Source organism: Lolium rigidum, chromosome 2 (genome assembly GCF_022539505.1).
Source record: "Lolium rigidum isolate FL_2022 chromosome 2, APGP_CSIRO_Lrig_0.1, whole genome shotgun sequence".
Taxonomy (NCBI): Eukaryota; Viridiplantae; Streptophyta; class Magnoliopsida; order Poales; family Poaceae; genus Lolium; species Lolium rigidum.
The window spans coordinates 95,661,959-95,734,047 of record NC_061509.1 but is presented as its reverse complement, the minus strand read 5'-3'; the positions used below and the strand labels follow the sequence as shown (position 1 = coordinate 95,734,047).

General features: G+C 43.2%; 3 protein-coding genes across 3 annotated transcripts; all 3 read left to right on the top strand.

Moving 5' to 3' along the window:
- Positions 1 to 3,081: 3,081 nt before the first annotated feature.
- LOC124692108 (shaggy-related protein kinase GSK4-like) lies at positions 3,082 to 7,403 on the top strand (the record flags this gene model as incomplete). Its single annotated transcript, XM_047225409.1, is given in 12 exon segments — positions 3,082 to 3,197; positions 3,972 to 4,061; positions 4,154 to 4,213; positions 4,295 to 4,567; positions 4,651 to 4,725; positions 4,814 to 4,870; positions 5,331 to 5,471; positions 5,572 to 5,622; positions 5,715 to 5,810; positions 5,892 to 5,975; positions 6,559 to 6,660; positions 6,820 to 7,403. Coding segments are annotated over 12 exon segments (1,239 nt in total). The 3' UTR covers positions 6,916 to 7,403.
- Positions 7,404 to 39,206: 31,803 nt separating this feature from the next.
- On the top strand, positions 39,207 to 45,400 carry LOC124692107 (probable LRR receptor-like serine/threonine-protein kinase At5g45780). Its single transcript, XM_047225408.1, has 11 exons — positions 39,207 to 39,268; positions 39,357 to 39,489; positions 39,608 to 39,679; positions 42,048 to 42,191; positions 42,764 to 42,835; positions 42,930 to 42,989; positions 43,164 to 43,237; positions 43,312 to 43,461; positions 43,534 to 43,869; positions 44,047 to 44,438; positions 44,768 to 45,400. The coding sequence occupies exons 2-11, from the start codon at positions 39,368 to 39,370 to the stop codon at positions 45,083 to 45,085; spliced, it is 1,740 nt and encodes a 579-aa protein (XP_047081364.1). The 5' UTR covers positions 39,207 to 39,268; positions 39,357 to 39,367; the 3' UTR covers positions 45,086 to 45,400.
- Positions 45,401 to 56,861: 11,461 nt separating this feature from the next.
- On the top strand, positions 56,862 to 65,286 carry LOC124692106 (DUF21 domain-containing protein At4g14240-like). The gene is made up of 13 exons (XM_047225407.1): positions 56,862 to 57,108; positions 58,212 to 58,288; positions 59,384 to 59,467; positions 59,554 to 59,667; positions 60,836 to 60,922; positions 61,005 to 61,076; positions 61,646 to 61,713; positions 62,556 to 62,643; positions 62,727 to 62,800; positions 62,955 to 63,276; positions 64,232 to 64,278; positions 64,370 to 64,451; positions 64,937 to 65,286. The coding sequence occupies exons 1-13, from the start codon at positions 56,877 to 56,879 to the stop codon at positions 65,039 to 65,041; spliced, it is 1,452 nt and encodes a 483-aa protein (XP_047081363.1). The 5' UTR covers positions 56,862 to 56,876; the 3' UTR covers positions 65,042 to 65,286.
- Positions 65,287 to 72,089: the final 6,803 nt, after the last annotated feature.

Here is a 72,089-nt window from a genome sequence, read left to right as displayed (position 1 = left end):
GACGCAGCGCGCGACGGCGCTCACTTCCATCCGCGTTGATCTGATCTTCCCCTCCTCTACTGAACGTGCGCGTGCTCACCCGTGACAGACGCCGACGAGTTCATTGACGAGCTCCGTCGATCTGCACCTCCTGAACACGCCCGCGTGTTCGTCGCCTCCTTTGCTGGTGGTGCGTGGATTGGCACCGGCCTGGCCGCGGTTTGGCGCCGCCGTGGCTGGCCTGTGCCACCGTGCCACCATGGACACCACCATGGACATCGCCAGGTAACTCTGCACCCTCTTCTACCTCTCTCTACATCATTTGCTCCATCTATCCGAGCTCTCCTTACTGGATCCTCTTAGGCGTATGCTGCTACTGCTGTTGTGCTTGCTTGATGCTCTGCCTATACGGCGTAGGATTAGTTGTTTATTTTGGCTATAATATGTAAATTATGTATGAATGTAGCTCGATCAGAGCACCGAATTCGTTCCATTTCGCCTGTTCATAGCCAAAAATCTCACGTGACGTTTGATTTTCTTTTTTCAGTTCGTCTTTTCGGTTTATATTCTAAGTATCGACTAAAATCGACGAAACCGTAAAATTCGGGAGACTGAACTCCACGTTTTCGGTTCGCACTTTTACGGGCACTACTAGAGATGCTCTAAGAGAAATCACAAATGGGTCGGCCCGCAAAATCTAAAATCGTCTTACAGGTTGGCATGTTCACATAGCAAATCGCAGATGGACTAGCCTAGTACATTACAAGTTTGGTGGTAAGCCCACTAAATAATATCTAAATGTGTACATAACTGGGCCTTTAGATATGGATCTCAACCCACGAACTTACTATACCTTCCAATAACCATAACTAGGCCGACCTAACGAAACAGGTGTACATTCAAAAATTTATAGGCTGGCTCATCTACTAAACGGGCCGGCTCATTCAACGTGTTGACTAGACAAGAAGATTAGGCTGGATCGGCCCATTAACTAACTGGATCGTCCAAATTTTTCAGTTAACAACGTGCTTAGTGGGCTGGTCCATCTAGATGTTTGACCGGTTAAACAAACTCCGCTGGGCGGTCCACGAACTGAAATGGTAGGACCATTTAGTCTTTGATCGGTCAAACCAACACATTAGGCCTGATCCGTGTACCTAATGGACCAGACCAGTTATATAGTTGACCGGTCAAACCAAGTCAGCTGGCCCGGCCGCAAACAGAATGGGCCGGCCTGCTTAAGGCGTGGTAGATCTTGTGTGGGCCTACCATCTACCAGAGGCTTTCAGCTGGTTAAAGACGTTATTGAATAGTTAACAACGTCTGCTTGTCTCAAAAAAAAAAGTTAACAACGTCTGCCACGTGTCAGTTAGTATGACGTCAGCAGTCACTGCCTCCCCAAAATCTTTTGCCACGGTCCGATTTTTCGTGGCCAAAGGGCACCCAAACGCGACGAAACAAAAAATCTGTGGTGCATCCTTAGGTCGCGATATGCACCACGTAATCCATATCGTCGGCTTAGATTCATTAGCGACGAAAATCACCCCTTAGCCGACAAAAAATTGACGTTGTAGATAAGAACTTTTTTTGTAGTGAATGGCGTGTATGGATGTGTGTCTCTCCCTTGGATCCTCCCCTTTTGTTGTAGGCCTTGTAGGGTCCCCAATAGTCCCCAATATGTTCCTTAGGTCAAGGAAGGTATGGAAACAAACGAGATCAAATTCGGTGAAGAAACACATTTAGAAAGGGCTTTCCCATTGCCTAGAAGCTGTGCCTATTGACTCTGTATGATTTCGTATTTTGAGCATTTCTTCATATGAACTTCGATTGAGATGTTCTTCAACTCGTTGGACTCGTATGGACAAGAGATACAAAAGCATGGCCTTAGATCTTAAATATAAGGTGTTAGAAAAATATCACTTTTCCCACACCTCATATGGCTAACTCTGGTGCTTGTAACTCTCCCATATTGTATCCTCTTTCCTTTTGCCTTCCTTTATCCATGATTATCCATAACACCTACACACATGTCAAAGACAAGGGAAAAGTAATAAAATCCTACTAAAACTAGTAAATATGCAAAGCTCGTACGAAAGTGAACAAGAACTCGTAAGTACACAAAACAGGTATAGCTGTAGCTAGATAGAACATGAAATGAGTTACAATATGAGCAATTGTATACTTAAAAACCTCAGTAGAAAGTGTTAAAATTTGGAGCTATCACTCAACATGCAGCCCATCTGGCCCCGGAGCTTCGATATCTCCAATTCCTTCTAGGGCCTTTCGCACCTCCTCTAGTCCTCTATTTTGATTTCACACGGGACCAATTTGGAAAATAGCTTTATATGACAGAGTGTTCTGCACCAGGGTGCATATGTACCCTTATTTGAAATGCATTTTGAACATATTTAAAAATGTCAAACAAATACAAAAAATGTCTCGTGTATATCTTAACATGCTACGTGCTCACAAATTTGTTTAAGCAAAAAATCGACATTTTCTTGTATAAAAAAGTACTATTTTTTTTGACGTTTTGGAATGTTTTTTTTTTGTACAAACCGGGTGCATATGCACCCAGAATCAGTTTTGACTTTTCACTTTATATACGCTTACATTTCAAGAAAAGGAGTTTATACGCTTACATTTCAGGAAAGGGAGCATGTTCCATACGAAAAAGGAAAAAAAAACGCAGATTCCATCCCCAACGTCCGAGTGCCAGACTGACAGGTTGACCATGTCCGCCCCGTCGCCACATTCACAGAATCACGCCGAGATTTATTCCAAATCAGAAAACAGACCCCTTCAAGGGAGCCAGCTGTAAGAATCCCGCGTGGACAGGCTGACGGCACGGCCCGCCTGCAATTTGCGAAGCCGCGGCGTGCTTGCCCGAATAAAAACCAATGCCACGCCGTAGTGGGTGGGAATAAACTGAAGCGGAAAAAAAGCAAGGAGGCTGACTCACGGTTCCCTTCCCTTCCTCCCTAGCCCCCAGACCGAGAAGAGAGAGAGCACAAGCAGAAGAAGGCAGGAGAGAGAAAGCCAGAGCAGAAGCAAGCGAGAGAGGAGCTCCATTCCGGCGTCCCGTCCGCCCCCCCCCACCCCACATGGCGACGCTGCCGGGCGGGGCCCACCCCGCCGGCGGCGCCGCGGCCGACCTCATGCAGGTCGACGAGCCGCACGCCGCCGCCACCGCCGCCGCGGCTCCCGTGGTCGAGAAGGTGAGCGCGCGACCCGTCTGTCCCCTGCCCGATCCCGGGGTGTCCCCGCGGCCAGCCGGAGCGTTTCGAACCCCCAGATCTGCCCCCTGCTGCTTCTGCCGTCTGTTTCTAGTTTGGTAGTTCCGCCGCGTTTGATCCGCTCGTAGATCTGCGGGATTTCCCCCATGCTTCCGCTCTTCCGCTCCCAGTTTGGGAGTGGATTGGCGCCTGACTAGGGGCGGCGCGGGCAGCGGAGCGTACCTTTGCTTGGCTGGGAGGAAATGCGCTGCTTTGCTTTGGGCCTGGTCTTTGCGTGTGCGCTATGCAAGCGTCCCGTCTCCTGCTGCCAAAGTTACTTGGCTCAAGGAGTCGCCTCTCTTCTAGTAGTACTCTAATGTAGTACTAGATAATTGTTAGGGATTAGATGTGTTCTACATGGGGGCGATTAAATCAGGTATTTACGGCCGTTGAATAGGTTGTTACCATGGTGAATAGTCATCTTCTAGTCCTAGTTGGAACTCTACCTACTTGCATGGATAAGGATTTCCTGAATTGCATTGCAATTCCAGTATGCTGTATACATATTGTAGTAACTACAGGTGGCTCTCCACCTGTAGCTCCAGTTAGAGCAAGTCTGTTTTATCAACCATAAGGGTTAGCCATACTAGTATTGCCCTTCTACTTAGTACTTCTACCACGTTGCAGCCATTTTGGAGTTTTGATCCATGTTTGTCTTGGCGTGTTTGCTTGCTTTGTCATTGTGCTAACTTGCCTTATGGATTGTCTACATTGCAGCATGGTGCTTCTATTATCCAAGGGAGCGATCCAGTCACTGGTCACATAATCTCCACAACCATTGGAGGGAAGAATGGAGAGCCTAAACGGGTAATTCTGCAGAGACACACAAACTGCCCACAACGCATTGTTGGATTATATGATCACTTTTCTAACTTCCATTACCATTTTGTGCTTCTTAGACTATTAGCTACATGGCAGAGCGAGTTGTTGGAACTGGATCTTTTGGAATTGTCTTCCAGGTACAGTCTAGTTGCTTTGTTGTAAGTTTCCTAGTTAATTTTGCCTCTTATTTTGGAGCTGTGTTCTGTGTATGCATTCAGGCAAAATGTCTGGAGACAGGTGAGACTGTTGCCATCAAGAAGGTTTTACAGGACAAGCGTTACAAGAACAGGGAGCTGCAAATAATGCGATCGATGGAACATTGCAATGTTGTCTGTTTGAAGCACTGCTTCTTCTCTACCACAAGCAGAGATGAACTTTTCCTCAACCTGGTTATGGAGTTTGTTCCCGAGTCATTGTATCGCGTTCTCAAGCATTATAGCAATATGAACCAGAGGATGCCACTTATATATGTCAAGCTATACGTGTACCAGGTATGAAGTTGGGAATACTAGCTTTTGGATAGAGTTGTCATAGTGTCATGTTCTGGTATTGATATCTTGGTCTTCTTGTGCAGATATTTCGGGGTTTAGCGTACATTCACAGTGTGCCTGGAGTTTGCCACAGGGATATCAAGCCTCAGAATCTTTTGGTATGCTTTCTATGCTTGACTTTTTTTAATCACTCTTGGTTTGCATTTTCTGGGTATGTTCTGACTCTCACATTATTGGTGTTGATAGGTGGATCCCCTGACTCACACGGTCAAAATATGTGATTTTGGGAGCGCCAAAATGTTGGTAAGTGAACATATACTGGTTGACCATGTAGCATTTTTAGTGTACATTAGAGTGGTTCTGTATGGATTGCAAGATTATGTAATTTGACAGGTTGATAATTATTTGTATGGTTTTGATTGTTATGATGCATTTCATGATAATGCTCATATTGCTGCGGTGCTTTTTTTTTTCTTTCTTTTTCTGTGGTGCAAAGGATCACTTGCAAATTATTACTTCCTCCGGTCCATAATAAGTGTCGTGGTTTTAGTTCAATTTTAACTAAAATGAACTAAAACCACTGACACTATGGATCGGAGAGAGTAGCATTTTTAGGGGATTTTTAACATTGTACACTGTTTATTTCCAGATTTTGTAGATTTACCAGTTTTAATTAAGTTTTTTTTAGGAAAAAGGGTGTTATGCTCTGGATTTTTTTGGGACCTGTAATGCAAATTCTAATTTCTTCACCTGCCCATCTCAGGTTAAAGGAGAAGCGAACATATCATACATATGCTCACGTTATTACCGTGCTCCTGAGCTGATATTTGGGGCAACAGAGTATACAACATCAATTGATATATGGTCAGCTGGATGTGTTCTTGCTGAGTTGCTTCTTGGCCAGGTTAGCTTCTGTTTTGTTGGATTTCCTTTCTGCACTTTCTGGTTATATATCCACTTGACTAGCAAACTTATAACTAAACCTATTTTATCCAATTTATCAGCCTCTATTTCCTGGTGAAAGTGCAGTGGACCAACTTGTTGAGATAATTAAGGTACTTTATTTAATTTATTCTGCAATTCTTTTATTATGAAGAAATATTCTTATTGCTGTTGTATCTTCTTGAACTGATTGTTTTGCTTCCAGGTTCTTGGTACTCCAACACGTGAGGAAATCCGCTGTATGAATCCCAACTACACTGAATTTAGATTTCCTCAGATAAAAGCTCATCCGTGGCACAAGGTATGTTTTATTTATTTACCACAATACTTCACTAATTTATGTTATGACAGATCACAACTAACTTGTATCATCTTCCTGCAGATTTTCCACAAACGAATGCCACCAGAAGCAATAGACTTAGCATCACGTCTTCTTCAGTATTCACCCAATCTACGATGCACTGCTGTGAGTTTCTCATCTCCAGTTTGACTTGTTCAAGTCAACTAAAGAAGCCAACTACCCATCAATGATTGTCCAGTTTAATAATGGCATTGATTATTTCTCTCAACTTGACCAGTCATGTTCTGTGTGTTGCTTTCTGTTTTTGTTAGCCAGCATGGCAGCATGTTCTGTTATTATTTTATTCAACCACACATGTTCTAGTATTGCATAAAGCAGGCACTGATGATTGCATTTGGATTAGATAACACCATTATGATTTTTGCTCTGATATTTACTTAAGGGCATATACTGTTTCACCTTATATCCTCACAAAGGAAGGTATATTTGGCCCTACATCACGTAAAAGAGTAATAACTATATGAGCTTCTCTTTGAATGGTATGGACATGGTTGGTCGACAAAAGAAAAGAAATTAAACAACTGTCTGTCAGTTGTTGCCTTAAGAAATATACTGCTTTCACTTACGTGTTTGTATTCTTAGCTTCCTTCATTTTTAGTGTCCCCTGCTCTTGAAAATGTTAGTGTATGGTCATTGTTCAACTGCCCCCTCTATGTTGAGTTCATTGCTGACTTGATTGTTATTGCAGCTCGAAGCATGTACACATCCATTCTTTGATGAATTACGGGAGCCCCATGCAAAGTTGCCAAATGGTCGCCCATTCCCTCCACTCTTCAACTTCAAACAGGAAGTAAGTTATTTAAAGCTAGATATAGCTTGTTACTCCTATTCTTATCCTTCCTGGAAAGCTATTCTAGGCACTCAACCAGGGTATTTTCAGTCGTTAACAGAACTGTTTACTCTAGAGGTGAAGGGACTAAATCTTTTTCGTTTGCTTATTCATCTGCAGCTAGCAAATGCTTCACCAGACCTCATCGGCAGGTTGATACCAGAGCATGCAAGGCGACATTGTGGGTTCAATTTCTCGCCTTCCACCGGACAGTAGGGAAGGCTGTACGATATTATTTTACCTGGCACACTGCCAAGGCTTGTCTATGCCAAAGGGCAACCTGCTTGTTATCACAAATTTAGAATCTGACAACCCATTATTGGAAAGCCGAAGACAAGCCGGTGCCATTGCGTTTGTACGAGGGGGGTATGTATTTGCCTAGCCAGCCCCTGATGTAACATTTAATGCTTGAGCTCCTTTATGTGGAGGCAATGGTTGCAAGCTCAGGATTAGCCAAGAACTGTGCGCATGGGTGGAGAGAACTGGGATGGTGTATTGTTAAGCAGTTGATGGGACTAGAGGAAAACCATGTATTGTAACTTCTCCATGTTCATTGGTGTAGTGCGCCTGTAAGTGTTTCACATGTTCCAACCGTGAATGTAGCTGTGTAAATGTTCCTGACGGGATGTCTCAGTCATGATGGTCTTGCTCAAAACCTTGTATCGTCCCTCAATTAAAAAATGTAGGCTTAAGTAGCCATGAAATCTGGAGTCATGTGCTTAATATTCATTGTTAGTACTGTAGTTGTGTCCTTGAGCATTGAACACTGCAGTGTGATTGTGCTGAATTTCTAATCTTTCTTCCAGGGATATAAGCTGACCATGGATGATGGATTAGGTACGTCTGATGTAAGGCGAGCGACGGAACAATCCTATAATGGAGAGAATAATAATAGCCGCAGTTGTCGCCTTGTCGGCAGTGCTGCCGTGGTCCTCTTGCAATAGATGCTATCTGTTAGTGTGGTTGAGCAGTTAACTCTATTTTTCTTAATCATGATGGTGATATTGAAAATATTGCCTAGTTGGAAAGTACATGAGTGAGGACTGAGGACCATCGCCTTGGCCACCATTTCAGTCGCAACGGATGACATTATCTAACTTAAACCTCATTGGGACGGTTTGACTATTGGAACTCAGCAAGACTTGGAGCCTGTAAACAAATGTGTCAAATGTTACTCCACCGTTCTTGCTGCTTTGAAGGCTTCTTGGTTTCACACTGATTCATGGTCAATAGTCATGACCAACAAGTTGAAACTAAAGCAGATGCGCTGCAGGTTCCTAAGCTAGCAGGTGAAGAGGAAGATCTCCCAAGGACCAATCTAAAGGCTGAAGCTGTCATGATCATGTAGGGAACGGCACTCGGACAATGCAGCAGGTCCGGAATCTTCTTGAAAATTTCCAAGTAGCAGAGTGAACTACAGAATATTTGGGACGTTCAACAAGAGACATGTCCTTTTCTGCCTGGGTAGTTTGAAAATCCAAAAACCTCCAGTTGGGCAGTAGTCCAAATGTTTGAACTGTATAAACTACAACTAATGTTTTTTTTTCTTTCTTCCAGTAACTACGATGTGATTTGGATATCTCGTCATGTCCGGGTTGGCCTTAGGGGGCAGCATCGACGACATGCATAAGATCGGAAGGAGGAAGGAAGGAGCATTGTGATCACTGGTGGTCTGAACATGCATTTATTTGGCACCCGAACTATTTTTTCCCGCGAAACCAATTTGGGGGCAATTGTATAGAATTCTACGAGTTCAATTTTCTCTCTTTTTTTCCGAAATGAGGATAGACCTCTGGCTTCAGAACCAGTTGATACACACGTAGGCTATTCAATACGATTCGTGAAGTTTCCTTTACGGGTTAGTCATGTGTCGTAGTCCCAATGTGTGTTTAGATCAGGTTTTACCAAACCTTGTTATCGTGCGATCTAGTTGTAGGGAAAAAGATATCTCAATTAAGGAGCACGACAAGAGGTTAGGTTTATCACGAGGTCAAACTTACTCCCTCCATATCACGAATACATGACGTTCCAGACATCTACTTAATACGAGGGCATGATTAATTACGTTGCTTGTTTACCATTTTCTCCCTACTAAATACTGCAAATATTGTTGATGTGCAAAATCATACTCATTCTTTCCCGAAATGTGTTGCATATAATTTTTGGTCAAAGTCAAACTTTGTAGAATTTGACTATGAATAAATAAAAACATATCAATCCTTACAATATCTAAGGTATACATTATGAAAATTATATTTCAGGGTGGTTCTCATAATACAGATTTGATATTTGTGGATGTTTATACCTTTTCACATATATTTGATCAAACTTTAAATAATTATATGCAACATATTTTCGGATGGAGGGAGTAGAATAGAATCCTTGTGCTTGCATAGGTAACATAATAGGTTCTAGGCATATAATAAACACAAGAACAAAATGACATAGGCATCCCCAATGGGCCTGCCAAAGATGGTACCCGGGGTTTATGGAAGGCCCACAAGTCGAAGAATATGAAGCTCGGAAGCCCAATTAGTATTAAGGAAGAATAGAGTTGTATTAGGAAAGATAGAGATGTGTAACTTTACGGGTTGAACTCAGAGAGTCTCCCGGAATATGTAATCTTGTATAACACGAAACCCTCGACTCCGCCTCCTATATAAGGGGGAGTCGAGGGACAAAGAGAGGATCGAATCCATTGTCAACAGAACGCTAGTTTCTTAATCGTCGAGTACTTTTCGGCTGAAACCATCGAGATCTACTTGCCCTCTACTTCCAACTAAACCCTAGTCTACAATACGTAGGCATTGATAAGTTAATCCCTTGTCAATTGGTGCCGTCTGTGGGAAGAGAGAGAGAGAAGAAGAAAAAGTGGAAACCCACGACCACGGAGCTCCGGCAGATAGTTGAGCTCTGAAAAACTCATGGATCCGAGGAGCATCCTGATACGTCTCAAACGTATCTATAATTTCTTATGTTCCGTGCTACTTTTATGATGATACTCACATGTTTTATACACACTTTATGTCATTATTATGCATTTTCCGGCACTAACTTATTGACGAGATGCCGAAGAGCCGGTTGCTGTTTTCTGCTGTTTTTGGTTTCGTAAATCCTACAAAGGAAATATTCTCGGAATTGGACGAAATCAACGCCCAGGGTCTTTTTTTTCCACGGAGCTTCCAGAAGACCGAAGAGCATACGAAGTGGGGCCACGAGGGCCCGTACCCATAGGGCGGCGCGACCAGCATGGGGCCCGCGCCGGCCTATGGTGTGGGGCCCCTGCGCCGCCTCCAACCCTGCCCTTCCGCGTACTTGTAGCCTTCGTCGCGAAAACCCCTGTACCGAGAGCCACGATACGGAAAACCTTCCAGAGACGCCACCGCCAATCCCATCTCGAGGGATTCAGGAGATCGCCTCCGGCACCCTGCCGGAGAGGGGAATCATCTCCCGGACGACTCTTCATCACGATGATCGCCTCCGGATTGATGTGTGAGTAGTTCACCCTTGGACTATGGGTCCATAGCAGTAGCTAGATGGTTGTCTTATCCTCATTGTGCTATCATGTTAGATCTTGTGAGCTGCCTATCATGATGAAGATCGTCTATTTGTAATGCTACATGTTCTGTTTGTTGGGATCCGATGAATATGGAATACTATGTCAAGTTGATTATCAATCTATCATATATGTGTTGTTTATGTTCTTGCATGCTCTCCGTTGCTAGTAGAGGCTCTGGCCAAGTTGATACTTGTAACTCCAAGAGGGAGTATTTATGCTCGATAGTGGGTTCATGCCTCCATTGAATCCGGGACGATGACGAGAAAGTTCTAAGGTTGTGGATGTGCTGTTGCCACTAGGGATAAAACATCAATGCTTTGTCTAAGGATATTTGTGTGATTATATTACGCACCATACTTAATGCAATCGTCTGTTGTTTGCAACTTAATACTGGAAGGGGTGCGGATGCTAACCTGAAGGTGGACTTTTTAGGCATAGATGCATGCTGGATAGCGGTCTATGTACTTTGTCGTAATGCCCTGATTAAATCTCATAGTAGTGATCATGATATGTATGTGCATTGTTATGCCCTCTCTATTTGTCAATTGCCCAACTGTAATTCGTTCACCCAACATGTTATTTATCTTATTGGAGAGACACCACTAGTGAACTGTGGACCCCGGTCCATTCTTTTACATCTGAAATACAATCTACTGCAAACTCTGTTCTCTACTGTTCTTCGCAAACAAATATCATTTTCCACACCATACGTTTAATCCTTTGTTTACAGCAAGTCGGTGAGATTGACAACCTCACTGTTAAGTTGGGGCAAAGTATTATGATTGTGTTGTGCAGGTTCCACGTTGGCGCCGGAATCCCTGGTGTTGCGCCGCACTACACTCTGTCAACAACAACCTTCACGTGGCCCTTGACTCCTACTGGTTCGATAACCTTGGTTTCTTACTAAAAATTTGCTGCTGTACGCATCACACCTTCCTCTTGGGGTTCCCAACAGACGTGTGTTAACTACACGCCAGCAAGATATTTTCTGGCGCCGTTGCCGGGGAGATCAAGACACGCTGCAAGGGGAGTCTCCCACATCCAATCTCTTTACTTTGTTTTTGTCTTGCTTTACTTTATTTTATTTACTCTACTTTATTGTCTTGTTTGCGCTCTCTATATCAAAAATACAAAAAAAATAGTTACTAGCTTTACTTTATTTACTGTCTTGATCTCTATATTAAAAACACAAAAAAGTTAGTTACTTGCATTTACTTTTTTTACCTTTTGTTTATTTCATCATGCTTCCTCCTAAGTTCACTCTGAAAGATATACCGGTAGGGCAATGATCTATCATTGGAAGAGATAATATAGAAGAATTTTTCACTCATGTTAGTACAGTTGAAGATTTTGAGGATAGACACTTGGCAGAACTTGCTCCTACTTATGAAATTGCTACGGCCTCTTTAGTGCACATGTTGGAAGCTAGATTTGTTAATCTTAATCCTATAATGCAACATATGTTTCTTACACTTTCTGATATGGAAGAGGGAGAGAAGAAAGATATTATTTTAGAAACCCTTCTTAAAGAATTTGGTGATGTAGCTAGAGAAGCTAGGAAAGTCTTTATTAAACATAAGATGCTTGGGTGTTTTACCAATTTTGCAAATACCCTTAAAAAGATGGAAAAAATAGGCTAAATTACACTAATAAAACCAATTGTGATGGGGAGATTAAAGTACCTATACCTCTTAAGCTCATAGGAATGCATGAGGCACTAGAAAAGAATTTTGATTGGATTGTTCCTGAAAATTTATTTGAGGAGGATAGTAAGCCTAAAAGTAATGGAAGAGGAGCCTCTGAAACTTACATAGACAAGATACAATGCATTGTTGAGAAAACTCCCAACTCTGATGTTGATGCTTCATCTCTTGATGTCACTTGATTCACACTTTCTGCGCCTAGCTGAAAGGCGTTAAAGAAAAGCGATTATGAGAGACAACCCATTATTTTACTTCTGCACTTTTGTTTTATATTTGAGTCTTGGAAGTTGTTACTACTGTAGCAACCTCTTCTTATCTTTATTTTATTGCATTGTTGTGACAAGTAAAGTCTTTGATAGTAAGGTTGATATTAGAATTGGATTACTGCGCAGAAACAGATTTTTTGCTGTCACGAAATTGAGTAGCCCCGTCTGTAGGTAACCCAGAAAAATCTGCCAATTTACGTGCGTGATCCTCAGATATGTACGCAACTTTCATTCAATTTTTGCTTTTTCATCTGAGCAAGTTAAGTGCCCCTGAAAAATTCGTCTTTACGGACTGTTCTGTTTTAATAGATTCTGCCTTTTATTTCGCATTGCCTATTTTGCTATGTTGGATGGATTTTTTTGTTCCATTAACTTTCAGTAGCTTTGTGCAATGTCCAGAAGTTTTAAGAATGATTATGTCACCTCTGAATATGTGAATTTTCGATTATGCACTAACCCTCTAATGAGTTTGTTTTGAGTTTGGTGTGGAGGAAGTTTTCAAGGATCAAGAGAGGAGGATGATACAATATGATCAAGAAGAGTGAAAAGTCTAAGCTTGGGGATGCCCCGTGGTTCATCCCTGCATATTTTAAGAAGACTCAAGCATCTAAGCTTGGGGATTCCCAAGGCATCCCTTCTTCATCGACAACTTATCAGGTCACCTCTAGTGAAACTATATTTTTATTCCGTCACATCTTATGTGCTTTACTTGGAGCGTCTGTATGTTTTTGTTTTTGTTTTTGTTTGAATAAAATCGGATCCTAGCATTCTTTGTTTGGGAGAGAGACACGCTCCGTTGTTGCATATGAACACATGTGTTCTTAGCTTTACTTTTAATGTTCATGGCGAAGGTTGAAACTACCTCGTTCATCATTATTATGGTTGGAAACAGAAAATGCTTCATGTGGTAATTGGTATAATGTCTTGAATAATTTGATACTTGGCAATTGTTGTGCTCAAATAGATCATGTTTAAGCTCTTGCATCATGTACTTTGCACCTATTAATGAAGAACTACATAGAGCTTGTTAAAATTTGGTTTGCATGATTGGTCTCTCTAGAGTCTAGATATTTTCTCGGTGAGGTGTTTGAACAACAAGGAAGACAGTGTAGAGTCTTATAATGCTTGCAATATGTTCTTATGTAAGTTTTGCTGTACCGGTTTATACTTGAGTTTGCTTCAAACAACCTTGCTAGCCTAAGCCTGTTATTGAGAGGAATTCTTCTCGTGCATCCAAATCCTTGAGCCAAAAACTATGCCATTTGTGTCCACCATACCTACCTACTACATGGTATTTCTCTGCCATTCCAAAGTAAATTACTTGAGTGCTACCTTTAAAATTCCATTATTTGTCTTTGCAATATATAGCTCATGGGAAAATAGCCTTAAAAACTATTGTGGTAAAGAATATGTTATTTATGTATCTTATTTCTTATAAGTTGCTTGTTGAGCGGTAACCATGTTTCTGGGGACGCCACCAACTATTACACCTTTGTTGAATATCATGTGAGTTGCTATGCATGTTCGTCTTGTCTGAAGTAAGGGTGATTTATCATGACCAAATGGTTTGAGTATGCATATTGTTAGAGAAGAACATTGGGCCGCTAACTAAAACCATGATCCATGGTGGAAGTTTCAGTTTGGACATCAATCCTCAATCTCTTATGAGAATATTATCTGTTGTTGAATGCTTATGCATTAAAGAGGAGTCCATTATCTGTTGTCTATGTTGTCCCGGTATGGATGTCTAAGTTGAGAATAATCAAAAGCGAGAAATCCAATGCGAACTTTCTCCTTAGACCTTTGTACGAGCGGCATAGAGGTACCCCTTTGTGACACTTGGTTGAAACATATGCTATGCAATGATAATCCATGTAAATCCAAGCTAATTAGGACAAGGTGCGGGCACTATTGGTACTCTATGCATGAGGCTTGCAACTTATAGGATATCTTATGCATAACACATATGAATTATTACTACCGTTGACAAAATTGTTTCTATGTTTTCAAAATGAAAAGCTCTAGCACAAAAATAGTAATCCATGCTTCCTCTGCGAAGGGCCTATCTTTTACTTTATGTTGAGTCGGTTTACCTACTTCTTTCTATCTTAGAAGCAAACACTTGTGTCAACTGTGTGCATTAATTCCTACATACTTGCTTATTTGCATTCATCATATTACTTTGTGTTGACAATTATCCATGAGATATACATGTTGAAGTTGAAAGCAACTGTTGAAACTTATATCTTCCTTTGTGTTGTTTCAAAGCTTTCTACTAAGAATCTATTGCTTTATGAGTTAACTCTTATGCAAGTCTTATTGATGCTTGTCTTGAAAGTACTGTTCATGAAAAGTCTTTGCTATATGATTCAGTTGTTTAATCATTGTCTTTACCATTGCTTCGAATCACTTCATTCATCTCAAATGCTTTACAATAGTATTGATCAAGATTATGATAGCATGTCACTTCAGAAATTATCCTTGTTATCGTTTACCTACTCGAGGGCGAGTAGGAACTAACCTTGGGGATGCTTGATACGTCTCAAACGTATCTATAATTTCTTATGTTCCATGCTACTTTTATGATGATACTCACATGTTTTATACACACTTTATGTCATTATTATGCATTTTCCGGCACTAACCTATTGACGAGATGCCGAAGAGCCAGCTTGTTGTTTTCTGCTGTTTTTGGTTTCGTAAATCCTACAAATGAAATATTCTCGGAATTGGACGAAATCAACGCCCAGGGTCTTATTTTTCCACGGAGCTTCCAGAAGACCGAAGAGCATACGAAGTGGGGCCACGAGGGCCCGTACCCATAGGGCGGCGCGGTCAGCATGGGGCCCGCGCCGGCCTATGGTGTGGGGCCCCTGCGCCGCCTCCAACCCTTCCCTTCCGCCTACTTATAGCCTTCGTCGCGAAAACCCCTGTACCGAGAGCCACGATACGGAAAACCTTCCAGAGACGCCGCCGTCGCCAATCCCATCTCGGGGGATTCAGGAGATCGCCTCCGGCACCCTGCCGGAGAGGGGAACCATCTCCCGGAGGACTCTTCATCACCATTATCGCCTCCGGATTGATGTGTGAGTAGTTCACCCTTGGACTATGGGTCCATAGCAGTAGCTAGATGGTTGTCTTATCCTCATTGTGCTATCATGTTAGATCTTGTGAGCTGCCTATCATGATGAAGATCGTCTATTTGTAATGCTACATGTTGTGTTTGTTGGGATCCGATGAATATGGAATACTATGTCAAGTTGATTATCAATCTATCATATATGTGTTGTTTATGTTCTTGCATGCTCTCCGTTGCTAGTAGAGGCTTTGGCCAAGTTGATACTTGTAACTCCAAGAGGGAGTATTTATGCTCGATAGTGGGTTCATGCCTCCATTGAATCCGGGACGAGTGACGAAAAGTTCTAAGGTTGTGGATGTGCTTGTTGCCACTAGGGATAAAACATCAATGCTTTGTCTAAGGATATTTTTGTTGATTACATTACGCACCATACTTAATGCAATCGTCCGTTGTTTGCAACTTAATACCGGAAGGGGTGCGGATGCTAACCCGAAGGTGGACTTTTTAGGCATAGATGCATGTCGGATAGCGGTCTATGTACTTTGTCGTAATGCCCCGATTAAATCTCATAGTAGTCATCATGATATGTATGTGCATTGTTATGCCCTCTCTATTTGTCAATTGCCCAACTGTAATTCGTTCACCCAACATGCTATTTATCTTATTGGAGAGACACCACTAGTGAACTGTGAACCCCGATCCATTCTTTTACATCTGAAATACAATCTACTGCAAACTCTGTTCTCTACTGTTCTTCGCAAACAAACATCATTTTCCACACCATACGTTTAATCCTTTGTTTACAGCAAGCCGGTGAGATTGACAACCTCACCGTTAAGTTGGGGCAAAGTATTGTGATTGTGTTGTGCAGGTTCCACGTTGGCGCCGGAATCCCTGGTGTTGCGCCGCACTACACTCCGTCACCAACAACCTTCACGTGGCCCTTGACTCCTACTGGTTCGATAACCTTGGTTTCTTACTGAGGGAAAATTTGCTGCTGTACGCATCACACCTTCCTCTTGGGGTTCCCAACAAACGTGTGTTAACTACACGCCAGCACATCCCGAAATTTATCCATCAGAGCAGGAAGAGTTTCTGGAGCCTTGTTTCGTGGAAACATGGTGTTATAAATTAAAGACAATGTCCTTGTGCAGAAGTCGAGAAAATCGCGGACTTGACCCGCGTGATCTTGAAATCTGACGATTTGGCGGGTACGTCCAGGCGTAGCCCAGAAGTTAGAACCATGTTCCAGTGCAAGCTTAAGAAGCATATTTGACCGAACTTCAACGCGTTGATCTTCGGCAGCAGTATCCAAAAAAGAACCTATTTCAGCGGAAGCATCAGCAAGGTAGATAAAACAGCAAGAATTAAATCACATATAGTCAAAGTCCAAGAAGCGTACCCGTCATATCCAAGCTGGCGTCGTTCATTAGTTGAAGCATACAATTTTCCCGTGAAGTAGCTTCGGCAGCTTCAGTAATTGCGGTTTCCTTCAACACTAAGGCTTCCTGAGCTTGTTGAAGAGCAAGTTTTTCCCTTTCAGAAGATTTACGACACTGCTCCATTATCATGAGAGTTTGCTTCTTCATCGACTGAAGTTGTTGTCGCAGCTCCTTCAAATCTTCATTCGGGGTATCACTTGAAGAGCCTCCAGTAAACTCGACAACAGGTGTTTTTCTCGAGTAGGGCGCGATTGGTAATGCATCCGAAGAGTGAGGGACCACGGTATAGTTGTCAAAAACCAACTGGAAAGAAATATTTCGACATCAATAACTCGGCAATATAGCTTTTTCATTGATTCATATGGATACTTACATAAGTATTACAAAAGAGGGCCCCTAAGTGAACCAATGGTCAGCTGTCGCTAAAGCTACTACGGCGACAACATCAAAAGAGAAACAACAAACAAACGACAAGAGGCAAGATGGTCTACTTGACCTCCGGCTTAGATGAACTAGGGCCAGGAGTTGGTTTGCATCCGAGGAAGGAGAGGATTTTCTTCGAGTTTGGCTTGGCAGCCTTAATCAAAGATTGCCACCTCTTCGTCTCCATCTTCTTCGCATCCCCAACCTTCGTCCAGTCGACGCTTTGTTGGCTGTCAGCAACCAGGGCGATGGTGCCTTCAACACCAATCTTTAAACCCTCTTGGCGGAGACCTAGCCCTAGATCTTCTTTGGGGATAAAGCACTTGGTGAGGGCAACAAAAGTGTCGGGTTCCTCTTTCTTCGCGGAGAAATAGGGAAAAAGCCGCGACAGCCCCGACCTAGCATCAGCGATGCCCTGGCGAACTTCGTCTCCATGAATTTCAAGGAGAGACAGAGTGTCCAGAAGGCGATCATTTTCAGGAGTTTCCAGTTCAAAATCTTGGTGCGTTTTTCCTGCTGAAACAAAATCTTCGAGCTGTTAAGAGACGCATGGAAAAGCAAACATTGTAGGATAACGTTGCATAGAAAACAAAAATTTTCCTACCGCGAACACGCAATCCAAGCCAAGATGCAATCTAGAAGACGGTAGCAACGAGGGGGTATCGAGTCTCACCCTTGAAGAGATTCCAAAGCCTACAAGATGAGGCTCTTGTTGCTGCGGTAGACGTTCACTTGCCGCTTGCAAAAGCGCGTAGAAGATCTTGATCACGATCGGTTCCGGCGCCACGAACGGGCAGCACCTCCGTACTCGGTCACACGTTCGGTTGTTGATGAAGACGACGTCCACCTCCCCGTTCCAGCCGGGCAGCGGAAGTAGTAGCTCCTCTTGAATCCGACAGCACGACGGCGTGGTGTCGGTGGTGGTGAAGAAGTCCGGCGGAGCTTCGCTAAGCGTGCGGGATGTGGAGGAGCGGGCGGCTAGGGTTTGGGGAGAGGGGGCGCCGGCCACTATAGGGGTGCGGCCACCTTGGTGGTGTTTGAGGTGGCCGGCCCCCTCCCCCTTGTCCCTCATTATATAGGTGGAACCCCAAGAGGTGGTGTCCAAGTCTTCGAATAAGACCCGAACCAAATCCTTCCATAGGAGGGGGCAATCCTAGCCCAACTAGGACTCCCACCCAAAGGTGGGATTCCCACCTCCCATGTGGGGTGGCCGGCCCCCTAGGGGGAGTCCACTTGGGACTCCTCCCCACTAGGGTTGGCCGGCCATGGAGGTGGAGTCCCTTGTGGACTCCACCTTCCTTGGTGGTTTCTTCCGGACTTTTCTAGAACCTTCTAGAACCTTCCATAGAACCTTCCGCGACATTTTATTCACATAAAATGACATCCTATATATGAATCTTATTCTCCGGACCATTCCGGAACTCCTCGTGATGTCCGGGATCACATCCGGGACTTCGAACAAATATTCGAACTCCATTCCATAATTCAAGTACTACCATTTCAACATCCAACTTTAAGTGTGTCACCCTACGGTTCGAGAACTATGCGGACATGGTTGAGTACTCACTCCGACCAATAACCAATAGCGGGATCCGGAGATCCATAATGGCTCCCACATATTCAACGATGACTTTAGTGATCGAATGAACCATTCACATACATTACCAATTCCCTTTGTCTCGCGATATTTTTACTTGTCCGAGGTTTGATCTTCGGTATCACTCTATACCTTGTTCAACCTCGTCTCCTGACAAGTACTCTTTACTCGTATCGTGGTATGTGGTCTCTTATGAACTCATTCATATGCTTGCAAGACATTAGACGACATTCCACCGAGAGGGCCCAGAGTATATCTATCCGTCATCGGGATGGACAAATCCCACTGTTGATCCATATGCCTCAACTCATACTTTCCGGATACTTAATCCCACCTTTATAGCCACCCATTTACGCAAGTGGTGTTTGGTGTAATCAAAGTACCTTTCCGGTATAAGTGATTTACATGATCTCATGGTCATAAGGACTAGGTAACTATGTATCGAAAGCTTATAGCAAACAACTTAATGACGAGATCTTATGCTACGCTTAATTGGGTGTGTCCATTACATCATTCATATAATGATATAACCTTGTTATTAATAACATCCAATGTTCATGATTATGAAACTAATCATCCATTAATCAACAAGCTAGTTTAAGAGGCATACTAGGGACTTCTTGTTTGTCTACATATCACACATGTACTAATGTTTCGGCTAATACAATTCTAGCATGATATATAAACATTTATCATAAACATAGAGATATAAATAATAACTACTTTTATTATTGCCTCTAGGGCATATCTCCTTCAGCCTCCCACTTGCACTAGAGTCAATAATCTAGATTACATTGTAATATACCTAACACCCATGGCATTCCGGTGTTGGTCATGCTTTGCCCTAGGGAGAGCTTTAGTCAACGGATCTGCTACATTCGGATCGGTGTGTACTTTGCAAATCTTTACTTCTCCATCTTCGATGTACTCGCGAATCGAGTGGTAACGCAGCTTGATATGCTTCAGCCTCTTGTGTGACCTTGGCTCTTGTGCATTGGCGATGGCACCCATGTTATCACAAGTAAATGATTAATGGGTCCAATGCACTAGGAACCACACCGAGCTCTACAATGAACCTCTTCATCCATACCGCTTCCGATGAAGCCTCCGAAGCCGCTATGTACTCCGATTCTCGTTGAAGACTTCGCCACCGTGCACTCGCTTCGAGCTTGCCCAGCCTTATCGCAGCACCATTCAATATAAACACGTACCCGCATTGTGACTTAGAGTCATCGAGATCGTTGTTCCAACTTGCATCGGTGTAACCATTTACAACGAGCTCTTGGTCACCTCCATAACAAAGAAACATATCCTTAGTTCTTTTCAAGTACTTTAGGATATTCTTGACCGCTGTCCAGGTGTTCCATTCCCGGATCACTTTGATATCTCGCTAGTCAAACTAACAGCATGTGCTATATCCGGTCTAGTACATAGCATGGCATACATGATAGATCCTACTCGCCGAGGCATAGGGGATATTACTCATCCTTTCTCTTTCATCTCGCCGTAGCCGGTCCTTGAGTCTTACTCAAGACCTTGCCTGGTAACATAGGTAAGAATCCTTTCTTACTTTCGTCCATTCTAAATTTCTTTAGAATCTTGTCCGGATATGTACTCGCGATAGCCCTATTAAGCGTCTTGATCTATCTCTATAAATCTTGATGCCTAATATATACGATGCTTCACCAAGGTCTTTCATTGAAAAACTATTATTCAAATAACCTTTTACACTCGCTTAATAGTTCTATATCATTCCCAATTAATAATATGTCATCTACATATAATATCGTGAATGCTACGGAGCTCCCACTCACTTTCTTGTAAATACAGGCCTCTCCATGACACCGTATAAACCCAAAGTCTTTGATCACCTTATCAAAGCGTCGGTTCCAACTTCTTGATGCTTGCTTCAATCCATAGATTGAACGCTGAAGTTTGCATACTTTGTCAGCATTTTTAGGATCGACAAAACCTTTGGGTTGTACCATATACAACTCTTCCTCAATGTCTCCATTAAGGAACGCCGTTTTGACATCCATCCGCCAAATCTCATAATCGAAAAATGCAGCTATTGCTAACAAAATCCTCACAGATTTTAGCTTCGCTACGAGTGAGAAAGTCTCATCGTAGTCAACTCCTTGAATTTGTCGGAAACCCTTTGCGACAAGTCGAGCTTTATAGACAGTAATATTACCATCGACATCTGTTTTTCTCTTGAAGATCCATTTATTCTCGACAGACCTTTCGGCTATCGTGTAAGTCTACCAAAGTCCATACTTTGTTATCATACATGGATCCCATTTCGGATTTCATGGCTTCTTGCCATTTGTTGGAATCCGGGCTCATCATCGCTTCTTCATACGTCGCAGGGTCCTCATCATTGTTATCCACAATCATGACATTTAGACAAGGATCATACCAATCGGGAGTGGCACGTTCCTTGTCGATCCGCGAGGTTCGTAGTTTCCTCGTTCGAAGTTTCATGATCATTATCATTAGCTTCCTCTCGTTGCCGTGTAGGCGGTACAGGTACAACTTCCGCATCTGCGCTACTCGATCAACGAGTATAGATTCATCAATCTCATCGAGTTCTACTTTTCTTTCAGTCACTTCTTTAGTGAGAAATTCTTTCTCAAGAAAGGTTCCGTTCTTTGCAACAAATATTTTGCCTTCGGATTTGTGATAGAAAGTATACCCTATAGTTTCCTTAGGGTATCCTATGAAGATGCATTTCTCCGCTTTGGGTTCTAGCTTGTCCGGTTGTAACTTCTTTACATAGGCTTCGCAACCCCAAACTTTCAGAACGACATGCCTTAGGTTTCTTATTAAACCATAATTCATACGGTGTCGTTTCTACGGATTTTGATGGTGCTCTATTTAAAGTGAATGCGGCTGTCTCTAATGCATAACTCCAAAATGATAATGGCAAATCAGTAAGAGACATCATAGAACGAACCATATCTAAGAGAGTTCGATTACGACGTTCGGATACACCGTTTCGTTGTGGTGTTCCCGGCGGTGTCAATTGTGAAAGTATTCCGCATTTCTTTAAATGCATGCCAAACTCATAACTCAGATATTCACCTCCACGATCAGATCGTAGAAATTTTATCTTCTTGTTACGTTGATTTTCTACTTCACTTTGAAATTCCTTAAACTTCTCGAAAGTTTCGGATTTATGTTTCATGAAATAGATATACCCATATCTACTCGGATCATCTCGTGAAGGTTAGAACATAACGATAACCACCGCGCGATGCCACACTCATTGGTCCGCACACATCGGTATGTATGATTTCCAATAAGTCAGTAGCTCGCTCCATCATACCAGAAAAATGGAGTCTTAGTCATTTTTCCCATTAGACATGCTTCGCATCTATCAAGTGACTCAAAGTCAAGTGATTCAAGTAATCCATCAGTATGGAGTTTCTTCATGCGCTTCACTCCAATATGACCAAGACGACAGTGCCACATATAAGTAGAATTATCATTCAATTTAATTCGCTTAGCATCAATGTTATGTATATGCGTATCACTACTATCGAGATCTAACGGAAATAAGCCATTCTTTTGTGGTGCTCGACCATAAAAGATATTATTCATAAAAATAGAACAACCATTATTCTCGGACTTGAATGAATAACCGTCTTGCATTAAACAAGATCCGGATATAATGTTCATGCTCAACGCGGGTACAAAATAACAATTATTTAGGCTTAAAACTAATCCCGAAGGTAGATGTAGAGGAAGTGTGCCGACAGCCGATCACATCGACTTTGGATCCATTTCCAACGCGCATTGTCACTTCATCTTTCAGTAGTCTTCGTTTATTCTTTAGTTCCTGTTTCGAGTTACGTATATGAGCAACCGAACCAAGTATCAAATACCCGGTACTAGAACGAGAACCAAGTGAGATAAACATCTATAACATGTATATCGGATATACCTTCTTTCTTCTTCTTGACAAGGCCGCTCTTCGGATCAGCCGGATACTTGGAGCAATTACGCTTCCAGTTGTCCCTTCTCCTTGCAGTAATAGCACTCAAGCATCGGGCTTAGGGCCGTTCTTAGGTTTCATAGGAGGCGTGGCAGCTTTCTTGCCACCCTTCTTGAATTTTCCCTTAGACTTGCCCCTGTTTCTTGAAACTAGTGGTCTTGTTGACCATCAACACTTGGTGCTCTTTCTTGATCTCAATCTCAGCAGCTTTTAGCATGCCAAAGAGTTCGAGTAACTCCTTGTTCATGTTCTGCATATTGTAGTTCATCACAAAGTTCTTGTAACTTGGTGGCAGTGATTGAAGGACACGATTAATCCCCGACTCGTTAGGAATCACTATTCCCAAGTCACCGAGTTTCTTCGCATGCTCCGGTCATGGCGAGCATGTGCTCACTAATGGAGCTGCCTTCTTCCATCATACACTGAAGAAATGTTTCGATGCTTCATAGCATTCCACGGCCGCATGAGTCTCGAAAATAGTCTTCAACTCTTTCATCAACTCATGAGGATCGTGGTGCTCAAAACGTTTTTGAAGATCGGATTCCAGATCGCACAGATGGCACACCGAACTTGAGAGTACCGAGTTTTCCGAGTCTCGTAAACAGCTTTTACTTCATCGGTTTCAGTTTCTGCAGGAGGGTCACCTAGCGGTGCATCAAGCACATATTGCAGATTTCCGCCAGAGAGGAAGATCCTCACATGACGGAACCAATCGGTGAAGTTGCTACCGTTGCTCTTAAGCTTTTCTTTCTCTAGGAACTGGTTAAAATTGATTGGGGACGCCATCTCTACAACATATATTTGCAATAGTTTAGACTAAGTTTATGACAAATTGAGTTCAAATTTTAATTCAATATAATTAAAAATCTAGGTGAACTCCCACTCAAAACAATATCCCTCGCATTGTCTTAGTGATCACACGAACCAAATCCACCACACCATAATCCGATCATCACGAGACAAGGTGTAATTTCAATGGCGAACACTCAAAGTGTTCATCATATCAATCATATGATTCATGCTCTACCTTTCGGTATCACGTGTTCCGAGACCATGTCTGTACATGCTAGGCTCGTCAAGGCCACCTTAGTATCCGCATGTGCAAACTCGGCTTGCACCCGTTGTATGCACTTGTTGATTCTATCACACCCGATCATCACGAGATGCTTCGAAACGACAAGTCTTGGCAACGGTGCTACTAAGGATGAACACTTTATTATCTTGAGATTTTAGTGAGGGATCATCTTATAATGCTACCGTCGCGATCTAAGCAAAATAAGATGCATAAAAGGATTAACATCACATGCAGCTCATATGTGATATGATATGGCCCTTTAGTCTTTGCGCCTTTGATCTTCATCTCCAAAGCACGGACATGATCTCCATCATCTTCGGGCATGATCTCCATCATCGTCGGCGAAGCACCAAGGTCAATGGCGCCGTCTTCATGATTGTCCTCCATGTAGCAACTATTACAACTACTTTGAAATACTACTCAACATGAAATTTAAAGACAACCATAAGGCTCCCGCCGGTTGCCACAATACAATAATGATCATCTCATACATATTCATCATCACATTATGGCCATATCACATCACCAAACCCTGCAAAAACAAGTTAGACGCTCTCTAATTTGGTTTGCATATTTTACGTGGTTTAGGGTTTTCGATATAGATCTAATCTACCTACGAACATGAACCACAACGTTGATACTAATGTTGTCAATAGAAGAGTAAATTGAATCTTTACTATAGTAGGAGAGACAGACACCCGCAAAGCCTCTTATGCAATACAAGTTGCATGTCGAACGAGGAACAAGTCTCATGAACGCGGTCATGTAAAGTTAGTCCGAGCCGCTTCATCCCACTATGCCATAAAGATGCAAAGTACTCAACTAAAGATAACAAGAGCATCAACGCCCACAAACCATTGTGTTCTACTCGTGCAACCATCTATGCATAGACACAGCTCTGATACCACTGTAGGATAACGTTGCATAGAAAACAAAAATTTTCCTACCGCGAACACGCAATCCAAGCCAAGATGCAATCTAGAAGACGGTAGCAACGAGGGGGTATCGAGTCTCACCCTTGAAGAGATTCCAAAGCCTACAAGATGAGGCTCTTGTTGCTGCGGTAGACGTTCACTTGCCGCTTGCAAAAGCGCGTAGAAGATCTTGATCACGATCGGTTCCGGCGCCACGAACGGGCAGCACCTCCGTACTCGGTCACACGTTCGGTTGTTGATGAAGACGACGTCCACCTCCCCGTTCCGGCGGGCAGCGGAAGTAGTAGCTCCTCTTGAATCCGACAGCACGACGGCGTGGTGTCGGTGGTGGTGAAGAAGTCCGGCGGAGCTTCGCTAAGCGTGCGGGATGTGGAGGAGCGGGCGGCTAGGGTTTGGGGAGAGGGGGCGCCGGCCACTATAGGGGTGCGGCCACCTTGGTGGTGTTTGAGGTGGCCGGCCCCCTCCCCCTTGTCCCTCATTATATAGGTGGAACCCCAAGAGGTGGTGTCCAAGTCTTCGAATAAGACCCGAACCAAATCCTTCCATAGGAGGGGGCAATCCTAGCCCAACTAGGACTCCCACCCAAAGGTGGGATTCCCACCTCCCATGTGGGGGTGGCCGGCCCCTAAGGGGAGTCCACTTGGGACTCCTCCCCCACTAGGGTTGGCCGGCCATGGAGGTGGAGTCCCTTGTGGACTCCACCTTCCTTGGTGGTTTCTTCCGGACTTTTCTAGAACCTTCTAGAACCTTCCATAGAACCTTCCGCGACATTTTATTCACATAAAATGACATCCTATATATGAATCTTATTCTCCGGACCATTCCGGAACTCCTCGTGATGTCCGGGATCACATCCGGGACTTCGAACAAATATTCGAACTCCATTCCATAATTCAAGTACTACCATTTCAACATCCAACTTTAAGTGTGTCACCCTACGGTTCGAGAACTATGCGGACATGGTTGAGTACTCACTCCGACCAATAACCAATAGCGGGATCCGGAGATCCATAATGGCTCCCACATATTCAACGATGACTTTAGTGATCGAATGAACCATTCACATACATTACCAATTCCCTTTGTCTCGCGATATTTTTACTTGTCCGAGGTTTGATCTTCGGTATCACTCTATACCTTGTTCAACCTCGTCTCCTGACAAGTACTCTTTACTCGTATCGTGGTATGTGGTCTCTTATGAACTCATTCATATGCTTGCAAGACATTAGACGACATTCCACCGAGAGGGCCCAGAGTATATCTATCCGTCATCGGGATGGACAAATCCCACCGTTGATCCATATGCCTCAACTCATACTTTCCGGATACTTAATCCCACCTTTATAGCCACCCATTTACGCAAGTGGTGTTTGGTGTAATCAAAGTACCTTTCCGGTATAAGTGATTTACATGATCTCATGGTCATAAGGACTAGGTAACTATGTATCGAAAGCTTATAGCAAACAACTTAATGACGAGATCTTATGCTACGCTTAATTGGGTGTGTCCATTACATCATTCATATAATGATATAACCTTGTTATTAATAACATCCAATGTTCATGATTATGAAACTAATCATCCATTAATCAACAAGCTAGTTTAAGAGGCATACTAGGGACTTCTTGTTTGTCTACATATCACACATGTACTAATGTTTCGGTTAATACAATTCTAGCATGATATATAAACATTTATCATAAACATAGAGATATAAATAATAACTACTTTTATTATTGCCTCTAGGGCATATCTCCTTCAAACATCTGTGCTAAATCAAAGTTGATAAAGCACTTACTAACGAAGCGCCGGTTCTGCGATTCCAACCGAGCGATGATCTCGTTCTCGCGAGCAGACTGCTGAGTCAGATTCTCGTTCAAAGAATTTTCCGCGTCGTGAAGTCTTTTTCGAAGTTCTTCGACAGCGGCAACATCTAATTCAGCCTTCTTGCGAGCTTTTTCGCTTTGCTCTAACTTGAGAGCAAGAGCATCAGCGCGTTTGTTAGCTTCAGCAAGGGTCTCTAACAAAATAGAGGATGTCAAATGTCACGACAAAATAAAAAGAGGAGAATCTATTCAATGGATTGCGGCAAGAAAAGTATACCTTCAAGCTTCTTGGCATGGTCACGGTACCCGACGAATTGGGTACCAAGACGAATAAATTCCTTCATCAAAGGCTGAAAGGGAAAATGGAGGAGGAGAAATCAACATAGGAAGCAAAAGCTCGACAACAAACTTAAGGAGAGTCGAAAGTGCTAAAAAGTTCGAAACATGAATGAAAGGGGGCCTTACATCATCCATCGGAGGAGTCGCAGAACTACCAGTCAAAAGACTAGGCTCTTTGACCGGCTCAATCCTAGCTCTCTTTGGCGAAGATGCACGGGGGCTCGCGACAGGAGTCAGATGCCCTACATCTTGCCGAGGAGGCGAGGTTTCGTCCGTGTCAGGACGAGCCTCGGAAATAACTAAAGTACGGGACGTGCTCGTTCGAGCAGTCACATCAATAGGAGGATCTTCTTCCTCGTCGCCACTATACACCAGGAAAAAGTATAAGAAAAAAGACAGGCAAAATATCGGGTGCAAAAAGAAAAAGGTGCTAGAAACTTACGAGCTGACAAGGGCATCATCGTAAGGATTGAAAGTTGTCCCCTCTTCGGGAACAATTTCTTCGGCAGTAGGTTGGCCGGCTTTGGAGGTGCCAGAGTCTGCGATTTCATCCCTTTTCCGCTTGTTCGTCGGAGAAGCAGCAGAGGGAATGGAACGCGTAGACTCGCTGGCTTCAGAGTCAACTTCTCTTTCAGAGGAAGCCGCGGATTTCTGAGAACCCGCAACTTCACTCTCAGGGCGAGAAGTACCCTGGTGTTCGTCGGCAACAACAGTTCGTTCTTCAACTTCCCCGCCTTCAGGAAGAGGGGGAAGAGAAGATAAAACTTGGTGTTTCTCCAAGAAGACAACATATATCAACAATAAGTTACACTAGGAAGTCAGCAAAAAATAAAACGACAAAACGGTCAAAATAGCAGTCGTCAAAATAGCAGTAAGGACAAGGGTAATTTACCTTGGGGAGGGCGTTGGCGCCGCTATACGACTCCACGCGACAGGTGGATGGAACGGCGTCCTTTTTGCTAAGCGAGGAGATTCTTCGGACAAGCTTCTCCAAGTCCTTCACTTCGAGATCTTTGAAGAGCCGGTCGACATCTTCCTCGCCAGCATACATCCAAAGGGGGTTCTTGCGAGCCTGCAGAGGCTGAACCCTAATCTAAAGGAAATATGCTGTAATTTGGATACCCGACAGTTCCTTGCTGCGGGTATTCTGAAGCTCGTGAATACGGGACATCGGCGCCTCTGTCGCCGTTTTCTCTTCTTCGGTGGCCTCCGCGTCCCAGGATCGGCGGCGAAGAATTTCGGCACCTCCATCGAAAGGAGCAATGTTATACTCCACCGAGTCGGAGCATTCTTCGCGAACATACAATCATCTTTTGCGCCACCCTTGGACAGAGTCAGGGAATTTGACGTCAAAGTATTCGACATCAGGGCGAACGCAAATAACAACACCGCCTATGTTGTAGGCGATGTTGTGGGAGCCATTGCGGCGGAGGCAGAAGATCCGCTTCCACAGAGCCCAATTAGGATGGACTCCGAGGAAGCATTCGCAGAGAGTGATGAAAATAGAGACATGGAGGATGGAATTGGGAGTGAGCTGATGAAGCTGCAACCCGTACACAAAGAGCAGACCGCGGAGGAAATCATGGATGGGGGCAGAGAGGCCGCGGATAAGATGGTCAACGAAACTAACCCGATATTGGATAGGAGGCGTCGGGTAGCTTTCCTCGCTGGGGAAGCGCAGTGCGTCTTTCTTCTTCATCAACCCAAGCTTCTTCATCAGGTTGATGTCCTGATTAGAAATCTTGGATCTTTCCCACTCCAGATCTTGCGCCGCCATCTTGGATTCCGGAGTGCTGTGCCTGGTGAGTCTTGTGCGTGGTGGCATTAACAATGGCGAACGCGAGAGTAAGAGTTTGGCTGTGCTCAGGAACTGTTGGGTGCAATGGGAGATTTTTGGAGAGAGAACGGAGGTGCGGCGCAGTGAAGGAGAGAACGAAGGAAGAAGAAGGCTTTTTTTATAGACAATTTGCGAATGAACACACCGTTGGATGGAGTAATTGTGAGCTTGATGCTTTACACGTGGCTAAGGGGTAAATGCGTATTTTTACTGTGAAGGAACGGGACAGGCGCTACAGTGCGCGTGCCAGGAAAAGCGGAGGACGTGTGTCCCCCACTTGCGCGGCGTGTCAAACTGCCGCAGATTTTGGATCCATCGGTCAGTGACAGGGTAGGACTCGTATTTTCCTGATACAGGGGTCGTGGCCATCGTCAGTACTGATGTCACTTTGACAAAAGAAATTCTCGACAGCAGTGATGTGAAAAATGATGGTAAAATACAAGTGATGATAATTTCGAGAGCCTTTGGTCAAATACAAGTTTTTGATCAAATGCTCGGGGGCTACTTGTGAAAAAGGAAATCTCGGGTATGGAAAAATAGAAATGGCGAGAGCCTATGATCAAATGCGAGCATTTGTCCATAGCCTCGGGGGCTACTCCCATCGGAAACGCTTGTCGCGCACCCGAGAAAAACAAAAGGACTCAAAGAAAGATGGCAATATAGCGACATAAGGTGTTAAAGTGTTGAGCCTACAACCAAGTACAAGTCCTTGGTTGTAGCCTCGGGGGTGATACGTCTCCAACATATCTATAATTTCTGATGTTCCATGCTAGTTTTATGACAATACCTACATGTTTTGCTCACACTTTATAATGATTTCATGCATTTTCCGGAACTAACCTATTAACAAGATGCCACAGAGTGCCGGTTCTCGTTTTCTCGTTGTTTTTGGTTCCGGAAAAGGCTGTTCGGGCAATATTCTCGGAATTCGACGAAACAAAAGCCAAACATCTTATTTCACCGAGACGGACCAGAACACCGAAGTGGAGCCGGAGAGGAGGCCCAGGGCCCCCAGACCACAGGGCGGCGCGGCCTATAGGGGGGCGCGCCATCCTATGGGGAGGGAGCCCCTGGCTCCTCCGACTCCGCCTCTTCGCCTATTTAACCCCTCGCGATGTAAAAACCCTACACCAATTGATGAAACTCCAGAAAGACTCCAGGGGAGCCGCCGCCATCGCGAAACCTAGTTTCGGGGGACAGAAGTCTCTGTTCCGGCACGCCGCCGGGACGGGGAAGTGCCACCGGAAGCCATCTCCATCGACGCCACCGCCTCCATCATGCTCCGTGAGTAGTTCCCCCATGGACTACGGGTTCTAGCTGTAGCTAGTTGGTACTCTCTCTCCCATGTACTTCAATACAATGATCTCATGAGCTGCCTTACATGATTGAGATTCATCTGATGTAATCGGTGTTGTGTTTGTTGGGATCCGATGAATTGTTACATTATGATCGGTCTATCTATAAAGTTTGTGAAGTTATTGTTGCTGCAATCTTGTTGTGTTTAATGCTTGTCACTAGTGCACGAGTGGCATGATCTTAGATTTAAGCTCTAATTATTGCTTAGATTGTATCTACAAGTTGTTTGCACATGTCTATGTCCGGAACCCGAGGCCCCAGAGTGACAAGAATCGGGATAAGCTGGAGGGAAGGCGTAGGTATGAGGATCACATGTTTTCACCAAGTGTTAATGCTTTGCTCCGGTGCTCTATTAAAAGGAGTACCTTAATTACCAGTAGATTCCCTTGAGGCCCGGCTGCCACCGGCTGGTAGGACAAAAGATGTTATGCAAGTTTCTCATTGCGAGAACGTATGACAATATATGGAAAACATGCCTACATGATTAATAAATTGATGTTCTGTCTTAATGCTATTTAAATCCTATCAATTGCCCAACTGTAATTTGTTCACCCAACATTTGTCACTTGTTATTGGCGAGTTACCACTAGTGTAGATAGCTGGGAACCCCGGTCCATCTTTCATCATCATATACTCGTTCCTATATGACATTGGAAGTAGTATCAACTATTTTCCGGTGCCATTGCCTCCGTGTTACTGCTACTCGCTGCCGTGTTACTCGCTACTATTGCTCTCATATTACTCGCTGCTTTCACATCACCCCCGTTACTAGTGCTTTTCCAGGTGCAGCTGAATTGACAACTCAGTTGTTAAGGCTTATAAGTATTCTTTACCTCCCCTTGTGTCGAATCAATAAATTTGGGTTTTACTTCCCTCGAAGACTGTTGCGATCCCCTATTCTTGTGGGTTATCAGGGGGCTACTCCCATCGGGAACGCTGTTCGCGTGCTCGATGAAATTATAAAGAGTATAATGAGCATATTTCGAGTTATACAAATAACTCTTCATATACTCCCATCGGGAAGACAAGATAAGTCATCCGTTGACTCAATAAAATGTGCTATTCCAACAGCCGAAAAGGCACTCGACAATATATTCTCAGAGCGTCAAAAGTCGCGAATAATCTCTGAATGCCGCAAAACTATGCGAAGGTAAGACCCCGGATCCGTTCTGAGCGGCGTGGCACCGTCTCTGACGTCGGTTTGCTACTTTTTTCCGTATCAACAGATACGAAGAAAAATCCTAACGGACGCGTTAGGTACCCGATAAAACATGACTGGGACTCGACAGATGGTAAGACCTTAAGCGGCACATGTCGAGTTAACACCAGTATCCCGGGATCATGTTCAGGGACGTGATCTTGAAGTAGGTTTTTGCGGATTGCCACTAGAGCAGTTAACTAGTACCTGATCCGTCAGATGAACTAGCCCCAATTACCATTATCCCTGTACAATATAGCTGTTTATTTAAAAAAATGTGTGATGGCTTGAAAAAGTTATTTTATGATTATAAAGTTGGAGATTTTCCCTGATTCTTCGATTCAAGCAAAATCTCGGGGGCTACTGACATAGGCATCCCCAATGGGCCTGCCAAAGATGGTACCCGGGGTTTATGAAAGGCCCACAAGTCGAAGAATATGAAGCTCGGAAGCCCAATTAGTATTAAACAAGGATAGAGTTGTATTAGGAAAGATAGAGATGTGTAACTTTACGGGTTGAACTCAGAGAGTCTCCCGGAATATGTAATCTTGTGTAACACGAAACTCTCGACTCCGCCTCCTATGTAAGGGGGAGTCGAGGGACAAAGAGAGGATCGAATCCATTGTCAACAGAACCCTAGTTTCTTAATCGTCGAGTACTTTTCGGCTGAAACCTTCGAGATCTACTTGCCCTCTACTTCCAACTAAACCCTAGTCTACAATACGTAGGCATTGATAAGTTAATCCCTTGTCACAAAATGGATTAGCAAACACATGACATCCCCAACATCACTTTGTATTGTGCTGTTGTAAAAGAGAAAAAAACTCAAACATGTATTCGTGAAATTGTGGTGGTGGGGAGTGGGTGTATTTCATTGATAAAATAGGTGGATATTCCATTGGAAAATAAAGTTGGATTTATTCACCTATTTTCATTTTTTTACAACATCTATCCCTCCTTGCTACATGAGCGGGTAAACAAACAACATATATATAAACCCCAAGTGGTAAATGCATTCTACCCCTTACCCCTTAGTGTAACAAACCACTTTTACATAGAGAATTGTTGAATATATAAGCAAATATCCATATGAAATAATCTGTACAAGTAATTGATAAATTATGAGTACGAAAATAACAAATAAACTAATCGTGCAAACTAGTAAGGTAGATGAACAAATTACTTCTAAACAAGATAAACCGATCGCATCTACCACAGAAAGTAGAAGAAGAAACTCTAACAGAAACTGGAAGAGAAACGAAAAGATCACATACTTCGCAGCAGCATCGTTGTCGCCCATGTTGAGGTTGTCGAAGAAGTCGCCGAGGTCCGGGAAGTAGTTGTCAGTGTGGAGGAACTCGTCGTCCGATGACGACGTCGTGATGCCAGTAGTCGCGCCGGAGCGCTCCCCAAAAACCTGATTGCCCCTCACCCGTACAAGTTCACGAGAGGCAGGGTTCGGAGGCCTACTGTCCCGGCAGTCGGTGCACGCCGACGGACGTGATGAGGAAGACGAAGGCGGCGACGCAATGAACTGGAAACAGGTAGTCGCGTATGCGTCTAGTGGTAGCGGCTAGGGTTGCGCAGGGTCTTATGTAGTGCGGTTCGGGAAGGTCGTGGGGGCAGCCCACGTCCGAGTCGACACAGCCACGATCCAGAAAAACCGAAATGCAAAACGGCTGAGTAACGCGTCCGTTAATGACTCAAAATTGATTACACAATTAATTTCCCAAACAACAAAAAGATAAGCTCGGCTCGGCGAGATTCCCGCAACCCGGGTCGGGACGTGGCGAGGCGGGCGGCGGAGGAGGAGTGCGCGAGGGCACTCTCTTCTCACTCACTTACTAGGACTAGAACAGCTCACCTTATATATCACTCCAACTCTCTTCCAACTAGTAATGTGGGACTAAACTTTAGCCCCATTAGTGCTGCCACTGATTTTTGGAATGGGCCATGTACGTTTCAGAATTTGATAATGGGTCATGAGCCAAAGGCCAAATGCCCAAAATTCAAGCAAGAATGTGCACTCATATTTTTGTGTGACACCATGAGTTTTGTAGTGCAAAGGCGTTTAAGCTTCATCCCAAAATTGCGTAGTCCAGGGCGCGCAATTCATCTTGAAATTCGTCACATAGTGGTGCATCAGTGCATGTGCACCATCTATGGCCCCCACCGAGTTAGGCAGGGCCACTACAATGTCCATTCCTCACTAGTTACCGAGGGCTTGTTTGATCTAAAGGATTTCTAAATAAATTTTGTAGGATTCTTACCTATAGAAATATTTTCTATATAGGCCATTTGATTCAAAGTATTTAACCCTCCAAAATTGTTATGAATTGTTTTCCTACACTATAATCTTATAGAATTTCTAGCAAGAAGTTAGACCTTTTGTAAAAATTTATACATGTCTGATGACTTGTACTCCATGTCTATAGAAATTTGGGATTTCTATTTTCGTGCCCTCGGGTCCTTAGTTGTACTCAGTTTTCCCCAGCTCCTTAGTTTTTCCTCAGTTTTCCCCAACTTCTTGTCTATAACCCGCAGAAAGAGCTCGGACGGAAGGAATCCCGTTTAGTTGACGTTGGTTGGTGCCGGCAAGTGGGGCCGCTGTTGGTGCCCCGCAGTGGACACGTCTCCACTTATCCGGATCATCGTGGGACCCACAACTTGTCCACGTGAGAGCGCCGGACCCACAGCTTACCCGGGTGACCGTTGCAAAATGGGAGCCCGACCTAGCCCCGCGCCCATGCCCGTGCCATTGCTTCCCCTTTCTTTCTCCGCGCCCCATTGTTCTTCTTCTCCGCCGGCCGGCAGCCCTTCTCCGGCACGCGGGTGATGTCTAGTTTCTCTTCGACCTCCCGTTCTTCATGGCCGCGAGTATGGACCCGTGCCTTTGACAAGATGCCCCGACCGCCCACGCCGAGAGCCTCTGAAGCGGTCGATCTGTAAGACGGACGAGAACGGCAACCGTGGACGTGAGTTCGTTGCATGCGAGAGCTTGCCATATAGAGAGGGGGATAAGGTTAGATCTCGATCCAATTTCTCTGTTTTCTCTCGATTTTCTTGTTATTCCCTCGAATTTGGGATTTAGGGTTCACGTTGTTGTTTTCGGATCTTGAAGAAATGCGAGCATTTCGAGTGGATCGATGTGTACGTTCGGAGGCTTCGGTTGCGAGGAATCAATTGGCGCTAATGGGGGCGCAATTTGGGAGGGGGGACTTGCTCGTAGAGAATGCGGCGGAGAGAGGAGCCGTTCCGATTAGGGACCTTCCGATTATGCCTAATGCTCCCAATGCGGAACTGGTGGAAGTGAAGGGAGAACTGAAGAAAATGAACAAGCGATTAAGGCAGCTGATCGAGTTGAAGAAGCAAGCTAATCCGATGGCTGGTTGTTTTTTTTGTTGTATAATTACGATCGGATTCTTATCATTGCTCACCGGGCGCTAGAAGTTGTTACAAGGGATACCTAGTTACAAATCCATTATTCAGCTTGGGATGTACTTGTAGTTGTTTTCAAAGTTAGTGTGTGCATTCACCGAAATTACCAAACTATATTCCCTAAAAGAAAAGGACAGACTAAAGATAGTTGATAATTGTTAGAGGGGTGACAAATAATGCAATCACCGAAATCCGCAAATATGTATGCCTCATGTTTATACCAAAATTATACCACTTTTAGGCCTTTCCAAAATACCAATACCATATCCCAAACTATATTCCCTAAAAGAAAAGGACAGCTAAAGATAGTTGATAATTGTTAGAGGGGTGACAAATAATGCAATCACCGAAATCCGCAAATATGTATGCCTCATGTTTATAACAAAATTATACCACTTTTAGGCCGTTTCAAAATGGGATCCCTTTCAAAATAGGGTCCCTTCAAAATACCAATACAATATCCCAAACTATATTCCCTAAAAGAAAAGGACAGCTAAAGATAGTTGATAATTGTTAGAGGGGTGACAAATAATGCAATCGCCGAAATCTGCAAAAATGTATGCCTCATGTTTATAACAAAATTATACCACTTTTAGGCCATTTCAAAATGCCAATACTATATCCCAAACTATATTCCCTAAAAGAAAAGGACAGCTCAAGATAGTTGATAATTGTTAGAGGGTCGACAAATAATGAAATCACCGAAATCCGCAAATATGTATGCCTCATGTTTATACCAATACTATATATTAAGTGGCAAACTCGTCATTGCATTCTCCACCGACAGAGAGAGAGAGAGAGATTTTTTTTTTGAAGTAGAGAGAGAGAGAGAGATGGGTGGCCACGAAGAGAGAGAGAGAGAGACAGAGGTTGCCACGAAGAGACGGATAGGGGTATACCGCCCGTTAGATCGGTGGATCAACGGTTCGTGGAGTCGATCCGTGTGACAACGGCTCAACCAATCGGGATAAGTTTGGGCTTCTCGGAGCATTTGTGACAAGTACTTGAGGGCAAAACTGAGTAGTACTAAGAATCCAAGGGCACATAAATAGTAAATAGACTAAGGGATTCAAACAAAAGAATTACAAAATGAAAAATGTGTGTTTTGTACAATATAATTCATATTGGGCTACATCAAATTATTTGCAATTCAAATATACATGAGTGTGACAATTATGGCATCATTTAGACAAACTATGTTTTGGGAAAGATGTTTTGCAAAGGGGTTTGGGTGGAAAACCATGCATCTTCATAGCTACACTAGTGATTCCGAGAAGTGGCAATTTGTGGTAAAACTTGATTTATATATGTTTGTTAAGGTTTTCTAGGTGGCAGGTTGCGTAGGAAGACTCCATGAGTAGTTGCCACTATGTTTTTATTTTTTTGGATTTTTTTGCGCATGAAATGACTCAATTAGCTATGTTAATCTCATTTGTTGACTCTCGGTTGACCAGCTACTTGAGGGTAAAACTGAGTATATTGCACTTGCTCGGTCTAAGTCCTCGAGGGGAAAACCGAGTACGGATAAAATTTACGTATAAGGCCCGAGGTTATAACCGAGTACACCAAACGTCCCGGGGTTAGACTCGGGTAGCGGTGCACGCCGCAGCCGTGCATAGCGGACGCGTGTTGCCGTGCATAGCGGACGCGTGTTGCGGTACACGCCACCTTCGTCTTTATAGAGCCCCTCTTTCTCTCCCTCGACGCACGTTCTCACCGGCTCACCGCAACCGCCTCTCTCGTCCCATCATCTTCTCCACAACCGAAGAAAAACCCCGAAGAAAACCGCCGGCGATGGAGAAGAATGAGATGCCCATTGTCGGCACATCGGCCGCCGCCCCGTCCGGGCCCCTCGTCGCCGCTTCCATCGTAGCGGCCGGCGCATCGGCCGCCGCCCCGTCCGAGCCCCCGTCGGCCGCTTCCAACGTAGCAGCCGGCGCATCGGCCGCCGCCCCGTCCGGGCCCCTGTCGCTGCTTCCAACGTAGCAGCCGGCGCATCGGCCGCCGCCCCCGTCCGGGCCCCCGTCGCCGCTTCCAACGTAGCAGCCGGCGCATCGGCCGCCGCCACCGTCCGGTCCCCGTCGATTGGGACCCGTACGAACCGGTGCGGTACGACGCGCCGGAGAACCCCTACGACACCACCATCGTTGACAACGAGCCGGAGGTAACCCTTTGTTCCCTAGTTCTTATCTCATTTCAATCATTTTGTGTTAGATCTACCGTTATTACGGTTCGTCCGTTCCTAGTTCAATCCTTTTTTGTTAGATCTTGCGTTATTACTCGTTCGTCTGTTCCTAGTTCGATCCTTTTGTGTTAGATCTTGCGTTATTAGTGTTTGTGATTTGCTTTTGTTTAAGATTTGTGCCGATGATGATGAATATTTGGGCATAAATTGATTCAGGGTTTGGTCGATAAACAATTGGTGTGTACAAATTTGTTGTGCATGATCTTTGGTTTGCTCGACTCAAATCCTGGATATAAGTGTGTCCAATGTAACCGAGGCTACCTCTTTTTTCGAGCCCATATTATCATGCATGATTTTTTGTTCACTCTCTGTTCCATCATCGTTGCAATTGACTCCGTGTTTTTTGCACGATCTTTGGTGCTACGTGACAGGTGCGGAGCAGACGACGTCGACAGCCGACGACGAGTCCTTCCACACCAAGACTCGTCACGTCCTCGGGAGGCTGCAGTCCGGCCATTACGATGGCCCTTTTGCTCGAGGCATTTACAAGTGCCCCTTCCGCAACGAGAAGCTCCGCGCCACCGACTTCAACTCCCCGGTGAACCATGCTGAATCCATTGGCGGATGTGGCGCTAGAGTTGGAAGGACCGTGAACGTGCATGCGTACATGGCCAAACACAAAGCACTTGGGATTCACTGCGCAACCTCCAAGCGAGTCACACGCGCTACCCGGAGGCGTTGAACGTGCCTACTGCACTCTCTCGTATGTGATCTGCTCTATCCGTAGAGCGACTTAATTTCATGTAAATTGTAGCTTATGTTGGATCTATCGGTACTACTTTTGGATCCGTCCTGAATATATCTATGCTATGTTGGTTGTCTGTATGCGGCTTATCCTATATTTTTTCTCCGGATTTGTGCCCTAGATTTCCTACCCGATTGGGTAAAAACGAAGGCATAAAGAAATGAATGGCGTTAAAAAACGAAGGAGAAGCTGCTCTAGATTTGCTACCAATTTGGGCTATCAAATATGAATGAGATCGAGCGATAGAGAGGAAAAAGGTACATTGAAAGCTGCTAATCCGGGCGGAAGAGACGAAACCACTCGTGCCCCCGTCCCGGACCCACACGGCTCCACACGCTACGGCCCCACACGCTACGGCCACACAAACACGGCCTCGTCCCGTCCCACGCGGTCCCACACGACGCGACCCCACAAACGACACGACCCCACTCGTCGGCACGGAACGGTCAACTTAACGGATTCCTTCCGTCCGAGCTCCTTCTGCGGTTCAGACAAGGGCTTGGGGAAAACTGAGGAAAAACTAAGGAGCTGGGGAAAACTGAGTACAACTAAGGACCTGAGGGCACGAAAATAGAAATCCCTAGAAATTTTCTACGTTTTTCCTGCGGTGAATCACTCCTAGAACTAACTCCTGTTTTTTTTTTTCCAATTTATCTAGGATTTTACATATCATGGTATACAGTTTCTGAGTTTTTCCTATTCCTATATTTTTAAAATTCTTCGAACCAAACGTGCCTAGAAGATTTAACAAGAACATTAAACTGAAAGTTGTTTTGACATTTACCTACCACGCTCAGTTATTTGCAGGAACAATGGCCGGGATATGGAAGATTCTGTTCCATGCAATCCATTGTTTGCCCAATCCGGCCGGTGTTCCCTCTCCTGCTAAACAATCCACACATACACACACACACAAAACCAAGAACCATGGAAAAAACAGGCTTGAATAGAGTAGAAGAAGACACCAGCTGGCAGACCGGAAGCGCCAATCCCCTGGCCACGCTCCTGCATCTCGAGGACGACGGACCCATCCATCCCCATCTCCACAAATCGCAGTGACAGAAAATATACTCGAGAGGAAAACCAGACAGTGAGCACAAATTCCCGAGCCTCGAGAGCCACCCGTCTCCACTCCCCTCTCCATGGGCCCAGCAGTTAAGGCCCAGTTTCTTAATTAAGATTCCCGATGCTCGCCGCAATTAACATTTTAAGCCCCAGCCACAGCCAGCCTAATCTAATCCCGCCGCGCACGCACACAGCGTCGCTGCGCGGCTCGATAACAGTCTCTCAGTATTATACACCCAGCCCCATGGCCACCGAGCCCGAGCAAAGTCAGTCCCACTCTAGCCCCGGTTTGCGCCATGGCGAGGCTACAACTACCCGTCGCCGGCGGCGCTGGCTCCGTTGTGGTGGTGGTGGTGGCGGTTACCGCGTGGCTCCTCGCCGCCGGTGGTGTGTCCGTGTCGGCCGGGGACCCGCCGCTCTCGCCCAAGGGGCTCAACTACGAAGGTGCGTGGGGTTTGGGCGGAGTAGCTTTTCTGGTGCGAGGTTAGGGTTTGGTGCTGACGGTGCCGGGTGCGCCTCCCTCCTCGTGCAGTGGCGGCGCTGATGGCGGTGAAGAGCCGGATGCGGGACGAGAAGGGGGTGATGGCCGGGTGGGACATCAACTCCGTCGACCCCTGCACCTGGTCCATGGTCACCTGCTCCCCCGACGCCTTCGTCGTCTCCCTGTGAGAGAGATCTCAAACTCTCTGGACTTGTTCTATTGCTGTCGGTTGGATGCCTCAATCCATATGTGGTGGTGGTGGCGGCGATGCTAATTTGTGCCTTCGTTTTGGAGCTGTGCAGGCAGATGGCCAACAACGGCTTGTCAGGGGCGCTGTCGCCCAGCATCGGGAACCTCAGCTACCTGCAGACAATGTAAGTGCTCCGAAAATGAACTCGCCTACCTCTGATCACGCCTTTGTTTCCTCTGTCATTGCAACGCCCTCAGATTTCGATGCTCTCGAGCTGAATTGCTTTCAGATGAGAAGGCTCATGCTCGTGTATGTTGTAGTACGAAAATTTGAAGCATAGTATATCAGCGCAACGTAGTCTTGCTTTGGTTGGTTAATTTGCCCAACTGCTGCTTAGGTGTAGAAGCCGGGGAAGTAATCCCTCTTCCCACCAGCCAAACAATAGGAAGTTGCTGTTTAGGCGATTCCATCAGCAACTGATCAACTGTTCAGTATCGGCATAGTGCCGAAGGTGGGGGTACTACATAATACAACTCTTGGTCTATAGTTGAATTTATGAAATCCCATGTAGGGTCAGGATAAGAACTGGTAAGAACAATACTGTCCATGCAAGCTCTCGGGGCCAGGACAAGAAATGGAAATAAAATAATAATGCTTGAGAGATCATTGGTGGCACAACCCCACCGGACCATGTTTTCTTAATTTTGACAAAAACGGATGCCATTGAGCGTCCTGTATAGTTTTAGAACTTAACACGGCTAAATCAAGCTTGCTTTGTATGATTGACAGTGCAGTACAGGTAGAGTTCCTATTCATTGTTTTACGCCTATATATGTATCTTCTTTTTTGATAAATAGTGTTATAATCATTACATAGTGTTATCATAGGTCCAAAAGATACATAGGTCCTTTTTGTATGTTATAATCAGTTCATACTACATAGCTAGACGTCCTGTATTGTTTTAGAATTTAACATAGCTAAATCAAGCTTACTTTGTATGATTGACAGTACAGTACAGCTAGACTTCCTATTCATAGCTATATGTCCCATTTTTATACTGATAAATAGTGTTATAATCTGTACATAGTTACAAATACATACAAAAAGGACCGGTGTATCTTCTTGACACTTCCCATTTTACACCCGTGTCGTGCTATTCAGATAGTTTTTCTTTTTGGTCTTTGTCATAGCTTTTTACATGTTCAAAAATTTGATGCCGGGTGGTAGGCTACATGGTTTCATTTGGCCAAACAGTGGGTGGTATAGACCAAAATGCACAATGACTGGGAATGAGTCCTGAAGAGAATAACAGTCTTCATGCAATAGTGGGCGTCATGATATATGCTGCTTCATTAACCAAAGTTAACTTCATAATATTTGAGTATTGAATTCAACTTGTTGCAATACTGTGTTGCCTGAACCTTATATAAATGCCAGCTTCAGAACTCAAGAGTTAAACATAATCACCTGATTCTTGTCCAAGCACCATTGTAATAGATCATTGCAAAGATTTAGAATTTTGGAAAGTTCCCCCTTTTTGTTTTACTGATTTTCTTAACCTTGACAAGATCGAATTAACGGCCAACCATGTTACAATTATGATTGTTTTTGCATCCAATCATGAAAATGATTGTTTCATGATTGGTAAATTTGGTACTCCCTCCAATCCATAATAAGTGTCGCTGATTTAGTACAATGTACGGAATCAGCGACACTTAATATGGATTGGAGGGGGTACAATTTTTTGGGAATGGCTCAAATGAAACTTGGAAAGTAAAGTGCCGCTTACACTTATGATTAGTTAAGATGCTTTTGGAAGAGCACCTTAATAGAAGTGTTATCTTAATCTTGTGCTGTAGTGTTGGTTGGTGTGGAACTTGTATTAACTATCTGTATTATTTGATTACAATATTCAACAGGATCTGCATTTGGTTAAACATTCCTACCTGATTGATATTTTTTGACTAAAGGAATTTTGGAACCAAAATTAATATCGATGTGAATATGGTTTTTTGGTTTTTTTTTTTGTCGAGACTATCAGTATCAATGTCTGAAGTGGCACATAATAATATACATATGTTAGTGCAGTATGTGTAATTAGTTACAGCTTTTTCTAAAATGGGAGAGCATTCATGTTTCATCATGTTAGCTCAACTTAGCTACAACCACTCACTGTGCCATATATTAGGACAAAGGTCTTTACTATCTTGACCATAATATAGACGGATATTTGAAATCGACGAACTGGAGCACTGATTTGATCTGAATTTAGTTCAGCAAGTCATTTGAGCCATACCCGGATGGAAGAACGTTCAAACTTGACCAAAACAATATGAACACATTACGTTTTGACTAAGATTTAAGCCATTGTCGCATCCTATTGATTGTCACTTGTGCTTTTCTCAGTCATGACATTAAATTCTTTCTGCTGCCTGTACATCTTGTTTCACTCCCATCCGTGCTGGTAAAAATGAAATTAACTTCCAATGCTTTAGTTTTAGATCAACCACCAATCCTATATTGCTGAACATTTTTCCTAATTGCCCCTTCAGGTTACTACAGAATAACAGAATATCAGGTGACATTCCTCCAGAGGTAGGGAAGCTAGCGAAGCTGAAAGCTCTTGATCTTTCTGGTAACCAATTTGTTGGTGGAATCCCGAATTCATTGGGCCAGCTGACTCAACTAAATTATCTGTGAGTTTGTGCATATCTATTGCTCCAAATTTTGTGCCTCATTATCCATCTATTTGGATTATTTTACCTCTTCACTCTAACACATCATTATATCTGTTAGATCTCACATATCTATTACTCCAAATTTTGTGCCTGAGTATCCATCTATTTGGATTATTTTACCTCTTCACTCTCTAACACATCATTATATCTGTTAGATCTCACATACATGTGTTACGGATAAAATAGGACGTATTCTGATGAAGTTTGTTGTGTTTGCTTACCCAAAAGACCAAAACTCTTCTTGTGTTGTTAATAACTCAGGAATGAACTTTTGATTAAGTCTGTTTGTACAATTGAATCAAGCTAAACTATGTAAAATTAAGCCATATCCACTGTGTAACTAACAAGCTAGCAAACTCATACAAGCTTGGTGACAAAATGCTCCATTGTTTATAATATTCATACACATTTTATATGAAATTAATTTTATTAAATATGTTATACTATTTTTTCCGTAAAGTTGCTAGACTGAGCAGACACCTGGGTTCATGACTAGTTTTGTTATGACTATTGCTTTGCAAATCTTTCAGGCGCCTTGATAAGAACAGCTTGTCTGGACAAATACCTATAGATGTTGCACACCTTCCAGGTCTCACATTCCTGTATGTCTCTTATTACATGTTTATTTTTTTCTAACAATTGGTGTGGTTAAATGTAATTCTTGGTGTTCAAACTGACATGGGAAATATATTTCAGTGACGTATCATTCAACAACTTGAGCGGCCCAGTTCCAAAAATCTATGCACATGACTATAGGTAAGTGGGTGGGGGAGTATGTACAATAAGCTCAGCTTTGCCTTTTTGTTATTTCGCTCCTTCATTTGCACATCTAAATTCTTGTTTCATCTTTCATTTGCTAAACTGGTCATACACATATCATTCTCTCCTTTTTGAATGCTTAACTGAATGTTACTTAGCTACCATTTCCAGTCTTGTGGGAAACAAGTTCCTTTGTAATTCGTCAATTCTGCATGGTTGCAATGATCTTAAAGGAGGAACCAACGGTAACTATTTTGCCTGACATTATGTGTTCTCACTAGAAGTGTATTTTTTGGAACTAACTTACCTTTTACTACAGATACAGTGTCTAAACCACCAAGTAAAGCGAAGAACCATCATCAATTAGCACTGGCTATTTCTTTAAGTGTCACCTTTTCCATAATCTTTGTCGTATTCTTTGTATGCTGGCTAAGCTATTGCAGATGGCGCTTGCCTTTTGCTTCTGCTGGTAATTATCTTATCATCTATATACTTACTACCGAAACATATGATTTGATGAACATTTTTTTTTTAATTATAGATCAAGATCTTGAAATGGAACTGGGTCATCTGAAGCATTTTTCGTTTCACGAGCTGCAAAGCGCAACAGACAATTTTAATTCAAAGAATATACTAGGCCAAGGCGGTTTTGGTGTTGTTTATAAAGGCTGTCTTAGAAGCGGAACTTTAGTGGCAGTCAAGAGGTTAAAAGATCCTGACGTTACTGGTGAAGTTCAGTTCCAGACAGAAGTTGAGTTGATTGGCCTAGCTGTGCACAGGAACCTTTTGCGCTTGTATGGGTTTTGCATGACCTCAAAAGAAAGGTTGCTTGTATATCCGTATATGCCAAATGGCAGTGTTGCTGACCGCCTGAGAGGTACTTCATTTGTCCATAAAATTTCGATGTTCGTGATGTCTAGCTATAGTTAGTAGTCTATGTTTTCCTTATCAAGAATTGCCGTCGGTGCCCTAATTGTTGCTGGCTTTATTTTGCTGTTCTTTTTTTGTTTCTATTTCGTTCTCTTTCTAATGTAAACTTGATTTTCTTTTGCAGAGTATCACCATGGAAAACCTTCTCTTGATTGGAGCAAACGTATGCGTATTGCCATTGGGGCTGCTAGGGGACTACTATACCTTCACGAACAATGTAATCCTAAGATCATTCACAGGGATGTCAAAGCAGCAAACATATTGCTTGATGAAAGTTTTGAAGCTGTGGTTGGGGATTTTGGATTGGCAAAACTACTTGACCGACAAGATTCACATGTTACTACTGCAGTTCGGGGCACTATTGGTCATATTGCTCCAGAGTATCTCTCAACAGGACAGTCTTCAGAAAAGACTGACGTTTATGGGTTTGGTATTCTACTATTGGAACTGATTACTGGGCCTAAAACCTTGAGCAACGGACATGGTCAGTCCCAAAAGGGGATGATTCTAGATTGGGTAACTTCTTTGGCTCAGTCTTTACATACCATGATTAACTTTAAATCTGGAGTGAAATCAAATAACAAAGACTAGATACTGCCAGAAGTAGCTAATCTAATAGGCAAGATCTACAAATAACTTTTATGCGTATATATGGTCGTAGTTGATGATAACATAATTTAACTGATTTTCTAGGCACAATCAATTAAGCATCAGGCTTTTGTAGTGCCAAGGCCTGACCATGCCAATAACACGTTAGTTCATTCTAATGCAAGGCAGTTCTCCTACCAAATGTTGGTGGTATACTCTGTTTACCATATAATGTTAAAATCTGAATCCTGATGCAGGTTAGAGAACTCAAGGAGGAAAAGAAATTGGATAAACTAGTCGACAGGGATCTCAAAGATTCGTTCGACATAGCCGAGCTAGAGTGTTCAGTCGATGTGATTCTCCAATGTACGCTGACCAATCCTATTCTGCGGCCCAAGATGTCAGAGGTTCTCCAGGCCCTTGAGTCTCATGTCACGCTAGCAGAGAATGGAGTAGACTTGAATAGAGAAATGCTGCCTTATGGAGGCTCTTGCAGTTTCTCTGTGAGACATGAGGATCCGCACGACTCGTCCTCCTTCATAATAGAGCCAATTGAGCTATCTGGACCCAGATGACGAGTGCTGGTTTTACGAGGGAAGATAGAGTGAGCAATGACAACTGTACAAAACATGTATAGGCTGGATGAGCCAACTTGGGAGGAGTTTCCTCAGGTTGCGTCTCACAAAACGTTTTCAACTTAGAACTAGGCCAATCATAGTGGATGCTGGATGCAGTTTCCAGTGCACCTGTATGTCACCACTAGCTTCGGTTTTTGCCATCCTGAAGCTGGGCATTTGTTTTTCTGTGCTTGTGTTTTATGCGTTGTTTGAAACATTGACGAAAGGGACGGCCTTATTTCTGCACTAATTTAGCGTATCAAGTTTGCATTCTGCAGCTTCTGTGCAAAACAATTGATATACGGAGTAGTAGTTTATTTCAGTCCAACTTGCTTACAAGTTTTTCGGGAACTTACTTACAGTTTAGCTCTATGTGCAAAAGGAACTGGTTAGTTGTTTGAAAAGAGTATACTGTCCCTATTAAGCAATCAATATGTCAACATCGAAAGAGTATGCTGCGTCCCTATTAAGCAATTAATAGGGCAACATCACGTAATCGTGACCCAGAACTGGCTACCTCATGTGGATCCCAAATGTCGCTAACTGATTGACTGTCAAAAGATGTCGCTAACTGATGATCCTGTTTGGGACCGGAGGCAGCAGCTCTCCTGAACAACATTTGCGCATTGCGTGAAATAACTTCCAGCTGAAATAGGTGGACTGGCGGAAGTTTAACGCAGTGGCTAAAACAGAAGCAAAAGAGTTCGCATAAATGGTTCTTTGATGTTCCACAAGGAAGAGTTTCAAGAGAGAAGATGCACACAAGACAAAATAACTTGTCCAACATCTTGCTATAGTTAGGATGTGGTAAAACATAACATAAGAATATCCCAATTGCTAAAAAGTGCTTGGATGCTATCGTGGGCCGTTGGATTTGCGCTGGACGGACGGATGTCACGCGGGTCTGGCTACCGAAAACCACCTGGACCCGGACCGTTTCCCACCTGAAACCCGGTCTTTTTTTGTCGTCTTCCTTGTCGATTCGGAGACACCGTTTCCTCGCCGAAGTTCTCGTCTCTCATTTCGCTTCCTTCTCCTTCCCCCATTCGCGATTCCACGATTTCCTCTCGCGCTAGGGTTTCTGGTGGCGGAGCGCGGCGATCTCGGAGCTGGCGGGGGGGGGGGGATCTCGGACGCTGAGAGGAGGAAGTTCTCGCCGTAGGTAAGCTTTGCTCGTTGGCGTAGTGTGAGCCGCGCGTTAGTGCGGTGAGCTCTGCGTCGGGGAGTGAGGCTTTCCCGACGGGGTTCAGCGACGATTTTCGGCGGGGGGGGGGCGGTCGCATGCGTCTAGCTGTTCCACTTGTCCACTCCGGTAGCCGGGCGTCGAGATCCGCGGCGGTGAGCGCGGCGGTGTTCAGCAACGAGGCGGAGATCTAGGTGCGGACGTCGGCGGGGTGCGCGGTCGCCAAGTTTTCGGCGGCGTCCAGAGGTAGTTTCTAGCGCAACCCCCTGCAAATTTTGCTTGATGTTCATCCAATTTAGTTTCTGTCAAATCCACTGCAAAATACTTTCGCTATGTGTGTTGTTGTGGAGCAATTCGAGGCAAGTATGAAATAGTTTTCGTGGGGATTTTTCATGGGAAGCTGCTGGCGGTACTGCTTTTTTTGCTGTGTGTGTATTATGTGCTGGTAGTAGTAATTTGGTTGCATAGTTAGGGGTTCTATGCTCGAACTACTGATGTTGGGGTAGGTTTTGATGCAGTGCTGCAAAAATCTTAGCAACTACTAACAGCTATATATGTGTGGTAGTCCCTGGTTTTTAGTTTGGTAGTGCTGTCTATGTATCTGTCGAAGCGGGTGTGGTACTACTTTTTTTTGCACAGCATATATGTAGAGCTGCACTCTCTGTACGAGAGCGGCATGTTTGCTAAAGCCTACACCAAATGCAGCTTAATTTGTATACTGAAACAGCCCGAACTTATATCGTCTCGTATATCGTCCTTTTCACATTATAATCTAAGGATCGAGTCGTGGCTAACAATATGACTGAACATTAAATCCAGAGATCCAGGTCCTCCCATTAATACTGAACATTGAATCTTCTAGCTTATGTGGGTCATGAACACGGTTAAGTTGGTTTTAAATCTGGCTTAAGTTGGCTTCTGAACTGGGCTAAATTTGTTTACTTAATCTAAGTAAGTTGGCTAGTCAGCATTTTTATTTTGTAAGGTTCTTTTGTGCCTCATCTTTGTTTTTTTGGATAGTTGATTTTCAATTTTTAGTCAAGTTGGCTTCTGAGCACCACTAAGTTTGCTTAATTAATCCAACTAAGTTGTGTAATTATGTTGTCTAGCGATTATCGAAAAATAAGTCACAAATGATACTAGAAATAATGGTACCAAGGTATTTGCCAATTCATAATGGGCACCCTCACCATAAATGTGCTAGCTAAATTAGTACTACTTGGACAATTGATGTGGACATTTTTTATGTTTGGACAATGCTTGCAGGTTAACCGTAGTGAATATAGAACTAAACAATATTTGATATGCAAGTTAACATTTAGTCTATGCAACTTAGCATCGCAACTCTAGACTTCTCAGTTTTTTAGTTTTTGATGTGTGTGTAGCTCTACATTTAAGTTGGATGCTGTTTTTTGGTTCTATAGTTGATTATAGCTGCATAGGTTTACTTGTTTAATGCATTTTTCTCTATTCGATAGTGTCAAAAAATCTGAAATTATGAATAAGGATAATGATAAGCGGTTCCGACTGCGGTCACCACAAGTTTCTGGAGTTGTCCGAGAAACAAGTACCTCAGTAGCAGCAGCTGCTGCTCCACCAATTGCTTTCGCAGCCAGGAACTCTACTGTCAACCCATCCAGAAATACAGCACCGAAGCCTGCAGCTGCCCGACGCTTTAAGGTTTGTGTTTGTTTTCTTTGTATGGAGTTTTCTGTTTAACCTGTACATTCCCTAATTTAATGTTTTTTTTGGTTCAACTAACATTCCTTTTTTATGTTCAGCTTGGAAGGAATCGCGCTTCCCCTGCAAGGTTGTTTAAACTTAACAAGATTCTTGTGCAAGCTCAAAAGGATCTCATTGAAGCATGGGGCTGGGAAGGAATGCTAAAGGTTGTCGCTAAAGAAATGCCCGTTGACCTGAGTATGTGGGTGCTTTCATGTTTCGATCCCATAAGAAGCCAGCTTGCCATTCCTGGTAGGGGGAGCATTCCAGTGACTGCTGATAGCTACACCAGGATTTTTGGGATCCGCAATGAAGGCATGCCTGTTTGTTATGAAATGGAAACTGAACCAATTAAGTTCATGAACGAAGAGTATGGAATAGAAAGTGGCTCTGCACCAGACTTTGTCGATTGGTGCAAGATGATATCAGACATGGGGGAGCAGCAGATATGAAGTTCCTCAGTGCATATTTTGCGGGAGTAATCAGTTGCTTCATTATCCCTACAACGAGTCCAACTATAAGTCCCAGATGTTACACTAGTTTATTTGACCTCAATCAGTTCCGCCGGTTAAACTTTGCGCAGTTTGCAATTGATCAAATCATTGCTGAAGTAAAGAAGATGGGAGTGAAGAAGAAATCCGTGTGTTGTTGCCTGCATCATCTAGTGGTAAACTTGAAAACCAAATCCTTTTTTGGATCCATGCTATATTGTTTTTCACGATACGAACTATTTCTCCTTTTTTTCCTGAACCAAATCATGTTTTCTCTGTTTTTGCAGATCCTTTACCTTGATTCATTGGTTGTTGATGAGCCTGTCGCAACTGATGAAGAGTGCCCCATTCGGGCTGCAGCATGGAACGATAGGCTCATACAAAGTGTTATGCACAAGGACTCTAAAGGCAATGTCGAGTTTGGAAAGTTGAGAGTAAGTGTTTTCAACCAGTGAACTTCTTTTTTTTAAAGCTTTTTTTGGTTTTTGTGTTTTGACTAACACAGATTTTTTGTCTTTTTCTTCATTATGTATTTGCATGAAAAGTTGAAAGAAACAGTTGGTGCAACTTTAAGAGATTCTCTTTTCGTTGGAATGACCAGGACTGAGGAGTTTGTATCTTCAAAGTTGCCACGGAAATTCGCAAGCGAGGTATACACGTTTGTTTTTAAGTTGCATACCCAAATATATTTTAAGTTCATGCATTGTCCCTAACCAGAACATAATTTGGATGGCCTCGAGTTAACTTTTTGCATGTTCTGATGTCCAAGTTACCTACCCGTTAGTACTCACTTGGGTACCAGATTTTGTGAAGTAGCGCCTCATTTGTTTTTTGTGAAAGTTGCGTACCATGTCCCGTGAGTTGCGCATTTCTTTTTTCAACTCACAACATGTGTTAAGTTGCATTTTCCATTTTTTTGTATATCCACTACTATTAAGTTGCATACCAACTGTTTGTTAAGCTACATACACACACTTGTTTTAAGTTTGTAAATCAACTATGATTAAGTTGCATTCATGGTCTAATATAGTTTCAAGCTCATATAAATTGGTTTACCACTTGCACCTAAGTTGTGTACTATGTTGGTTACATAGTAAACGAATTTTTGTTCATATGCATTTTTACTAGTTTCCTTATATATGCAGAAGAAACGAAAAATCGCTGTAATTGTGGGGGAGCTGTGCACAGACATATCAAACAGACTTGGCACATTTGTCAAATCGTTTGCGAATTTAATGGATGAAGAACATGAAGGTAGAAGGAAGAGGCAACGGAAAGATGCAGCTGTTCATGATGAGGTTGATGGTGATGACGAAGGTGGTGATGATAATAATGGAGAACATGAATCTGAAGAAGATAGTGATGGCGAAGACGATAAATATGATGACACCAGGGAAGATGAAGACGATGACAACAGGGGAGATGAAGATGACCCAGATGGCAGAAATGACAACCATAGCACTGGAGGTAGTGGGGAAGATGAACAGCACGAAGACCCAGCATCCAACTTGCAACCGCCTCCAAGAAGATCTGCTAGGATAACACCTAAGAAATCCCATGATGGTCCATCTAGCAACCTCAGGAAGAGGCCTTGCGACAATGTAGATGGTAACAACAGGGGTGTCGAAGATGATGCAAATGAGAGAAATGACAAACAGAAAACTAGAGGAACAGGGGAAGATGAACAAGCTAAACACCAAGCTGATGACTTGCAACCGCTTCCAAGAAGATCTGCTAGGCTGACTCCTCAGAAATCAAACAATGGACCATCTAGCAATCTCAGGAAGACTCCTTCTGGCAATGAAAAAAGTTCCGATGATTTGTCAGTTCAGGGTTTGATTCAGAGAACAAGAAGGAAGGCTGGGGAAGAACACTTAGTACAGTTGCACACAGATCAGGAGCATGACAAAGATGATGCACCAAATGTATCAGATTGGAGTCCATTGTCTGAACTACGAGAGTTGGTTGGCTCAGAGATAAGAAGTGGAATTGACCTTCCTTACATAAAACCCCCTGAAATTGTCGACAACCATTCCCGTTTGCATGCAAAGGCAGTGTTCATGAGTGTGATACAGAAGCAAAAGCACTCATCTCTGGAAAGCGACCCACCACTTACTACCTTTGGCAGTGACGAGGCAATACAAAAGCTCACTGCAGAGTGTTTTAATATGCATAGATTGGGTATACAAGGTGAAGACCAGAAACAAAAGAGCTTCAAACAAAAGCAGGTGGTACATCGTGAACGTCCATTTCAGAACCAAAAGAAAAGCAGGTTTTCAGCTAATGATATTGGGGAGTCGACAATCCCAGTCACATTGCAAACCGAACCAACAAAAGCGGAGAGGGTTCAGGCAAATGTTGAAGCACGTGGCGCTGCCAAGCTTAAAATGCCTATTGTAATGCCACCAAAACCAAATCAGCAGCAGTCTGCATCTTCAGGTGTTATCAGACACCAGCAAAATCCCCAAGTCACGTCTCACTGTGCAGTGCCGCCAAGTAAGTTTTATCAGTAACACATAACTCTACTAGTCTATTTTTTTCTTGCAACACAACCATGCTTGCCTCAACACATAACTCACCCATGGTTCGATTTTTTCCTTTTAAAAATGTACTGCCTTGGTTTTTGGATTTTTTCCTTTAATTTTATTTGAAAATATTCAAGCACTATCATCCCTTTTTAAGTTGCACACTGAATTGCATTAAGCTACGACATTCAATATAGCTAAGTTGGGTAGTGGGAAGTCACCAAAGTTGTATTTTCCCATTAAGTTTGTATAATGATTTCCATTTTTAGTTGTTTGACCAGCATGGCTAAGTTGGTTACTGAAATCATATTTTTTAGTTACTTTCTCTGTTAGCATGCCTTTGGTGTCTTCAATTGATAGCAAACCTATTCTTTCAGCATCTTCATTAAGTTGCTAGCAAAAACATTTGTTAAGTTGGTTACTGAAACCAAAAAAGTTGTTACCACCTAGTCTTTAGTTGCTAGCACCATGCCTTTTTTGGTTCTAATTTTTTTGGTAACCAATTTTTGGGTTCTTTTTTTGTGCAGTGCCACCAAGTAGAGTACTTGAAGAATCAAACCATATTTTGCCGCAGCCAACTAAAGCTAGCACAATTATCGCAGATGGAACATCAAATATGCAAAAATGAAACAAGCACGTCACTGCATTTACAGATGCAATAGCTGAAGCAGATGTCGATGTACTGGTCGCTGCCAACCATAAAATTCCTACAACAATGCCACCACAAGCAAAACAACTTCAGCCAGCATCTTCAAGAGGAACTGAACATCAACAAATCCTGCAAGTCATGCCTCATTCTCGAGTGTCGCCAACTAAAGTAATTGAAGCACTACAGAAACATGCACCACTTCTGCAGGGGATTCCAGCAAACAGAAAAGCTTCATTCCCTACACGTGAAAGCTGTCCACCTCCTGAACCAAAGATGAATAGTCTGGATGAGGTCAAGAGGAAACGTGCTATGTTGGCCAGAGCACTAGATGCTCCGAGTTTTGATCTTGGTTTTGATAGCCCTGCAAAATTTGACACAAACCCTCCACACTCATATGGTATAACACCAGTTGACTTGGATGCATAACGATTTGGCAGCGAAGTAGATGATTGGGATGAAGCAACCTGGAAAGAAGCTTGTGCAGTTCTTGATAAGGTTAAAAGGGAGAAGAAGTACAGGCAGGAGCAACCAACTACTGACAACAACATTGTCCTTACTGCCAGTGGGTTCAAGACCCCTGTAGGTACAGTAAACAACATTGCATCCAGTTCTCAAGCAGAGGGAAGCACAACAGCAGCTGAGAGGCCAGAAGAGAAGCGACACAGACTAATTAGGCAAGCTATTTGTCAGTTATCACCATACATCACGTACGAAGATAAAAGCCTGTTCACATGCTCAGTAGAGGTCAAAGAGTTGTACAATGCTGTGATTGCCCATGGACGGAGATCTACGAGGGGCAAGGAAATTGACAAATCTCCAATAATTGTCAACTATGAAAGGTTTTTTTGTATCACTGAAAGAACTTGCCAACGCAATGATACCCTGTGGTGTAGTGAGCAATACTGTAATGGAACTTGGAATCGAGTCCATCATGTTGAGGAAAGATAAGAATGTGAAGAAGATTGTTATGCCTTTGAGGGTTATAGTATGATTCCATAATTTTTCTTTTTTAGTCTACTCTACCCGCTATACCATGTTTTTTTCGTGTGGCTTTTCCTCCCTGCGTCATGTGTATTTTCATTAATCACATGCTTTTTTTCACTATCTGCAACATCTACTCAAAGATTTGAAAAGGAATGAGAAGGAGTTGAAAAAACACTTCAATAAGGCTACTGCCCACCTGGACAGGAAAGATTCTGTAAGTGATTAAACCTCTTTTTTTCTAGTTTTTTTTTTGACCTAACTTGTGTTCCTTAGCCAACCAACTTGGATTAGCATACATGCTTAAGTTGCATTACTGAGTCAACAAACTTGGACTAGCAAACATGCTCAAGTTGGATAGTTGTTCGTTTACTTGTTTTTAATTTTTGCTTCATCCCTGTGTGTTTCTTGCAATGATGCTTAAGTTGCACTTAGTGACTCGACAAAACTTGGGGTTACCAAGAACATGCTTAAGTTGGAAGAGTTGATGTTTTTGTTGCCAGTAGGTAATGCGACACTTAGGGATATGGTCTCATGGAATGCATGCTGTTTTTTTTTGGTTCTTGCGCCTAGGCAATGCCTTGCTGACCCTGTAGCGCACGCGTGGTTTTCTGAATGATCGATGCCTGCTAGCAGGTTTTTAGTTGCACACTGATTAGCTAAGTCAGGGAGTGGAAGTCAGCAAAGTTTTTGTATTTTTCCAGTAAGTTGTATAATGATTTCATTTTTCAGTTGTTTGACAAGGCATGGCTGAGTAGTTTCGTAACTTCTCTGTTAGCAACATCATTATTGTACTTATGCGTACTAGTTGATTCAACATCTTCATTAAATTGGTTTCCAAAGTGGTTAAGTTGGTTACTGAAAATAGTTAAGTTTGTTCTCAAAGTTGCTGCCACCATGCCTTTTAGTTGTCTATTTAGTTGCTATTTGAGCTACATTTTTTCAGTTGTTTCACCAGCATGGCTAAGTTGGCTAAGTTGGTTACTGAATTCATATTAGTTTTGTACCTTTTAATTTTACATTCAGTTTATGGTTTTCAATATAGCTAAGTTTTTTGGTACTGAAAACCACCGTAGTTTTTTTTTCATGCTATGTTACCTACGGTGGTTTCCATATGTAAACAACATAGCACTAACTAGCTACATCACATAGTTACATTTTTCAATGGATCGCATGCTAATTTTTATTTACTCTATGATAAAATGTAGGTGATGTTGCCAGTACTTGAAAACTTGGCACCTGAGGAGATGAACCAGTGAACCACTATTGGTTATTCGTCATCAACATTAGAGATAGGAGATTTGAGGTTCTGGATTCCATTAGATCTTTGTCTGATAAAAAATTAGCACAAAATGTCGAGGACATTCTTTCAGCTGTTCACACATTGTGGGAACAGTATTATGCAAATTCGCCAGTTAAGCTCAGTAGGTTTGAAGGCCCCGAAGACATTAAGCCACCAAAGCAAGGGACCAAGTGAGTTCAGTACCAAATTTTTATGTGTACTGACTTTGTTATTTCAAGCATGTACTAAGTTGTACAGATGTAATGACTTTTTTTGTTTCCTACAATGTACTAACTTTGTTCCAACATTCAATCTAACTTGGTTTCTACACATGTACTAAAGATTTTTGGTTTGTGTTTGCACTCAAAGTAACTTGCTTTTTTTAACAAATGTGCAAGTTGTATAATGATTTCATTGTTCAGTTGTTTGACAAGCATGGCTATGTTGGTTACTTAATGCATATTAGGTGCTTCTCTTCTCTGTTAGCAACATCATTACTGTACTAATGCATACTAGTTGATTCAGCATCTTCATTAAATTGGTTTCCAAAGTGGTTAAGTTGGTTACTGAAAATAGTTAAGTTTGTTCTCAAAGTTGCTGCCACCATGCCTTTTAGTTGTCTATTAAAACTAACTTGGATTTTCAACACATGTGCAAGTTGTTTCCTCCATTCAAACTAAGTTGATTCCCCCACTTGTCCAAGTTGTTTTCCCATTCAAAACTAACTTGGTTTCTTATACACACTGCATCACAGAGTGTGACATTTGCACCTTGTTCAATGCAAAACATTGGAATGGCAGGAAGTTACCAAACTACTCAGCCTCTCATATCCCAAACATAAGGAAGAAGATGACACATACATGGGTTACATCTGTCAAGAATACTGTCAAATGGAAAGCAATTATAATGAAGAAGAAATGAGGTATAGTTGCTGGTTAAAGCTAGCATTGTACTACTATAGATTTTTCCATTTCCCCCAGACATCCATGGAATTTGCTGCAGCAATACAAAATAAAAGAACAGAAAATACAATTTATATATTCATGACTACACCACCAGATCTTTTTTTCCTAAACTTTTTTTTTCTGGCTTTCATGGCTGCCTGTCCTTATTGCACAACGCAGCAGTACACATATAGTTGGTTTATGTGGAATGTTGTTTTCCGAATCACCACTTCTAGTTGGCAGTTTTATATTTCCCCTGACCAAGAACTGGTGTTTTTTGCCTACCTTTTGTCCTTCTTTTCTCTGCAAACCATACTATCTACTATGATGTCTACTATCTTTTGTTCTTTACTATGATGTTACTATGCAAATGAAAACTATGGTTAATCTGTGCCACAGGTATGTTTTTTCTCTCACCATTACTTGTGCCACTGTTCATCTGTTTTTAAATCAACCTAGTTTGGGGTAAAAAGTATCCCAGCATGTTGCTTCTGTAGTTTGAAAATCAGCCTAGACATATAATGGAAAAGTAAATCTGGGTTATATCTGCAAGTGCTCTGAAAAGACCACAGTTTGTTTGGTAGAACATAAACCAACTTTTCTATGTTGATTTTGTTTTTCCAAGCAACTTTTTCTACAGATTTTCATGAAAGCATAGATCTTTTCTGTATAAAAGAGAACCACACAGATTTTGTAGGGGCAGGGAAAAGGAACCAAGTTTTGCATGCTGATTTTTCTGTTGCAAGACACATATGTGCTGATGAAAAAAGCTAGGTCTTTTTGTACAGAAGAGAAAAAACACAGATTTGTATGAAAAATAAACCAAATATGTATGTTGATTTGTATCTGCAGCTGTTCATGCTGATGAAAAACTGTGCCTTTCTGTACAGAAGAGGAACCACACATATCTGGGGGGAGAGGGGTTTGATACAGATCTGGATGGTTTTCAGACCAACCAAACAATTTTGTTCATGCTGCTGAAAATAGATATGGAGGAGAATAGTGATTTACCTTATGCTGGATGGGAAAAGTAGGTGGTTTCGTTTTGATGTGCAGTTCCTGTAGGAGATCTGGACGAGTTCTGGAGGAGGAAGAAGCAGATAGGGTCCTGGAAGAGGAAGGAGAGGGGTTGTATGGAGGAGGAAGAAAGAGATAGGTCTGTACAGCCGTTGGAGGGTGGTGCAGATATAGCTTTTGTCCTCCTTCCTTTCTTGACTTGCTTTTTCTGTGTCCTTTTTTCGGGGGGTTTGTCTGGATGTGTGAACGTTTTTGGGTCAAAATCTGTGTTTGTCTGGATGTGTGAACGTTTTGGGTCCAAATTGGATGTTGGCCCGTGCAAAAAAGTACCCGGATGCTGGGCCGGACCAACCAACACTCGGATGATGGGCCGGACAAACCAGCACCAGATGCTGGCTAGCCACGTCCTAAGAATATTGGCTGTCTCAACATGTTGATCAAAAGATATGTGAACAAAATACATACCACCTCTATCCATAAAATGATGTTGCGAGTTTGTATAAGTCTTGATGTGTCTGAATACTCTTTAGTATATAAATATATCAAAATTTGGATAAATCTCCTGACATCCTTTTATGGAAGGAAGGAGTAGAATAATTTGATCAATCTTCCTCCGTCTTAGATACATTCAGATTTAGACAAATCTCAGACATCTATTTATGGACCGAGGTAGTACAAAATTCTTTTGGAACTTTTTCAATCAAACGCAGCCTGTTCAAAAAAAAACCTATGGTTGATTGATTAGTCTAGCGAGGAGGGCATATACCAGCGCCTTTCGGGTTCATTCAACTGCGTAACTCTCGTGTCGTGTCGCACACATATAGCAGCGCGTGCGTGTCCTCCAGTTATGATGTTCCTCTGAGAGAGAGACCCATACGGCCACGCCCAATTTCAGCTTTCGATGGCGTCGGCTGGGAGGGTGCGGGCGGCGAGCCTGGCGGCGGTGGCGGTGCGGATGGTGGCGGCGACGGCGCGGCCGCTATCGAGCGCAGCGCCGGCGGCGATGGTGCGGGGCGAGGACACGGAGTTCGGGTCGGCGTCGTGGTGGGCGTACGCGGGCGTCTCCTGCTTCCTGGTGCTGTTCGCCGGGATCATGTCGGGGCTCACCCTGGGGCTCATGTCGCTGGGCATCGTGGATCTGGAGATCCTCCTGCGCAGCGGCACCAATGTCGAGAAGGCTCAGGCCGGTTAGTACCACCAACCATCCGATCGAATTTACCCTGTCTGTCTGGCCCTTCTCCTCCGTCCGTCCGCACCGAGCGCGCGCGTTGCCGTTCTGTGGGTTAGTTCCGCCGCCGCCGGAGAGAGGAGAGGAGGACGGCGGCGCAGCAATTGGCGTGGACCGATCGATCTCGAGGCTACCTGGTGCGGTGGGGGAATGGATTGGGACGGGCCACGTGCTGAAGGCGACGTGCCTGGAGGAGAAGAAATCGTGCTTGGATGTAGTTGTCAAGCTGTGTTTTCTAATTGGCCTACACACGAGCTTATGGACCATTGGATCGTGATCGGATGGCTCATATCTCTCCATCCCCTTCCTCCCGATGCTGCCGCGCCCCCACCGGCCACCGCTCCCTCTCCCCGGCGCATCGGCCTCCATCCTTCTTCCCCCTGGTCATCCGTTTCCCTCGCGTTCCATTTCTTCGATCCGCCGCATCGGCTCTCACTGTCCGGCGGCCTTGTCAGTTGTCATGCCCGTGGCAGGCGGAACAACCGGCCAACACCACCGCTTCTCCGCTCCCTGCCCTCCATTCCTCTAAAATCCCCAGGTACCTGAAACGTCCCACCACCACCCGAACCCCACACCGTCACACCAACGTTCAAACTCCCTGGCCACGGCGAAATAAGTGAAGTTTGTTGAAGAGTAAAGTTTGATGGGGTTGTTATGGACTTATGGCGAGCAGAGCAGCAGTAGACTAAGCTTGATGAGTGAAAGTCAATGGTAAAACATGTCTCTATCTGGACATAAGTCTTTTTTTCCCCCTAGAATACCGACATCACTGTCTTCATGTCTTAGGAACTAGGGCAAATTTTCCCTAGGTACTCCCTCCGTATTAGAATATAAGACATTTTAGATTACTAAAACAGTATAGTACAACGAGTACCAATGATGCTGTTTATCTACTGTTACCATCTAAACTGTACGCTCTTTCAGCACCTCAATTAACGTTGACTGACGCAACTATGGCTTTACCTTATATTCAAATACAGAAATTGTATAATATTTGATCGATGGTTCGTTTCTGTTTCTGTTTTGGTTTAGGTTACTTATTATGTGTTTTGTTTGCTGCAGCTGCTATATTTCCAGTTGTTCAAAAGCAGCACCAGCTTCTTGTCACTTTGCTGTTGTGTAATGCTTGCGCCATGGAGGTACATAATTTTGATTGAATTTTTCTCGTTTGTCGCATTATGTTGCGCCGTGCAAATATGTTTGAAACTGTGTTAGCTTCCTTTCAAATTTCTGGTCCATGACTCTAAAAATTATTAAGCTTGGATACCTTGTTCTCGTAACCATAGAGTGTTCAGATAGCAAAAAGCAAGGTACTCTTGTATTTACCTCTATTGGTTCAGTCTGTATCACACCACATAGCTCCATATTTTCTTATACATGATTGTTCTAGGCTTCTATTTAGGTGTTTTTAAATTGTTGCATTGTTTTGAAGACAATGATTTTAGTTCTGTGTTAGTGCCTTATGAAGTTTAGTCAGATAAGATAGACTCTAATGCTTTGCATCATATAAATTTATTCATGAAGCTGGCACTGTTTGTTTTCTTTATATCTGATAACTGATAAATCAGAGGATGTTTGTAACTATAGTGCAAAGTGAACTAGTTGAGAATGTACCAAAAAGTACTAGCTAATTTAGCATATTACTAAACCCCTAATTATAGTTTTTTTAGGAAAAGCCTTTTCCTGTAGAGTTCAATTAGGATAATTAACTCATTGAGTTAACCAAGCATGTGTTCAGTCTTCTCCGTAGATTAAGGTGCTAATATGAATGCACTTGTCGGAATTGCTTAGAGTCAAGTGTGTAACATGCAATATCTCAGTATTTTACATGGGAATTCATATTGTAATGATTAGACTATATCTGCAAATCAGCAACATTTCTTTACTGAATTCAAAATTTCCTAGTTCATACTGTTAAATTCAACAGCAAGAAAGTCTATCATAACTGAAGTGTGAAGTAGATTCATAATATTTGTCGTATCCTAGTATATTTTCTCGTCCTGTGGGTATTACGCTTTAATGATCTTCAACATCAATATCTGCAAAGTTCTCCCCACTTCTGACATGTTTTCCTTATCCTAGTTTAGTTGGCATGCGCATGTTTTTTCTTTTTCCCCTACATAATTTCTGGACTGTTGAGCTGTTTGTAGACTGATAATATATTCTCTTCTCGTATCATTTTCATGCAGTTTTTAACCAGTGGCTCTTCCACTTTCTTCTTTGGATCTTTGCAGGCTCTCCCTATATTCCTTGACAGGATTTTTAATCCTGTTCTTGCTGTTGTCTTGTCAGTGACATTTGTTCTTGCTTTTGGAGAGGTACTGCATCATATGTGCCAACATTAATATTTCTGTTACCACTGGCCCATGCATAGTCTGATTGATCATTTTGTTTTGACAACCAGGTTATACCACAAGCAATATGTACTAGGTATGGGCTGGCGGTAGGTGCTAGCTTTGTATGGCTTGTACGCATCCTCATGATCATCACCTATCCTATTTCATACCCTATTGGGAAGGTAAATCAGCAACATTTCTTTACTCAATTCAAAATTTCCTAGTTCATACTGTTAAAATTCTTTGAAGCTTCTCTAGTGCATACATTTTGAATTCCAATGATTAGACTATAATACCACCTGTGCTCACTGCTCCCGAGTCATCTCTTTGCTCATTTTGGTGCTATAGTTGATGGACATGGTTACTTATTGAGAATCTGATAACTGTTCTGTTAGTTGTTTCTTGTTTCTATTCTTATTAGCCCTGCCCCTTGTAGCTGGAGTTATAAATATCCATCATTACTTCAGCTTCTATTTTAGCGACCTTGTCAGTTTTTATATTTTGAGCTAACTAAAATTTTGAGTACTTTAATGAAAGAACATATAATTCTGTTTATTTATTCTTTTTTGTGTGTTGAAACTTCGATACTGCCAATCGATGTCTGGAGACAGAAAAAACAGTTACCTCTGGCCCGTTTTACTTGTCGCGGATGTGTGAAGTTTTGTGTAAACTACATCCATTAACCAGCGTCAAGTACTAGAAATTTGACTGGCATGTCTTTATGGGTTTGTCTGCAGCAGAATAATAAAATGATTTTGAAAGAATGTTCTTGTTACTCATGGTTCTATACTAGGTAGGAAGTTATTGGTGGATTTAAAGAGCAACTTACAATTTCCAGACATTTGTTTCCAGTTGGGAAAAACAACTTCTTCTGAAGTCCGTGTTTCTAAATTTCTAATACTTTAGTTCTTTCTTAATGACTGACCATTAGTTCGGTGCTGTTCATAGACAAGCGATCTTAATCTTAGTGACTAAAAAAGTTTTGTATGGTTTATGGAACAGTTAAAACTTTACTTCTGTGTCCATGCATATTTAATGAATACCATTTTCTATAGCTACCTAGCTGGTATCAACTATCAAGGATTCTATAGCTAAGACCCATGCACAATTGTCCACACCTTTTTGTCCTTTTCAATAAATAAGAACATGAAATTTTCATGTGATTGAAAATTCAAAATTGTGCTAATATCTTAAACAGTTCAGTACAGTAATTCAGTGTAAATGTTGTTGATTAATGTAGCATGTTTTTACCTTTTAGTAACTTCATCTGTTTTGATACCTGTTATTGTTTAGAGTTATGTCCACTTGACCTGATTGTTCAAGTGATCGAAATTTTATGTTATCTCACAGCTACTAGACTGTGCTCTTGGGCATGATGAATCTGCGTATTTCCGGCGAGCTCAATTGAAAGCTCTTGTTTCTATCCATGGCAAAGAGGTAACATGATTTTAACATGTGTAACTTCATAAGAATACGCACATTTACCAACATTTCTTAGTCAATTGCTCCCTCATGGTAGGCTGGTAAGGGTGGAGAGCTTACTCACGATGAGACTACAATCATAAGTGGAGCGTTGGACTTGACAGAAAAGGTGTGCACCATCTTCGTAGTTTGGTTTCTAATATTTCTTTTTAAAGAGGGAATTGGGGATTTGCCCCTTAGTTGAGGTGATCTGCCCTTCTTTATATCACAGTTAATCCTCTGCCCCCCTATACCCAAAGTTCCTGCGCCACATTAGATTTGCCCTATGTCCATTATACCCAGTTTTAATCCTGGCTGTACTGAATCAATCTAGACTTTGGGCAAATAGGGGTAGAATGTTCTCTTAGAGCGGTATAAAGGCTGGCAAGGATTAAAAATGAGTTTAATAATGAACTTGGTGGACAATCCTCTATTGGGGTAGTGACTTCGGGGCATAAGATTGAATATCAATATAAAGGACATACCCTCCAAGGTGCATCAACTATGGGGTAAATCTGAATCGATAGTTTATTTTGATGAAATGAAAGACAGATCCTCACTGAGAATCAATAAGATTGAATGCCAGTGTAAAGCAGGACAGATTCTCCAAGGCACATCAGCTTAGTGGTCACTGAGATTCAGAAATACTAAATTTATTTATTCGAATTCTGCTGAAATCTCACTCTATTGTGTATGCAGACCGCCGAAGAAGCTATGACACCTATTGAATCAACCTTTTCATTAGATGTGGACTCCAAGTTGGATTGGTAAAGTTTCCTCGGAAAAAGTTGGATTGGTAAAAATGCAATTCCATTTGATACACCATAATCTTACTGGTGTTCCTTATTACCATCGATCCTACCTCTTGTGACACCTTGTTGATCTTTTCTTAAATCTTCGGGTTTCTCTTGATAACTAAATGCACTTGAGTTTCCATGGAGCAACAAACGTGCACATTAAAGCATGGCTCAAAGTACATTCCTAATCCTAGGGAAAATGGGCTATGCATGTTTTAATTAGCACTTGTTTTCATAACAAGGCTATGCGCCAAAATATATACACCTACATCTGTAGTAAAAAATAATGTAGGAAACCCCTTGTAGAGTGTAGACTACATGCATCTTGGAGGCAAACAATTAAGGTTGGGTTGTGCCTCTACATAAGCACTCTGTTGAAGATCACTGAGGGGAGGTGGAGGACCATCACTGTACAGGAGAAAATACTTTGTGCCTGTTGTGCTTTTTGAGTACTCTTGTGCTTTTGTGGATTTTGGTCAGTTTGTATATGCCCATTGACTGCAGATTTGGAAGTGTTCGGTTCCTTCAGCTGAAAGGTCGGAATGAGCAGTTCACACTCTCTGGTTTTGCCGCTTTTTTCTTGCGATTTTGTTTTTGCCTGTTGCAAGCCCATTGCATAGCTCATGACTGAAGTTTCTTTCTGATTTCTTTATATGTGGATCTAAATTCAGTTGGTGTCATCTTTTATGGTTTGACCTGGATATAATTAATAAACAATTGAAAATAGTATATATACTGAGAGGACTATGCGATGAAACTTTTAACTATATATACTCTTATTCACAGCTAATCTTATTTACTTGTATTTACAGGGAAGCAATTGGTAAAATTCTTGCCCGGGGCCACAGCCGTGTGCCTGTGTATTCAGGAAATCCTAGAAATGTTATTGGTCTCCTGTTGGTAGGTTAAAATGATGCCATGGAGTATTACTCAGTGATCTGTTGTTTATTACTTCACTAACTCACTATTAAAAACTTAATTAGGTGAAAAGTCTTCTGACAGTTCGTGCTGAAATAGAGACGCCAGTCAGTGCTGTTTCCATTAGAAGGATTCCTAGGTATACACCCCAATTCTATTGTAATTATATACTGGAAAACATTTATGTTTCAATATATCATGCAATTGTTTGATAGTATAAGTGTCTTCGTTGCCGTATTAATACTGGTATAAAATATTCTGACAAACAGTTGATCAACATTAATCTTTTTCAGGGTTCCTGCAGACATGCCTTTGTATGATATACTGAACGAGTTTCAGAAAGGAGGTAGCCATATGGCTGCTGTTGTGAAGGCAAAACCCAAAAATGCACCAGCTCCTGATAAAACTGAACCATATATGGAGGCAGCTGCTTCAACAAACCTGACTGCACCCTTACTATCCAATACTGAAGAAAGGGCGGATATTGTGATTGTTGATACTGAAAGACAACATAACACGCCGTCAAACACAGTGGCTAGCATATCAGAAGATATAGATGATAGTCCAGTCATTGGAATCATCACACTCGAAGACGTATTTGAAGAACTCTTGCAGGTAAGCTGTAACAGACTAAATTGCTCTTCTGTGGAATGTAGCGTTGCCATTTTCCTGGTCTGTTGTGGACATCTGCATATGCAGTTTAGGAGCAGAAAAGCACAACACGTGTGGATTAAAATGGAGCAATAAAATTGAGCTGCATAAGTTTGGGCTTTGGCTTGCAACTGCCATTTAAACTTCAACGACATTGTAAATTGAGCAACCAAAGTTAACTTTCCTCAGCGAAAGAGATATTTAGTTTCATGATAATCTACAAAAATCAGTTCAATCATTTTTTATGTGTTGCTTGTATGGTTTACATATGGCCAAGCTTGTGCACATGACACAAGTAAATGTCAATTAAGTTTTGTGATGTCTTCCATACTTGAACTCCCTCTTTCATTAAAATGGAGTTCATTCTGTTGCCCATGGCATCTCACCGGTTGGCATGTATAAAGCGATTCTGCTATGCATATATTCTTTGAGTCCTGTTTGTTTGGGCTGCCTGTGTTTTTAAAGCTGCTGTGGCTGGCCTTGCTGTCAAATCTACTGTGCCTCAAGCTGTTGTGGTGAGAAATACTGTTATTTTTTCAGAAGTCCTAAAATTGGTACTCCCTATTATATATCTACCCACTAAGCTGATACATGAACACCCACGTCTAATTAGAGTAAGCCTTGCTTTGGAGATAAGCTAGAACAGACTAGCACCTACAGTACTGCTAGAACCTTCTTGTCCTACTAGAAGGTACTAGCTTATCTCCAAAGCAAGGATTACTCAACACCTCTAATCACATCTATGTTCCAGATTGCCATGTTTGTTTTTTCATTGTTTTCAATAAGTTCTAGCCTTGGTATTATAAATCTATGCCGAGGTGATAAACTATTCCAACTGGAAGTGGTGTATTTGTGAAAGTTACTAGTTTTGATTCAAACTTCTTCATTTCCTCACCATTTTGACTTCGGGATTTGACAGGAGGAAATAGTGGATGAGACGGATGAATATGTTGATGTTCATAAAAGGTAAGTCTCATCCTTACAGGAACTAGATGCTCCTGGCTTTCTTCACCTTCTACCAAGTGTACTCTATGCAACTTAATTCCCTCCCTCGCAGGATCCGAGTCGCTGCTGCAGTCGCCGCATCAGCAGTTTTAAGGGCTCCATCTTACCGGAGATTAATCAACCAAAAGGCTGCAGTAAGTTCCACTTTTATTAATGATGCACGCTGATTAACACGATATACATTATATATCTGGCACGATCTATATCCTAGCACTCGTGAATACGCATGTGTGTTTTCATCAATGATAGTATACTTTTTATGAATAGAGAGGATAGGTATGAATACACATGCTCTCGAAATACAAAAGGGTTGGTATGAATACAAGATTTGGAGTTGGAAATTCTCCTTCAATTTGACTTTTCCACCAACAAGCCCAAGTTTCCAATTTAGTGATGATGATTCTAAAATCACCACATGTGTAAACTGCGATTTACAACACATAAACTATATCTCATTCTTTGCTGAAGATATTGGCTTAGTCAGTTAGACCGATCTATAGTAACAATTACATAACACTTTATCTTGTTTTGAAGATAGTTTTTGTTTCTTAATGCCAGTTTTTTTTCCATGAATTTCTGATGGAAGACGCTAAGATGTTTAACATTGCATTTCCTTTAGGGGACGCTTGGTCAACCAGAACAGCCTACTGGAATTCTGAAGAAACCTACTGGTGATTCAAATCCGTCAAAACATAAAGTGATCCTTGTTGAGCGTCATCTATAAAACGGGAGGTAGTTTTAGATGTATCACATCAGTACAGGGATGGAACACATGGTTCCAAATGGGAAATTTTTGGCATTCTCTTCCACGAGCAATAAATAGAACTTGTTTTGTAAATTTCAACTGGCGCTATGTGATTTCCTTGTCATGAGCTTTTGAATCTGTTCAGCACTGCAATAGTGACAACCAGTTTTGCTTGGGAATCATAAACTTGGAATGACAGTGGATGGTAACATGTGAATAACATACGGGAACATTCAACCGTACAAATAGTACGTCTGTACGGTACACAGGTTGAGATAGTTGCATTCTGTTTGAACTCTTATCTAGGTAGTTATCCTCACAAAACTCGCATGACAATGTTGTCTCTGCAACTATGGAAGTCGCGCAGACAAAAGAAAAATGCTACGGTGACATCATAACAACATCTTATCCGACCCTTAAAACTGCAGTTAAAAAAGGCTTAAAATTGCCAAAAAAAAAAGTATACAAACTTGCTCCAGCAGATTTCCTACTCTGTCCGCTATCAAAAAAAAGTATTCTGAGGCGATTTACACAAAAATAACCCTTTTCTGAAACTATAGCACAGACAGACCCTCCGGGTAAACTATTTCACTCATCTAACCCTTTTTTGTGGCGCCCATGGGCGCCACACCGCACTGTGTGGCGCCCGAGCGGCCGGCGCCACTCACCCATCTGACGTGGCGCCCTCGACGCTGAGGTGTGCTCGACGCTGACATGACACGATGTGTGGCGCCGCGCACACTGGCGCCACACTTTGAAAGTGTGGTGCACATCCTATTATGTTTGCACAAAACATACTGTAAGACAATTCTCTAGGGACTTAGCTGTTTTGGCGACACTGTTTGTATGGCGCCGACGCCAAGAGCGCCACACTTCACTATGTGGCGCCGACGCCACGGGCGCCACACAAAGAGGCTCGCCAAAACGGCTAAGGACTAAGCGTCCGGAGCCCCTGGATGTTTTCGACATGTAAGTTGATATAAGTTGACATGTGTGACGCCGAAGCCATGGGCGCCACACATTGTGCAGTGTGGCGCCTATGCCATGGGCGCCACACATTGACTTGTGCTAAACCATGAAAAATTCTACCATATTCCAACAGTTTTGAACACAACATTGCACAGAACATGTATGACACATCATAGTGGTTCAAATAACACATAAGGTTCGACGACATCAAGGTTCCAATTGCAATAAGGTTCAACGACATGAAGGTTCGAGAAGATCAAGGTTCACACAACATCATGGTTCGACAACATAAATGTTCGACAACAAGAACATAGCCAAAAGGACATCACTGCGTGGCAAAGGCTCCCTCCCCCCTCGCCTTCTTCTTCTTAGATTCTTCAGCCAGTTCTTCCTTCTCCATTATGTCACGAGCCAACTGAACCACCGAGTCGAAGAAATGGTGGCGCTCCTCCGTCTTTGAAGCTTCCACTTGAGCTCTTTCCTCCTTGATGCGCTCAGCCTCCCTAACCACCTCCTCTAGGTGCATCCTATTGGCCATCCCCCTCACAATTTGAGCAAGTTGCCAGTTCTTCTGGAATTTTTCCCTCCATAGACGGTCCCGTTCGGCCTTGATCTTCTCATTCCTCTTCTTCTCGCGCCATATGTATTCCTGATACTCCCTTTGCATACGGGCACGCTCGGCCATCTTGTTCTCGTGCTCCTCCTTCTCCTTCCTCGCAACTTCTTCCTTGTCCCTCTTCCGCACCGTCCTCACAGCCTCCTCCCAAACGGACTCGTCCTTCTCATTGCCCTCTCACGCCCCCTTCCCCTTGGTGGGTTGAGTTGCCATACCTGAAAACAAAATTGAAAAACCAAAGTTAGTCACGGAATAGGAAAATAGAAAGTACAATACAATTAATATATTGGAGACACATACGAATAAGGCCCCGCTAGGTATCCTAGCATACTAGTACCCCGACGTCCACCATGGCGACCTCTACTAAGCCCTACATGAATCCTTGGTTGCCTTGGAGCTTGTCGCCATTGTGATTGATGGCTTGGGGCTTGTTGCCGTGGGGCTTGTTGCCTTGGAGCTTGTTGCCTTGGAGCTTGTTGGCTTGGACCTTGTTGCGAAGGAGCTTGTTGCCTTGGAGCTTGTTGCCGTGGGGTTTGTTGGCTTGGAGCTTGTTGGCTTGGAGTTTGTTGGCTTGGAGTTTGTTGGTTTGAAGCTTGTTGGCTACTTGATGCTTGGCTTGTGCTAGCATCATTGCACAAAAATACCTCATGCACCATCGGTGGTGCAAGCGAGCATGCCCGGGAATGTCAATCTCCACCGCATTGAGAATTCCTTGATGACCATCCGAGATGACACACACTTCCTTTGAGGGTGGTATGACCCTCGTCCTCAATATATGGAAAAACCATTGCCAGTTATCATTGTTCTCAACCTCTACCAATGCAAAAGCCAATGGTACTAAGCGGTTGCTCGCATCATTTGCTATTGCCACCAATAGTGTGCCCTTGTACTGCCCGGTCAAGAAGGTACCATCGACGGCGATGACCGGCCTACAATGTCTTGTCTTGTGATCCGGCCACCATCTCCTTGTAAACGGACCAACGTTGCTCGGAGTTGATACGCATTATCTTCCAACGGGTGTGCATTCCAAACCCACAGTATGTCTTTTCTCTAGCTCAACACCATCATTTGGCTCATTCCAATTCAACTCAACCCTCACTTGTGCTACCACCTCCGCAAAGCTAGGGATAAGGTCAAACACCAAGTCAACCTCTTCCGGGTTCGGCTCTATGTTTCCCTTCAAGAAAGCATCCTTGTCCACATGATGAACATGGACAATTCTATCCATCCCCCTAGCATAATGTGAACAACACATAATACATGTGTTCATTAGTTACCATAATCAACATAATCTACCCATACAAACTAGCACACTATCATTTCTCCAACTTCAACAACCCTAACATCCAACCAAATCCACATCCACCCTCAAATCAACCAAATCCACAACTAGGGTTTCACATGTAGATTCAACCAAATACACAAAATCAATGGATGAAAAGAAGGGAAACGGAGGAGATTACCTCAAGGAACGGAGTGGGAACGATCTCCACGGGTAGATCTGGCGAAATTTAACAGATTTGAGTAGGGATTTGAGGGGGAGAGAGAGAGCTGGCCGCCGAGCTGAGGGGGGAAGAAACAGAGAAGAGAATGGCTGGGGCGGGCTCGCGCGGCCACACATAACAGGATGTGTGGCGCCCTTGCTACGGGCGCCACACTTTCAAAGTGTGGCGCCGGTGTGCGCGGTGCCACACATCGTGCCATGTCAGCGTCGAGCACACCTCAACGTCGAGGGAGCCATGTCGGATGGGTGAGTAGCGCCGGCCGCTCGGGCGCCACACAGTGAGGTGTGGCACCCGTGGGAGGGGCGCCACAAAAAAAGGTTAGATGAGTGAAATAATTTGCTCGGAGGGTCAGTATGTGCTATATTTTCAGAAAAAGGTTATTTTTATGTAAATCGCCTACTGCACACCCTACTCCCTACCCACGGTTTTCTTTTGCGGGCTCAGCTTGCCTGTACTCGCACGCCGCCTCGTTGTGACCCCATCTGACCCCACCGCCTCGACCTCCCGCGAGCAGGTGTACACATCCAGGATGGCTGGCCACGAACACCGTGCCACCCATCCAACCCCACCGCCTCAACCATGAAGTTGCATGTGAGAGCTTAGCTTCCGTCGCCTCGCTTTAGCCACCCGACAATCAGCATTGAGTTGTACGCTTGGAAGGTGCTTGTCAAAGTTTTGACAAGGTATTTTTCTAATTTTCTTTGTAATTTGTGTGAGCAATGCCAAATGTCTTGTTTTTAGTGTTTGGAATGGAATTTGTGTAGGTTATCTCACTTTTGTGTCGGACGATGATGATGATTCTGAGATCAAAAGACATGGGAGATCATGATAGCGTGTGTGATAATGTACAAATTATAATTGAGGATGAACGACATCAAAAAGGCTTTGAGTACACAAATGTTGGAACAACTATGAGGCCCAAGCATAATCCTGGCTGAGTGCAAACATTTCTTTAAATGAATCAACAAACCAAGTATCCTGTCGCCACCTAAATAGCTCCAAGTTTAGGATTTGTGGCAGTTCGCAGTGGTTTCTCCATGTTTTATTTGAATTATTTGTTCATTTGAATCCTATGTTGTGTTAACAGGCGTGGGTTGCGGCAAGGGGATCCTCTTCCCCCCTTGCTCTTTGACTCGGTGATGGAGGTACTTCATCTCCTCCTACGGAAGGCCGCCTCTGAGGGGTTGCTTTCGCGGCTCGCCCCACGTGGTCTCCCTCACCGTACTTCTATGTACGCGGATGACTTGGTGACCTTCCTCAAGCCAGAGAGGGCTGATTTGCTGGCTTGTGCAGCAGTGGTGGAGGACTTCGGGGAGGCCTTGGGCCTCCGCACCAACCGAACCAAGTGATCCCTCCACCCTATCCGCTGCACCGTGGAGCAGGTGGAGTTGGGGCAGTCGATTCTACAGTGCTTAGTGGAGGGGTGGCCCTGCAAATATCTGGGCCCCCTTGGGCCGCAAGTTTATTGCGTCCCATCTGCAGCCCGTGGTGGAAAGGGCAGCAAGCCGGGTGCCCCTATGGAGTGCCCGGTTGCTTAGCCGTGGTGGGCGGACGATTATGGTGCAGACAACTCTTAGCGTCATACCGGTGCACGTGATGATGTCGCTGGACATGCCCCCCCAAGACGATGCAGGCTCTCAAGAAGATTTGTCGGGGCTTCATGTGGAAGGCTAGGGCGGACGTGAGTGGCGGCCACTGCCTGGTGGCCTGGGACAAGGTGACCTCTCCTAAATCCTGTGGGGTTCTGGGCCTCCCCAACCTTCAGTTCCTCAACCTAGCGCTACGATGCCGTTGGGCGTGGCTACAAAGAGTGGACGCGACCAAGGCTTGGGCAGAGTTTGATCTTAAGATCCCCTGGCCCGGGCCCTCTTCGATTCCGCCACGGTGGTGGTGCTTGGTGATGCGTGCAGTTGACACACGTCCGTTGGGAACCCCAAGAGGAAGGTGTGATGCGTACAACAGTAAGTTTTCCCTCAGTAAGAAACCAAGGTTTATCGAACCAGTAGGAGTCAAGAAGCACGTTGAAGATTGTTGGTGGCGGAGTGTAGTGCGACGCAACACCAGGGATTCCGGCGCCAACGTGGAACCTGCACAACACAATCAAAGTACTTTGCCCCAACGTAACAGTGAGGTTGTCAATCTCACCGGCTTGCTGTAAACAAAGGATTAGATGTATAGTGTGGATGATGATGATTGTTTGCGAAGAACGGTAAAGAACAATTGCAGTAGATTGTATTTCAGATGTAAAGAATAGGACCGGGGTCCACAGTTCACTAGTGGTGTCTCTCCCATAAGATAAACAGATGTCGGGTGAACAAATTACAGTTGGGCAATTGACAAATAAAGAAGGCATAACAATGCACATACATATATCATGATGAGTACTATGAAATTTAATCAGGGCATTACGACAAAGTACATAGACCGCTATCCAACATGCATCTATGCCTAAAAAGTCCACCTTCAGGTTATCATCTGAACCCCTCCGGTATTAAGTTGCAAACAACGAGACAATTGCATTAAGTATGGTGCGTAATGTAATCAACACAAATATCCTTAGACAAAGCATCGATGTTTTATCCCTAGTGGCAACATCACATCCACAACCTTAGAACTTTCTGTCACTGTCCAAGATTTAGTGGAGGCATGAACCCACTATCGAGCATAAATACTCCCTCTTGGAGTCACAAGTATCAACTTGGCCAGAGCCTCTACTAGCAACGGAGAGCACACAAGAACATAAATAACATATATGATAGATTGATAATCAACTTGACATAGTATTCAATATTCATCGGATCCCAACAAACACAACATGTAGCATTACAAATAGATGATCTTGATCATGATAGGCAGCTCACAAGATCTAACATGATAGCACAATGAGGAGAAGACAACCATCTAGCTACTGCTATGGACCCATAGTCCAGGGGTGGACTACTCACACATCGATCCGGAGGCGATCATGGCGATGAAGAGACCTCCGGGAGATGATTCCCCTCTCCGGTAGGGTGCCGGAGGCGATCTCCTGAATCCCCCGAGATGGGATTGGCGGCGGCGGCGTCTCTGGAAGGTTTTCCGTATCGTGGCTCTCGGTACCGGGGGTTTCGCGACGAAGACTTTAAGTAGGCGGAAGGGCAGGTCAAGGGGCGTCACGAGGGGCCCACACAGTAGGCCGGCGCGGCCAGGGCTTGGGCTGCGCCGCCCTATTGTGTTGCCACCTCGTGGCCCCACTTCGTTTCCTCTTCGGACTTCTGGAAGCTTCGTGGAAAAATAGGACCCTGGGCGTTGATTTCGTCCAATTCCGAGAATATTTCCTTACTAGGATTTCTGAAACCAAAAACAGCAGAAAACATCAACTGGCTCTTCGGCATCTCGTCAATAGGTTAGTGCCGGAAAATTTATAATAATGACATATAATGTGTATAAAACATGTGAGTATCATCATAAAAGTAGCATGGAACATAAGAAATTATAGATACGTTTGAGATGTATCAAGCATCCCCAAGCTTAGTTCCTACTCGCCCTCGAGCAGGTAAACGATAACAAAGATAATTTCTGAAGTGACATGTTATCATAATCTTGATCATACTATTGTAAAGCATATGAGATGAATGCAGCGATTCGAAGCAATGATGAAGATAATGAGTAAACAAATGAATCATATAGCAAAGACTTTTCATGAATAATACTTTCAAGACAAGCATCAATAAGACTTGCATAAGAGTTACTCATAAAGCAATAAATTCAAGGTAAAAGCATTGAAGCAACACAAAGGAAGATATAAGTTTCAGCGGTTGCTTTCAACTTCAACATATTTATCTCATGTATAATTGTCAACACAAAGCAATATAACAAGTGCAATAGGTAAACATGTAAGAATCAATGCACACAGTTGATACAAGTGTTTGCTTCTGGGATAGAAAGAATAGGTAAA

Excerpts from the sequence above, each read along its gene's own strand:
- LOC124692107 (XM_047225408.1), top strand. The coding sequence starts at position 39,368 with ATGGCGGTGAAGAGCCGGATGCGGGACGAGAAGGGGGTGATGGCCGGG. Across the intron at positions 42,836-42,929 it reads CTTCCAGGTCTCACATTCCT|TGACGTATCATTCAACAACT; the intron begins GTATGTCTCTTA and ends AATATATTTCAG. Across the intron at positions 43,870-44,046 it reads TGTTGCTGACCGCCTGAGAG|AGTATCACCATGGAAAACCT; the intron begins GTACTTCATTTG and ends TTTCTTTTGCAG.
- LOC124692106 (XM_047225407.1), top strand. The coding sequence starts at position 56,877 with ATGGTGGCGGCGACGGCGCGGCCGCTATCGAGCGCAGCGCCGGCGGCG. Across the intron at positions 59,468-59,553 it reads TTGTTCTTGCTTTTGGAGAG|GTTATACCACAAGCAATATG; the intron begins GTACTGCATCAT and ends TTTGACAACCAG. Across the intron at positions 59,668-60,835 it reads TTTCATACCCTATTGGGAAG|CTACTAGACTGTGCTCTTGG; the intron begins GTAAATCAGCAA and ends GTTATCTCACAG.